Raw genomic sequence first — 72,089 nt, 5'->3', positions numbered from 1 at the left:
GTCACAAAGTAACAGGAGCATGATGGCACATCTGAAGTATGAAAGAAGACTGGGGAGGCTGGAGGTGAGAGCAAGGAGGAGAAGCATGAAGGGCTTTGTGGCCAGGCAAGTAGTTCTTCATCCTACGAAGAGTGGGAAGCCACAAAATAGTTTTAATCGAGGAATTGGCATAATCTTTTTTTTAAGTGTATTTGTTTATTTTGAGAGAGAGAGAGAGTGAGCAGGGGAAAGGCAGAAAGGAGAGAGAGAGAGAGAGAAAGAGAGAGAGAGAGAGATAATCCCATTGTCAGCACAGGACCTGATGCAGGGCTCAAACTCATGGACCACGAGGTCATGGCCTAAGCCGAAATCAAGAGTTGGATGCTTAACTGACTGAGCCACCCAGGTGCCCCAGGAATTACCAAAATCTATTTAGCATTTGTAGAAGGTCACTTGGACTTCAGTGTGCCAAACAGGTTACCAAGTGTGCGGTGATGGGGCTGAGGAGGGGGACTCAGTGGAAAAGGAGGAGTAGTGGCAAGAGTCAGTGCAGTTTGGGGCACTACTGTTACAGTGCAAGTAAGAAAGAAAAGATGGCAGATTGGGCTTTGTGGTAATAAAATAGTTTAGTTATTCATTGCAACTTTCTTTAGTGGAAATTTATTCAAAGAAGAAAAAAAAAAACCACCATTTCTCCGCGAAGTCCAAGTAGAGATGGGCTGAAAGCCTACAGACGGACCACATGATCATTCTAAGTCCCCTCTGATACTGTTACATGTCTTAGATGAAGTTCTAACTCATACTTTTACATGACCAGCTTTATGAGTGACATTTTGTTTTGTTTCAGAGTTCTTAAATGTAGACTGCCCCAAACTCTTCACCTAGGTGCTTGAATTCACCATTTGCATTTCATCTTCAGTGTGGCAAAGGCTTATAATTTTTCAGGGACTCCTTGCAATAAAGGCCTCCAAGAGGAAAAATTTAATTTGTGTTCTGGTTAAGCCCCCAGTAAGGAGTAGACACAAATTAGTTGAGAATGAGCTTTTGGAAAAATAGGGCTGAAGGGCTTCCTTAGTAGGCTTGAGTAGATGACCGAAGAGGAAAGAGTGTTGAAGCAGAGTGGACAAAGAGGGGATAGGACACTAAAGAGAAACTTCACCTCCTTCCTCAAGTTTGCTGGGGCCAACCCTATAAATGAGGAGCTATGGCAGGTCATTACAGAAAGTGGATTACCATTTCAAATTGGTTTTACACAATACCCTACCTGCACAGAGTATCAACCAAGAATGAGGATAAATTCCAGCCCACATTTTCTTACCATACCCTTCATTTTTGGAAGTAATCCCAGTAAAGGCAGAGAGATGTGTCTGTGAACATGGACTTCCTGTCCATCGCAGCTCAGGAAGCCACCACGTCTCCATTCCCATCCATTTTTGTGCTGAAGTCATTCCCATATTTTTCTACATAGCTCCTCTCTGGGAAAGGTACAGAAATCTCATTAACTGTGGCCATTCCTAGGGGCCAGGCTGTTTATTTCCTCTTCTTTCAGATAAGTCCAAGCCCTGACCCTCTAAGCAAAGACATTCCTAAGACAAGACCACTGCTTTTCTCTTCCTCTAATATTGCTCTCAACTTATACTAGAACCATTTCCATATCCTGCACACTGTTATTAAAGGAAGTTCTGTTACCAATTGGTCTGAAAGAATTTTCCTGGAGTTTAAATCTTCTAAGGGAATGTATATTGAAAGGTTGCATAGGTAGCAACACAAATCACATTTATCTGGAGTGGTTCTGCAAAATGCAGGTCCTGAACCCTGGCTCAAACCTACTAAATCAAAATCTACCTTGTCAAAAACACTCCAAGTGATTCCCAGTACACTGGGGTTTAGCAACTACTGTTCTATGGCAGCTGCATTACAGCCCTATATGGATACTCTACTGTGTCCCAAGTTAGCGGGAAGGAACCTCAGCTTTTCACACCCATGCAGTGGCCTAAACAGCTTTATTTATTAGGTCAATCAAGTAGATTGGTCAGGAATTTTGCCTCAAACAAAAAGGTTGAGATTTTCCTCTGAAATTATTTTTAGAGAGAGGTTGGAGTAAAGGGAGGATGGTTATCATCTCATCTCCACATGGATGGAACACCCTTCTAGTAGGCATTTGAAAATGTAGGTGGGGAGGGCACATTGTTGACTGGTGGGTGCTACAGGCACTTGGTGTTCAAGGGCCAAAGATGCTACACACCTTGCGTTTAGTGGCCCTCCCACACAGCAAAGAATTGAGCCAACAATACCCCAGGTTGAGAATCCTTCAGCTTTGACTCCCCTATGATGCTGAATGCATGTGTTTGATACTTGCCATAGAAGCCTCCCTTCATGCTATACATTGAATAGAGTGTATATATTTCTATGTTGTTGAACAGTATATATAAAATTCTCAGCACCGTGCTTGTTTTATTATAGGTAGCTCTAGGAGTTTCAGACTTTTATTATTTGATCAATGAAAATGAGTGGTTGAGGATTAATTAATCAGATTGACTTTCCTTTGGGCTTGCTGACTTGAACACAATTCAGAGTTAAAAAAAAAAAGGAAGGAGGCTGATATAATCTATTGTTAACTTACAAGGTCTGTGTCAAATCTTTTGGTTACCCCAAGAAAATCCAGTATCGGGGCACCTGGCTGGCTCAGTTGGAGGAACACATAACTCTTGATCTCAGGGTCATGAGTTTGAGCCCCATCTTGGGTGTAGAGATTATTTAAAAATAATATCTTTTTTTTTTTAAAGTCCAAAGTCCAGTATCTGTTAGACCACAATTCATCATCTTATTGCCTTCCGTGACAACATTAGAGTATTCAATGGCTTATACAGAATTGTTCTGAAAGTTGGGAAAATAGAGTGCACCAATATTTGGCCTTAGCTTTCACTGCTGTTAATGGTAGTTTCTAAGATAAATTGAGCTTTCTATAAAAATAAATCCAGTGTTAGGAATCATAATTCATACCAGACCCAGAAAAAAAAGATCCTTGCAGAAAAAGCACGGTTGAAATGGTATTCTTGCCAGAAGCCATATACCATTCTGAAATTTATTTCCTTTTTAGTGGAAGAAAGGACTTCAAAGCCATAAGTATACACATATGCTACAAGTATGTCTAAAATCTAAATGTAGGAACCTCTGAACCAACTTCCACATGATATTATTAGCAATTCTATAATTTATACTATGAGATAATATCGAAATGAGGAGATGTAGAGATTGAGAGATGACATAAGTTACCTAAGTAAATTCTACAATACCAATGTCATCCATAACTCCTCATCACCTTTAGGATAAAATAGAAGTTTCTTTACATGTCCTGCAAGTCCCTTCCTGATGTTACTCTTTGAAAACTAACAAATCAGTATATATTTTGAGTAGTCGTTTCCAAAGCAAAGAAAAGCGTGTGGAGGCACAACATAAAAAAGAAAAACACTGCTTCTAGAGAGGGCAGAGGTGATGTTCTAGTGTCCACTTTGCCACCAACTATGTTCAAGTTCCTTTTTGTCATCTGTGAAACTGTGGGAGAGGCCAGGTGACAGCTGAAATCAGCAGTGGTCTAACAGTTTATCAATTCGCTTAGAATTTCTACTTTATCATCAGCATTGCGAAGCATGCCACGAGGCTTATGACTGGTCTGTTTCACATCTTATTCTTTCTTTATGAACTGTGTCATGGATTAACATAAACTTGAGAAGCAATTGCTAATCGTTTGAACACTGATACCCTTTTAAAGTGTTAAAAGGACCTTCTGGTAGTGAAAGGCAAGCATGAAACTCATGCTTTTATTTATTTTATTGAAATGTAGAAGTTTTTTTAAACTCCAAATTTAGTACTTGGCCCATCTGTTTCCTTTAACACTCCTTTGAGAATGATCCTTTAAATTTCAATGAGTTGCAAAAAGATTGTTTTGGTAATATATCATACTGAAGCAATTCAAGTTCGCACTAATTCTAAATCTAATGAAACCCTCCTTGTAGTCATTCATCAGGGGATATTTTCACATTTTTGGTGTCTTTCATAGCGATATTAAGAATTTTTTAGTATGAGAGTTCTCCCAGAGGTTTTTCAAAATAAGTAGTTTCTAAATAGGCTTTTCAAAGAATCCAATAAAAGCAAAGATAGTATGGTGGCAGCTGCTTAGAAAAGAAAAAGAAAAAAAAAACCCTCATAATTGGTCTATAAAGATTTCAAGAAGCCCACACTGCTTAAATAATGTTTTTAAATAAGTATTAAGGTTTCAATACAATAATACAAATTAGTAGACTATAAAATACACAAATATAAAGTGCCTGGCCCAAGATATGTAATCACTGTTTTACCACAAACTTCTTTAAATTTCATACCAAACAATCCAGTCCCAGAAATCAAGTTTAATCCCAAGAAGATACATTTTTATGCATTTCTAACATCTGAATTCTGCCAGAAACCGGCGTCTTGGGACTCTCCTCGTGGCTTTCTGCTTGACATCTCCCCAGCCTGGCTCCCCTCCCACCTAGCATCATCCTCCTGTGTTCACAAAGGAGCCCCAGGGCGCTGCTTACCACATGCGGAGGCACCCAGGCAAGATTCTGAGACTTGAGCAGTGACATTCCAATTAACTGTACACATTGCCAAGGCAGTGATGATGGAATTTTCAAGTATGTGGCAGAGTTGTGTTCTGATGGAAAAAGAAAGAGACTGATTTCAAGTGTAATAATTAGGATTTTCACTCTTTTGGGGAAAAAGCATTAGTCAGAACGTCACTGTCATTCACATACTGCAGGACCTAGAGAAGTCTGTGTCCTATAAGAGTAATGGAGAATGGATGTCCCTATAGAACTGTCTCCCATATTGCTAAGGGGACTTCTAGCTGGCCTGCTAGGCTCAAGAAAACTGGGAAGCCTATCTGGATTTATAGTAGAGGACAGGAAAGCAAAACAGATGAGGAACAGATAAAAGGTGAAGGATTCAAGACAGCCTGAGTGAACCGAGTTCATGGGACAGATTTTAGCAGGAGAGAGACTTAGGGGAAAAATCTGAAGACTTTCACTATGCTAAGGATGAGATCTCTTCCAGAACTTTTTGGGGGACATTGCAATACACTTGATCTTAGCCAAAAGGTCGAGAAACTATGGGGATAACACTGCAATAAGCATTTAGTTTCTCTTTAATTAACTTTCATTGCATGATTGATATTTTTTTGAATGTGGCACCATCTGCCAGGGATCTATTAGTCCCTCAGGCATAATTGGAAGTCACCCTTTCCAATATGAGGATCTGATCATGTCAACTTGACTCCTGAAAGTCCTCTAAAAGTTCCTAATCACTGTGCTTAGCACTGCATGGTCTGGCCCCTACCTTGGTTCAGTCACATCTCCTGCCATCAACCAAAATCTATACTCCAGCCACATATGAAATGGATCAATCCCAAAATGTACTGCTGTAATACTGTGCCTTATAATAAGAAATATATACTTGGTCTTTCTTGCATTACTAGGACAAAGCTCCTAAAGCCATTAAAGTTTCTTAAATGTTGAGAGAGGAAAAGATGTCTCATATTATGTTAATGAGATGACTTTTATTACCCTAAGGATTGGGGCTGATTCCCAGGGGAACCAACCCTGTGAACAGAAGGTTGGAATTTTCAGTTCCTCCTTTGAGGAGAGGAGAGGAGCTAAAGGTTGAGCCAATCACCAATGGCCAATGATTTAATCAGTCGTGCCTATGTAATGATGCCTCCATAAAAATCTGAAAGGATGGATGTCAGAAGCTTCTGGGTTGGTGATCACTTGGCGATGTGGGGAGAGTTGCTTGCTTAGAGATTACAGAAGTTCTGCATGCTTTCCCACCTACCTAGCCCCATGTGAGGCATCTCTTCCATTTGGCTGTTCCTCATGTGTATCCTTTTATTATAAACCGGTGGTCTAGTAAGTAGAATGTTTCTCTGAGTTCTGGGAGCCACTTTAGCATATTAATCAAACCCTAAGAGGGCTTATAGGAGCCTCCGATCTTTAGCCAGTTGGTTAGAAGCACAGGTAACAACCTGACTTTGTCACTGGTGTCTAAAGTGATGAGGCAGTCTTTGGGACTAAGTCCTTAGCCTATGGGATCTGATGCTATCTCCGGGTAGATAGTGGCAGAACTGAGTTGAACTGTAGGACACCCAGCTGGTGTCAGAGGATCACTTGGTGAAAAACACACACACACATTGTGATCTCATAGGTCTTCAGACCTTCACACTCACTTTTGCTCCCTCAGCTTGAAACACATTCATATCCCATTCATCCACCTATCCACCAAGTATTTGTTGAGCACCTATTATGTGTTAAGTACCATTCTAGGTACTGAGTGACCAAAATAGTGAACAACAACAACAACAAAGCAATGAACAAACCACACAAAAAGCTGCTACCTACTGGGTTGCATATTCCCTTGGGTGATCCTCATGCCATTCAAAACATCCTCCGATATCAACAAAATGCGGTGTGTGGACTTTGTTTGAATCTTTACAAAAAATCACAAGACACCTGAAATTTGAATCTGACTGGATATTTGAAAATATTAAGAAATTATTATTGATTTTTAGGTGAGATAATACTATTATAGTCATGGTTTTTAAATAAAACAAGAGTCTTTATCCTTTAGAGATAACACACTAAAATATTTACAGACACAATAAGGTCTGGAATTAGATTCAAAATAGTCCATTGAGGGGTTGGGGGTAGTGAGGAGAGTGCAGATGAAACAAAACTGTCTTTTGTAAATAATTGTTAAATCATCCCTCTATGTTTGTATATGCTTGAAAATTTCTATCATACGAAGTTTTAAAAAAGGAAGAAACCAAAGTAAAGACGTATTGGGCTTCCTGCCCCCTACAAGTCTTCCCTGGGACTCCAGTCCCAACTCTACTTCCTGAAAGCCAAGGGCTGCTCTTGCTCTCATAGCCATTTGGCTCCCCTTATCTTCACAGCATTTCATGACTGTCACTTCATGTATCATTCCCATGAGACTGTTAGCCACTTGAAGGTAGGGATCGTCTGTGTCTTTCTAACCATTCTTTCATCAGCTCCAGCTATAATGCCTGGCAGAAAAATAGACACTAGGCACCATCTCTGCAAATGAAAAGCCAAGACTATAATAATCAGATTTTAACGAAGGTGGCATTGGTTTTAAGGGAACAGAAACTTGTTTTCTGTACTATAGAAAATTATCTGTCAAATGCAATCTTATTCACTCAACACGTATTTACTGAGTCCTCCTATGTGTAAAAGATCCTGTGCTGGGGACTATAAACTCCCTATTAACAATTGTCTTCCTTCCTTGGAGTATCCATGAAAGACTGGGGGAAGATGCAGGGGGGCCCATGCACATGTGCGTGCACGCGCGCGCGCACACACACACACACACACACACACACAATTAGTTATTTTCTCATTGTTGGTCCCTTCAGTATCTAGTTGAGGCTAACAAACAAAGTTAGTATCCCTGTAGCAGCACCTAGCATCTCTGTTCATTTGCTTTATATACTGTTTTGATGAGCAAATAAAATTCCTTGTCATTTAAAATGGTAGCCATTAAAAAAAAAAAAATGGTAGCCATTAGGGGCACCTGGGTGGCTCAGTCGGTTAAGTGTCAGACTTTAGTTCAGGTCATCATCTCGTGGTTCATGGGCTCAAGCCCCGCATCAAGCTCTGTGCTGATGGCTCAGAGCCTGGAGCCTGCTTCAGATTCTGTGTCTCCTTCTCTCTCTGTCCCTCCCTCACTTGCACTCTGTCTCTCTCTCTCTCTCAAAAATAAATAAGCATTAAAAAATATTTTTTAATGGTAGTTTTTTTTTTTAATTGTCAAAAAAAAAAAAAAAGATGGTGTGCCTGGGTGGCTCAGTTAAGCATCAGATTTAGGCTTAGGTCATGATATCACAGTTTGTGGGTTCAAGCCCCACATCGTGCTCTGTGCTGATAGCTCAGAGCCTGGAGCCTGCTTCGGATTCTGTGTCTCCCTCTCTCTCTGCCTCTCCCCCATTGTGCTCTGTCTCTCTGTCTCCCTCTCTAAAAAATAAACTTTAAAAGTTAAAAATAAAATGAAATGGTAACTAGCTCTCCTTAATAAAAATTAAGTTAGCTGAAAATAAAAACAACTTTGGCTTTTCCTCTGAGGTTTATTTTCTTCCTAAAATAATTAAAAGACAAAATACATAGGCAAATTATTTATCCTACTAATAATATGAAATTTGCTAAGTCCTACAGTTTTCAGTAAGTAGTGAGTGATACGAATCTCTGATACCCAACTTCTCCCAATTCCAAATTAAGTACAAATAATAAAATCAATGTCATGATAAGGTAAGATGGATAACACACTCTAGTTTTGAGATATTCCTCTCTTCTAGAGAGATTACTTGCCTCATTTGGAGTAAAACTACATCATCTGCCAAGAAAAATTCACATGAAATAGAGTACTTTCAAAGAGTATACATTTAACTAACTCACTTTACTCTTCTACTATATCTTTGTACTTAACTTTGTTAAGTGCTTGACATGTGTCAACGTTTCAAAACCTGGGGCACCTAGGTGGCCCAGTCGGTTAGGCATCAGTGCTGACAGCATGGAGCTGGCTTGGGATTCTCTCTTTCTCACTCTCTGCCCCTCCCCTGCTCATGCTCTCTGTCTCTCTCAAAATGAATAAACATTAAAAAAATGTTTCAAAACCTGTGATAATCTTGCTCAATGATGGCACAGTCTGACAGCCAAAGATATCCTTAATACAATTAACTCCATCAATTCCAAGATGAAATATACTTTGAAAGAACTATTAACAATGCTTTTGTAACAAACAAAATGTTACAAAACAGAAACCAGGATCACTACTGCAAATTCTCTAATACACCAGTACTAAGTAGGGCCAACTATCATGATCTTCACCATCATGGGATCACACAGGGCATGCACCTAAAGAAACTGACCACATTTTATTTGAATGAACAAGTGAATGAATCTCATTGGTTTGGAGTAATGAGGCAGTGTCATATATTAACAGTCTATGTTATAGAGGAATATACATACTTATATTTATTATTCTAAGAATATACTAAAGCTAAAAATTATATCTTGACAAAAGATTTTGGAGAAACTCCTTTACCAATAGCCAAAATATTATTTTGACCAAGCATCTGAATATAAATAATATTTGAAAATATTCAAGTATGTGTTTAAAATATTTAAGCATAGTAACTTCTAGTAGTAAGTTTCATTATCTGTAAAGAACAATTTTATTAAACCAAGTGAAATTCCTACCTATTCCTCACTTTCAATGTTCTCTAGTATGGGAGACAGCACCCAGTTGCTGACACCAGAAACCTGGTTTGAACCCTCTTTTGGACTCTCCCTTTCTGCTAGTCTCATCCACCTGATTACCAAAGTGCACTGTGCCTATGGTCTAGTTTTTCCTCTTGTCTGCCTGAGAAAGTCCCACTTTCCCTCACAATTCACAATTCCGTACAGCCTAACCTGACTTCCCCAGGCAGATTTAGATATTCCTAACATCTCTTATAATCCTCAGTCATATTTCTATTACAGTATATTCTTAATCTTATTATTGGAACCCAACCTCCCTTCCCAATGGGATGGATCACAGCCAATTCAGGCTAGGTAAGACTGATGGGGCAAACCAATATCCACAAGAGGGAGCCATAAATCAGGACTCAGAGATCAGAAATTAGCCCTAGAATCAAGGGATCAGGTTAAAATAGTACCTGGAAGACAAAGCTAAGATGTAGGAAGGAGAGGACAGAATTAAGAACAGGTTAGTAAAAGGAAGAGGGTCCAGAAAGATTGCCACATACATTGGTGGGTCAGGGGATGCCATTTACCTGAGAGAGTTTTGGTAGATGGGGAATATTAAGCTAACAGAACCAAGTCAAAGCAATCATCAGGAATGTTCCATTTATGTGCCAGATGAATGGTAAGCTATTGAGAGTGCAGTGGTCTAAATTCCTCTCCCAGGTAAGTGGAAACCAGGGCTTCGGTTCAGCTGAGATTCCAAAGCTGGAGGATGGGAAAGAGTCTGGGGGTGAGCTGGTTGTTATAGGGTGAGAGTAGAAGGCAACTGAATCTATGGCTCAGGACCCAAGAAAAGGGTAGAAAAAGTCAAGGAGACTACCAAGCACTCATCCGTTTATTCAGTAAATATACATTCAGTGCCTAATGTGTGCCAAGTTCTGTGTCAGTGTCTTAGTCAACTCGAGCTGCCACAACAAAATACGACAGATGGGGTAGCTTAAGCAACAGGAATTTATTTCTCCCAGTTCTGGAGACCAGAAGTCCAAGATCAAAGTACAGCAGGGTTGATGTCTGGTGAGAGCTTTCTCCCTGGATGGCAAATGTCCACCTTCTCACTGTATCTTCACAGGGCCTCTCCCCAGTGTGTGCAGGTGGAGAGAGTGAAAGCAAGCTCTCTATGTTGTCTTTTCATACGGGCACTAATTCCATCATGGGCCCCATCCTCTGACCTCATCTAAACCCATTTATCTCCCAAAGCTCCCATCTCCAACTACCATCACATTGGGAGTTAGGGCTTCAACATGTGAGTTGTGGGAAAACAATTCAGTCCATGGCAGCCTGAGTGCTTTGATGTTTACGGTGGAGCAGATCCTTTACAAGCGCAAGCAGCAGAATGTTGCAGAGAGGAAAAACTCAGAGGTTGTTTTTATTTATTTTTAATGTTTATTTTTGAGAGAGAGATAGAGCATGAATAGGGGAGGGGCAGAGCAAGAGGGATACAGAATCCAAAACAGGCTCCAGGCTCTGAGCTGTCAGCACAGAGCCCGACTCAGGGCTCAAACCCATGAACCATGAGATCATGACCTGAGCCAAAGTCAGACGTTCAACCGACTAAGCCACCCAGGTGCCCTCTAATTCAGAAGTTTTTGAGGAGAACGTATATACAGTAGTGAGTTCATTATCTACAAAGAAAGATTTTATTCAACCAAGTGAAATACCTACCTATTCCTGAGTTTCAATGTTCTCCAGTATGGCAAACACAACCATACTGTCTGACACCAGACCCTTCCGGCTGGCACCAGAAACCTGGCTTGAACTTTCTGTTGGACTCTCCCTTTCTCCTAGCCTCATCACCTGATTACCAAAGTTTTAAGGAGAATGTATTTCATGGGTTGCTAACCTAGTCGTCAACTTTAAGGAAATGGTAGAAGATAAGAATGAGACCCCAACCAGGGTCAGAAGCAAAGAGTCTGTGAAACAATAAGAGCCAGGGAAGTTGAGGACAGCAGCCTGGGAAGATGTGCAGAGGTAACAATATATGGGGTGGGGAGGTTTGAAGGGTAGGGTTCCTTGTGGTCGCTGAACCCAAAGGGAAGGCCAGTGAGGTGTTGAACTTGTTCAGAAATGAGAGAGAAGGGGTCTTAGATGCAAGTTCCTCTTTAGGCTGTAGCAAGCACTGGAGCAGTTAATAAATATTTGTTGAGTAACTGAATGAATATGACTATCCTGCTTTTAAAATTGATTTAAATTAGTCTGACTCATAAAGAGTACTTTTTTAAACAAATAATTCTTGTAAACTTCTGTCCCAGCTGTCCAGTTTAAAGATAATCTAGCTCCTTTTCTTTTTCTAGGACCTTTTTCTGCCTCCTGTCTTTTCTGACTCTCCCTGAACATAAAGAGAGTTTTGAATCTTATAAACCAATGAAGAGAAAGGGAGTGAAGCTGAGCAATCAAGTTGGATACTTTGGAGGAAGTCACAGCAAAAGACTTGATGCAGAAACACTCATTGTTTGTGCTTTTCATTTGGCTATGTAATCCTGCCATCTGTATCATGGTCATAGCTGAAATTCACTAGCCCTCCTTCCATGTTACCAGTGCAGAAAGTACCCAAGTGGCTTACAGTTCACAACTGAATAAATGCTATTTGCGTTCCTGTTGAAGCCTTGATAGGATATTATGTAATAGAGGAAGAAGCCTACAGGGACAGCAAGGCCACTTGATGCTTTGCAGCACGTATTGTCTTCCCACTCATTGCCTTGCCAATGTGGGTGTGTGCACGTGGTCCTTCCCGGAGCCACTTCCACTGGGCTCCTGGAACGGCTGCCACTGTCATTGGCTGTGTTGCTGGGAATCTGTCAGCTAGATTCTCCTCACTCCTGGGGGGAATAGCATGAGGAAGTTCAGCCAGGGTCAAGGAGGCTTGTTTTCTCTTCCTCATCAATGGATTTACTCTATAAACTGATTTGTCCTGTCAAATCAAAGGAAATCCTCTTTGTTTTTCACACTTGAGCTTCCCTAACGTAAGCACTATCTAAGGAGTCGTGATTAAGTCGCAAACTTATTTCAAACATGCACGTTGCATTTGTTTTTTCCTGGAATGATGATGAGATCAAGGCCTGTGTCTGTGAAGCAGTTTGTGAGAAATTTCTGGAAGTATAAGGTGTTTGTCAGGATTGATGGTGGTGGTTTGAAGTTATTTTACCCCTTTGTGGTTCTGTTATTCTCCAAGGATTTTAACCCCATTTCCTGAAACCCACACAAAAAGGCTTCAATGATAAAACTTTCCAAATGGCAAAATGTTACAAAGGCTTAGTGCAAGATCTAGCCTGTGTCTGGTAATATTCAATTCCTCAAATGTTGAGGATATTAAAAATGAGCCTTCCTAAAGTTGCAGTAAGCCTTTCTATATTTCTTCAGACAATTGAAAGGACACCATATGTTAAGTGCCAAAATATTAGATCTCAAATGAGCTATGATCAGAAAAATAGTGTCTAAAAGAAAAAACTAGCCATAGAAATCATAAAGTTTTTAAATAATAGGGTGAAAATGGCCCTAAAGATCAATGAAATAGTCATTACACTCCTGTCACTTTGCAGCTGAGGGGAAGCTAAGGCCACTCAGATGACACGATTTGTACATGGTGACAAAACTCAGGGGTGGAGAAATGGCAAAATACAGGTCTTCTATTCCCCGTGGTCCAAGGCTGTGCTATAGAAAATTTTAATCCTCTGCACATTCTCCTGCTCCAAACTGCACATTTAAGAATACATGTTTTGTATTAAAATTCCAAACTACTATGAAAATTGAAGGCTATGTCTCCACGTATTTCCTCAAACATTTCCAAACGGATTTTTTTTTTTGTTTTTGCATTGCATTTGGACTCTATTCTTAATTCAAAAGCTTACATAAAAGCAAGTCTTTGGCATTTTTTTTAAAGATGGAGATTTCCTTTGTGTCTTAGACCTTAGAGCTTCCTCAGACCTTATTTCTTCATCTTAGCTAGTTTGATTTTCCTTTTTTAAACTCCTTTATTTTCGTTTAATGAAAAATGTGTGCTTCATTTTCTAAAAAAGTGTGCTTATCACTTACCTCCTTGCCACTTGTCTTATTTAGTCATTATTTGAAATCCTTGTCTTATTTAGTCATAAAAGTCCAAATACAATTTAACATGTAGCAAAAAAAAAGAGGTACAATTGGAAAAATGACAGTTTTGCTAAATTAAGCAGTATTTCTTAGAAGATCATAGAGAAATGAATTCTCTGTGAGCTATACACATGTTAGCACTGAATAATAAGCACCACCTTCTTGGGGCACCTGGGTGGCTCAGTTGGTTGAGCGTCTGATTTCGGCTCAGGTCATGATCTCGCAGTCTGTGAGTTTGAGCCCCGCATTGGGCTCTGTGCTGACAGCTCGGAGCCTGGAGCCTGCTTCAGATTCTGTGTCTCCCTCTCTCTCTGCCCTTCCTCCACTCACGCTCTGTCTCTCTCTCTGCCAAAAATAAATAAACATTAAAAAAATTAAAAATAAAAGCACCACCTCCTCTAAATGCTACCATCAAGGTATCAAATCCCAGTGTCCTTTGTCTAAGGTCAGGTATGGTTATCCCCTTGGAGATTTGAAGATAACAGACATATATCAATTAAATTAGAAAGATGAAAGATCATTAGAGTGAAGATTTTATTTCTCCAGGCTGACTGCAGTTCTAAAGAATGAATATTAAATGAAAATTAGTAAAGAATTTTAATTCAAATCTATTGAGTGTTCTCGAGGAGTTCATCAAAAATAACTACTGACATGTCATTATCCAACAAGTTCAAAGTACTTCCTACTTGGTAAAAGAAGACACTTCATGTTCTGTATAATCATGCTGTCATAAGAATAATAAAAAAAAAATCTTTGATTTGACAGAAAGTATTTTTCTCCTACAGGAATTAAAAGGAGGGGAAAACCCAAGCTGTTGAGTGCAAAAATAATTGTTATAGTAATCAGTGTTCAATTTGGCTATAAGCAATATTGATATATGTTTTATGTCCAAAGAAGGCAGTATCATTGGAATTGCTATAATGGATGAATAATTATTTCGCAATATAACCATGTATTTTACCAAAATACCTTCCTTATGCAACAGAAAATTGAGCAAGTTTAAAAACAGTGACTCATGACCACCTGCTACTTCTAAAAACCCAATGATATGCATAGCTATTATACAGAGGCTAGTAATCTCTTTTTAGAGATCTAGATCTCTCTTTTTATTCTCTACCTTTGTCAGCCAACTCACTTTATGGCTATTAAGTCCACAAAGCTTCTGAATCCTCTCCAGCTCATCTCATAACAAAAGTTGACCACCTGACATGCAGGCCTGGTTTTGTGAAAATACATTAATCCCACCCTAAGACTATGATAACCTGAGTCAACAGTGAACACATTAGTGAAATACAATTGCTGGTTTATGGAATTATTCCAGTTAGCCACTGAGCATGAGGCATCTCCTAGTTCTTCCATTGTTTAAAGATTCATTCAATTTGTCATTAAGCTGAGTGGACATAAAAGATGAAGCAATGAAATCATGAGTTGATCTAGCCACTAAAATAACCCCCATCATTTTTTTAAAAACTTAATATTAACTCAATTTTTTATTTAATATGTCATATCTGGATGGAGACTTTGAGCTATAACAAGTAACGATTTTCAAAGTACAAAAACTTACTGAAATGCTTTCTGTCAAACATTTTTACTGACCTCTGGAGCAGTCTAGAATCCTTGAAAGAAAATTAAAACCTCTAAGCAGGTAAAACAAATTCATACCACCAATATTTCAATCAATGAAGAAACATCCTGCATGCATTTTTTCCAAAACAAAATTAAACTGAAGTCTAGGAAAACTGATCTAGATGACACCCTAAAAAGTTTCTTGCCTTACCCCCCCCCCAAATGATAGAGGGAAAACTGAGGTCTAACTAGGTGAAGCGTATAGAGGCTCATATGGCCTCAGTGGCTCAGTGGCTCATATGTAAATACACTGGAACTAGGTGGAAGGTCTCTCTGCTCTGTTCTTTCCATGCAGGACAGAGTTCACAATTATTCCTGTGCCTCCACTTGTAAGATCCTCTCTTCCTAGCCTCTTGTTCCAAGTACCTAATCTATGTGTTATTCCAAAAGAGTCTGAATTTCTCAGTTAACTATTAAGTTTGGGAACTAATCCCTTAAGCAACATGTGGTCTTTCAATTATGCCGTCATCCATGGCATATGAATAGATGCTCCCTAACAAAAGTTGTCTCTGATCAAACTGGTTTGGGTAACGCTAGGATAGACAAAGGTTTCTCCTCTGTAAAACTGTTTCAGGCCTTTAAAACATTGATGTGCTTCATGAACCTTTGGATGTGTGTATCCCAACTTTATTTGGTATGATTTTTTTCTTCGTTTTTGAAACAGCATATGTCATAGACACTATGACAAAATGAAACATAATATGGGAAACACTGTGACATAAGCTAATTCCTAATGAGCTTCGCTCAGATGTGTCTTTTTCAGAAATATAGATACTTCTTTGACAGTTGTGAATGAAATGATTATTTTGAAAATTTGCAAATGACATAATAGAAAATTAGACTGACCTCTATTTATGCTAGCCAAAGATAAGAAGATATCAGAGTATCTGCATTTTAAAATTGGCTTTTGGAAGACTATACAGGATTTAAGAGGTGAAGAAACTATAATTTAAGATGGCATTTCATGTATTGTGAATAGATACTCTTCCAGTTAACATCCATTGACTTCACATATGTATCTGCTTCCTTGTAAAGCTGATCCTAATAATAGAGGTGCCATCTACTGAGCACTGTGTGCCAGGCTGTGCTAAGTACTTCCATTGTTCACAACAGCCCTCTAAGTACAGCCCTTTTATCACTCAAACCAAAATGGTCTAGTTTTCAGGCCTATGCTACTCACCTCACTATGGCACTCCTTCCCCAGTCCATCCTAATTACCAAAGCTCCCATAATTCAAACATAAGCCTGCTTTTTCTTTTCATACCACAGTTCCAGAAAGTGCCAGGATGTAAGCCAGGATTCTCTATTTCAGAACCATTTCTCTCACCTTATGTGGGAAATATTGAGCTTCTTTAGAGTAGGCACTTTGATTTATGCAATAGATAATGATGCCGTAAGTTAAGCAGATAAACACAGGATGCAACCGAACTCATTCTAGTTCCATGGAGGCTCAGAACTCTGCATTGGCTAATGGTGACCCCACTAGTTCACTGTCATTACTACCTCTTCCTTGAGTCTCGTGCTACTCAAAGTGTGGTCCGAGGACCCCTGCCATTCCCCCCGAACTATTTGTAATGAGTCTGTGAAAAGGGGCTTGTTCCAGAAAGCAAATCAATTATCTCACTAACATGCTATTTTGGGTTCAGCTGGCATTTGTTTTCAAAGCAAGAACTTCTTGAGAAAGTATCTTGCAGATTTACATTCTGGTGCAAGCTCTATGTAGGAGGCTGCTGAATAATCCTACCTGAAGAAGTTTTCAGATGACCGAGGGTTCCTGACTTTATACCATAGGCAATTACAGTTAACCCTTGAAAAACACCTGTTTGAACCATGCACGTCTATTTACATGTGGATTTATTTTGATAAATATAGTACAGTACTGTAAATGTATTTTCTCTTCCTTAAGATTTTCTTAATAACATTTTCTATTTTCTAGCTTACTTTATTGTAAGAAGGTAGCATATAATACATACAACATACAAAATACGTGTTGACCAACTGCCTCTGTTAGTAGTTAAGTTTCAGGGATTTATACACAAGTTATACATGGATTTCTGACTGCATGGGGTCAACTACATGCCCTTAACCCCCTGTTGTTCAAGGGTCAACTGTAATATTTTGCTTTACTACAGCAATTGCTGGCTTGAAAATTTGCTTAAGTTTCATGATTTCATATTAGGACAGCATTTCCAATATATTTATTACTGAATGTATTTATTACTGATAGTATGTATTACGGAATATTTCTGCTTACCACTGTGTATTTCTAAAGAAGTATTAACAACACCACCAATACATTGTTCGTTTTTAGGTACACAATCTTAAAGGAGAGTGTAGTCTAAATAAAAATTAGTAGAAAGTCAAATAGAGAATATGAATTTTTATCATTTCATTGAGTGAGCGCCTATAGTTTTAATTTTCTTAAAAATTCAATCTAGGGGCTCCTGGGTGGCTCCTCCAGTTACGTGTCCGACTTCGGTTCAGGTCATGATTGCACGGGTCATGAGTTCAAGCCCCCTGTTGGGCTTTACGCTGACAGTTCAGAGCCTGGAGCCTACTTCGAATTCTGTGTCTCCATCTCTCTGCCCCTCCTAACTCACTCTCTGTCTCTCTCTCTCTCAAAAATAAACATTTAAAAAATTAAAAAATAAAAATAAAACAAAATAAAAATTCAATCTAATTCTAAATACATCTATTTAGCACGGTGAAGATAGACAAAAACAATAAGAATGGACCTTTCTCAATGTGTTTCCACCAATTTTACCTAACATGTCTCTAGAAATATTTCCTCAATCAGTAGAGATGGGATATCACAAATTATGTTACTTTAGAGAGAAAAATCTTTTACCTAACATTCCATATAGCTTGGGTGAATTCATTGTTATGGCACATTTTCCTCACTTATTAAAAGAGAAAAAAGAAACTTCTTTTATGTGCTCTCCATTCCTTTGAGAATTCTCTGCAGCAATTTTTAAACTCCCCAGCTGCCCACATAAAAGGCACAGTAGAGAACTAAGCAATCACCTAGCTACTTCAGACTTTACTGACTTTTGCCTCAATTATCGGAAACTTCAGAAAAATTATCTTTTTAAATTATCTAAGCGGTAGCCTCTATTTCTCCCATGAGCTCTGTAGTAATCTATACCTAGTTCCATAACCTTTAGAATGGAACCCCTCACTTGAGACTGCATTTCAAAGGTAATCTTAATGAGACTCTACCGCTGAGTACATCTTTCTAGTCATGAAGGAGAGCACTAAGCGTCATCCCTGAAGAGTTGTGACAATGTAAACGTCAAATATTTATCCAGCATTTAGTCAGACAGACGGGCACAAATAAAAGTCATTAGAATGTGCTAAATAACAACCATGGACATAACAATAGAAACGTGAGGAGGAAAAAAAAAAAAACTTGTCAGGAGCTCATGGCCATGTTCTCACAGGGGGAAGAGGAACACAGAGCGGATGTATTTCTCTTCATTTATCTTGAGCAAATGTTTGCTTTGGTCTATTTTTGCTTTCTCTCCCACTTCCTACTACACAAGTCACACTTGTTTAGCATCAGTCATGTCAATATTTAAGGGACTCATTTAGCGGCTGCATTGTCTCCACTTCCTGTAATCAGTGAACACTAACGTGTAGCCGTTTTCCACTTTCAGAATAAGTTTAAAGCATAGTTATCCCCATCCTTATACCCTCTTCCCACAAGCAACCTCTACATTTCAAATCAAACAGCTTACAATAATGGTTCATCGGTTCTGGAATTCTGCCTTGTCTATATTTCATACTGTGTGCTCCAAAGAAGCTGGAAAGGTATAAAATTAATCCATTAATTCAACCCTACTGACCTCCTGAATCAGAACTCTTCAGTGATAAACCCTGAGCATTTACATTTTCTTATACTTTTGATAATTTCCTTTCCTTATTTGGAAACCTTATTAATCAGATATTGAATATTCCAGATTGACTCTGGTTTTCTTATCATTTCTTTCCTATCGTCCCTTTTTTCTTTCTTTCTTTTTGTTCTCCTTTTCAGGATATGTTTCAATTTTATCTACCAACTTTTCCCGGTAATTTTTTTTAAGTTTATTTATTTGAGAGACAGAGAAAGAGAGAGAATGAGCGGGAAAGGGGCAGAGAGAGATGGAGAAAAAGAGAATCACAGGCAGGCTCCAAGCTGTGCATCAATGCAGAGCCCAGTGCAGGGCTCAAACTCACAAACTGTGAGATCATCACCTGAGCCAAAATCAAGAGTCAGATGCTTAACTGACTGAGCCACCCAGGCACGCCCAACTTTTCCTGTAATTTTTATTTTGCCATCATATTTTTAATATCCAAGATCAAGTTTATATTCTCTTCATTTTCCTTTATTCATTATGCCACTTCCTTTTCCTTTAAAAAATGCAACATTTCTTTGTCTGCAAGGATGTTCAAATTATAGTTCCCTTGAAGTTTTTTCATTCTCCTTGCATTATCTCCATTTCCTGAGGGTTTTTTTTTTTTTGCTTTATCGTGGGGTCTCTCTTGGATATTAGAAGCTTCCTTTAAATATCTGGCGATCCTTGATTGTCTATGCATATTTAATATTGGGGCATTATAAAGCTGGCTGGAAGCCAGAGCTTGGAGTAAGCAAGCAAAATGCCTGGGACACAAAATGTAAGGCAGCGCACATACACTCCAAGTTGCACAAGTGCGATATGCGCACATTACGAGGAGAGTCGGTGCTTCCTTAGGTGTCCCACTCTGGGCTTTCCTGAGGTTCAACTTACTGGAAGCTCCATATGCATGAGTGGGGCTTGGAGAGGTGTAGAGTGTGGGGGAGTTGTAGGGGACTCAATCAGTTGTGCTTCATGGGCTCCAAATGTCCGTATCTGGAGAAGTTTAGGTTCTCCAGGGAAGGATCCTCAGCCTGTCTAAGGAAAAATGAGCCTGACTGCCACTCTGGAGCTGTCCTGGGGGAAAGGGGCCGAGGCTCACCATTCCTCAGGCAGATCAACACTCTCTTGTTTTCAGCTTAGTATTCCACCCTTCTTCTGCTGGGCCCCAAGCCCTAAACCTCTCTGGCTCAGTTTCTCCAGACAACAAACCTCTCCTGAGGGAGTGAGGGATACGTGATCATCTGACAGTGATGGGTGAGTACAGGAAGCCAGGATTCCTTAATACTCCTTGTCCAGACTTTTCAACAATCTCCCCTTCATCTTCCAGCCTTTACCTTCCATGCTGTCTTGTAGCCCATAATTCCTATAATAACTTTCATGTGCTTACACACACACATGTACTCTGGATACTTAGGTTCACCTTCCTCCTCTATAATGAGTTATTTGTCATTGCTCCAATCACTATCTATCCCTGGGGTCATAAATGTCATCTCATTTCATCACAATGGTATGAGTGTTTTTCTTTCTTATTTTCCCTATTTGGGGCGAGTTTTAAGAGAAAAGGGGCTGGAAACGTCTCTGCCCTCTCAGGTTCACCTCTCCATGTTAAAAATATACTAGTCCCCTCAAAAAAGTTTTCTCTTAAATGTTTACCCCCAAACTATTTCCCAAACCAATCATCTTTATAAGCTACTTTTTTTTAAAGCAATTCAGTGAATCCAAACACAAGTGAATAGATTTTATAACTCACATTTCTAATACCTGCCACATTTCCAAACTTCTAGACAACCCAAGAGTTATGAAGTGCTTAATATTTAACAAGGACTATGCTAGTCTGTAAGGGTAAAAAAGTAATTAAGAAAGGTCTCTGCTTTGCATAGATTTGTCATCTCTAGGGGAAAAACAGCATGCAAAAATTTAAGGACAAAAAAACAGTTAAGGTCTTAGTAAGGGCTACACAGAGTTCACAAAAGAGGCAGAGTGAGGTCAGGAAAGAGCCAGATCATGAAAGACAAGCTGGTGTGTACTGGGGCCAGTCCTGGGAGCCGGAAGAGGGGGATCCTAGGTAGATGGTATAGCAGAGCTAAATAAAACAGAAATACAAAGAGCTGGACATTGTCAGGAGACTGCCATCCATGTGTACAGCCAGAATAGAGGTGTAGAATAGTGAAGACAAAGATGAAGAGTTCAGTTCAGAGTTCAGATGAAGAGTGAAGGCTCCAGTTCCCCACCCCCATCTTCAGTTCCTCTCATTAAATATGCAGAATCTGTCTTCTGAACTCTGAATCTGGGCCAGTCTTATTGCATTCTTTGCCAAATAAAATTCAGCAGACATGATAGTGTGCCAAATCTGGGTTTAGGCCTCAAGAAACCTTGCATGTTTCTGCTTGTGCTGTCTCTTGCACCTCTGTCATCCCCATAAATCATGCCCAGGCTAGCCTGCTTGGAGGACAAGGGACACAGGGACCACAGCCAGGCTACCCGAGTTATTCCAGCTAAGTACACCCTAGACCAGCCAAGGCCAGCCAAGACAAAGAAAGTGACCCAGCAGACCACTGCTATAAATGAGAGCAATAAATGTTTCCTAAGTATGTCTGCGATTTTGCGGTTGTTACCCAGCATTATTGTGGCAATAGACAACTAATACAGACTCATTAGCCAGACATGAAGGGTCTTTTATAATACGCCAAGGAATTTAAATGTATATGTATGAAATGGAAACCCTTGAAGGGTGTCAAGAGGAGAGGAACATGATTTGATTTGCATTTTGAAGAAGTCACTCTGGCTGTAACATGTAGGTTGAGTTCAAAGTGGAATTTCTTGCAGTAGCTCAGGTAAGAGATGGCAAATGCCTTAATGAAGGCAACATCATGGAGGACAGTAAGAAGACAAATACCAGAGACATCAGAGGAGTGGCTAATATAGCATACAGAGACGGGCTGGTTGAAAAAAGAGGGGGAAAGGAAAGATTCTGGTATGTTTCCCAGGTTTTGATAACATGAAATAAACTGGAGCTAGGTTGTAGGAGAAAACATACTAAGTTCAGTTTTACTCTATTAGAGTCTCTATGGGACATTCAGGTAGATGTCTGGAAGTCAGTTTTATGGATAGGTCTGGAGGTCAGAACTCAGCTCAAAATTTTTGATAGCAATGCTAATTTAGGAAATCACAGTACACAAATGGTTCACTAGAGCCATGAGGTTGGATGGAATCGCCCAGGGGGAGGGTGTGTATTGAAGAGAGAGCCAAGGACAGGGCACTGGGGTGAGCAATGTTTAAGCTGCTTGCTGAAGATAAAGGGCCAGCAGAGGGCAGACAGAAATACCAGGAGAATCCGGTATCTCAAAGCCAGAGGACCATTTCCAAAAGAGAAAGATTAATGCTACCTATTTGGTGTGAGTTGTATCTCTCCCATTAACAATACATGTCTATCAAAATTTTAGAACCGGAACAGGATTGAAAGATCAAGAACTCAGCACTGCAGTGACAGCTACAAACTCGCCTTTTTTTTTTTTTTTTTTCAACGTTCACTTATTTTTGGGACAGAGAGAGACAGAGCATGAACGGGGGAGGGGCAGAGAGAGAGGGAGACACAGAATCGGAAACAGGCTCCAGGCTCTGAGCCATCAGCCCAGAGGCCGACGCGGGGCTCGAACTCACGGACCGCGAGATCGTGACCTGGCTGAAGTCGGACGCTTAACCGACTGCGCCACCCAGGCGCCCCAAAACTCGCCTTTTCAAACTAAGTAAATAATTTTATAGGAGTTGGGCCCTGCCAATCTGGCAACAAAATGGAAAGTTAAAATATTTTTGAAAATAGTTTTAAAAAATTATTTCAACAACTGTAGGATCACTAAGTGCCATTAAATTTAAGACAGAAAAGAAAGGGAGTTATTTTTAACATCCATGGTAAATTCTCTTCTAATTCCAGGTAGCTTCCCTGGAGAACACTAGAATAGAAGTACAGTGAACATAAAGGTCATCTCTCTCTAGTGCAAAGCATGTTGGTCGTCTGATTATTTATAACTTGTCATTCGCCATCAGCTGATCGAACAACAAGCCAGGAAGCATTTAGGCCAAATGTGCAGGGCTTTGAAGGAGCCCACATTTTTTGATCTTCTGATATAGTACCTTCATTTTAATCTCGCCCTTCTTCAGGACAGGGACTGACCATAGGTTAGCTAGTTACTGGGTTACGGTTGTTTTATTTCATGTATGCTGCTGAAAACTTGCTTGATGAGCTTTGCCTTGTGAAGGAGTGTGAAATTAACACTCAGGATATAAGGAACTCCACCTTAGTATTTAGAAATCATTCAAACTCGGGATTTCTTGAGTGATGCCACCTTAGCCATACCATTGTCATTGCATTCTAGTCTGTACAGTTTTTACGAACACGGTAAGTGTTAGGAGACCGTAGACTCTGAGTCCACTAGGTTCATTTTAGGTCTCCTACCTAAGGAAGCTTCTTCAAGGAGAACATAGCAGCTGCTCTAACCACCGGAGGGGGCCATTTCGTCAATTTCAGCCCTGAATAGAAATAAGCGAAACTATTTTTGGTACCAGCAGGCTTCTCACCTGGTGTTGGAAACGTTTGCTCACCAGTTTCAAACAAAAAGAGGCTGGACCCTGTATTGGTTGGAGTTTGGGTTGAGAGAGTGCCTCAAACCCTTGATCCCACCTGCCAGGCCTGGAAGAATTCTGGCAGAAGGGAGAAGGGGGCAGGGGGAGAGTGGTTCTATTTTAAATTTATTCACAGCATTTCACCAGCACACATCCTTGGAAATATTGGTGGTTAAAAACAGGAGCTTCTTAATTTGTTTGTTTGGTATTTTTAATTCTGTGCCTGCTTCAGTGACCAGGAACAAAAGCCTAAATCAAACTAGCTTAACAAGGACAAGCAGGAATTTCTTGGGCCACATAACCAAAAGGCCCAGAAGAATGTTCCCTATAGAAATGGCTGGCTTCAGAATTTAATGTCTTGAGGATGCTGTTGCTCCCACTCCTCTTGGTTCTGCTTCCCTGTGTGTTGACTTCACTGTTAGGTAGGTCTTTATCTCATGGTAGCCAGTTGGTCTGGTCAGCTTCAGATTTCAATGGTTCTTACACACAAGGACCCCACCAAAAGGAGATCACTTCTTTTCCAAACACTCCAGAGAGAGTCTCGGCCCTGGCATGGCTCAGTCCATCTTGGGATGTGTGCCCACCAGTCACTGTGGACTCATCCAGGCCATGGCTACCACTACCACAAAGCCTACGGGGAGAAAGGGGCAGTGGTGTGGATGCACAGAGTAGACTGTATAAAGTCAAAATGAATAATGGCTGATCCCCCACCTCTCTCTCTCTGTCTCACACACACACACACACACACACACACACGTAGTGAAATCATTTCTGAAGAAGGAAGGGATGCTAGACATATAGAAATGCTTTGCATCTCTTACAACTTGGAAAGCACTTACCAGAGTGTTGTGAGCATAAAAAGAACTTTAAAAATAGTATCTAAAAGAAGTCCTAAGAGTAATAATAATGATCATGATGATAATATTTCTGAGACCCAAATAGATATGATGACATAAAGGAAGATAAGATCATTGTTATTTCAATAATAACTCACTGTTCTTTGTATAATGTTATCGGTCTATATAGGTACAAACTTGGATATGTATGATGTCAGTGCTACATGATTATTCATGAAAAATAATAAAAAGGTGAAGAAAATGTATGTATTTGGTGACCCAAGAAAATGGACCTCCAGGCATAATAAATAATTTTGTGTTCTAGGAAATGGGTAGTTAAATGGGCAGTCACTGGTTTTGTGTTCCTGTTTCAGCCATGACAATGTATCATTAGGAAAATTTGTATGTCATTTACCATTAAGCAGAAATCCCTGTACTAGGCAGTCCCCTAAAACATGACTACAAACCACTGGGCCTTTGTTTGGGCTGTCTTCTGGCCAGAAGTGCTGTCCCCCTCCTCTCTGGCTATCTAAATCAGCCCCAAATTTTCTGTCTGTTATGAACACCACCCTGACTCTCACTGGTTTCTGGTCTCTCTCATGGCATTTTGTTAGCTGTGTAAAGTCGGTGGAAAACCAGCAACTCTTAAACTCTTGCTTGTTATGGGAGTTTGTGTCTATAGCACAATTTGACACCTAAGCTATGTTTGTATTGTCCCCTGTATGTTTTTACGGTATACTTCCTTTTCACTTCTACCCTCTTGTAGTTAATATTTGGTGATTCTGAATCATCCGTGCAACTTTTTGGATATGCCATACCTTCTCTTCTCTTTGTAGATACCACTTCTTGAATATGAAACAGGGCTTGACATTTTGCCACACTTTCCCCACTTTCACTCTTCACCTGACTACTCCCACTCACCCTACTCAGTTTAAATGTCTTCTCCAATGAGCCTTCCATGACCCTGAAAGTTAGGACAGGCACCCCCTGTCATTTTCCAGAGCCTCTTCAGCAGTCCAGGTATGCATTTTCTTTGTGAACATCAATGCAAAATCTTCAACAAGCCTTTGATCTACTTAGCAATTCAAAAATAACTCACAGGAAAAAATTAGACAGCAATTTAATCCTAAGTGACATTGTACTCACTAAAAGTACATGTGGAGTTCAGCAAAAAGGAAAACTCAGAAAGGTTTCAGGGAACGGTGTGTTTTATTCATCATAGTGTACTTAAGCTCTGTACTCAGTACCTAGAACAGATAGAATACCAGATGTTGGTACCTAGACAAACAGAATAATTTGGAGAAATGCCTTGAGGGATGGAAGGAGAATCAGAGGAGAGAGGGAAGGATGGAGAATCCTTCAGTGCAAAGCATGAACTTTATTTGAATACATAGAGCTGCATAGATTATTATTAGATCTAGTTTCAATCTCTTATAAAACTATATGAATCACACAATCCTTGATTTAAGGCAGATTTTAGGCAGAAGTGCCTTTAAAATGAGAAGGAAAAAAAGAAACAAGAAGAGACATGAAGTTTTGGAGCAGTGAGGGTGAGGGAAGAATGAATCACAGCCATAGAGAGTTTTATAGTTTTACACTCTCACTTCTAGAATGTCTAAAATCAAATACACCACACCAAAGTCTGTGATTGCCTGCAAGGGATTCTGTTTCTAAGACGTATTGTTTTTAATCAACAAATGCTTTAAAGTTTGATCAGGAACTGAGAAATCATATATAGCACTTATCCCAAATAGCATCTCTCACACAAATCTGGAATGTGTTACCAGTGAAACAGAAAACAATGCTTTAGTGCCATGAACCTTAATCAAGAATTTGGGGTGATCTATTGTTTATCAAAACATTGGTCTGTGTACATGGGTCATAATGAAATAATCACTCCACAGGAACTTAATACACTCTGGGAACAATCCCCGAGTGTTGTACCCAGGGAACCTAATAAAGAAACTTGAAGCAACTGTGTGAGAGGAACAGGAAAACAGCCAGGCTGTTATCTCTTATTGAGTCTATTTTCTCATAGAGAATCCTGAGAAAACAAAAGACATCTTGTTTGAAGTGTTTTTGCCTTCTTCAAGTTTGAAGGGGGAAAAAAATCTCTTTGAAGTACTTACAAATTAAACATTGCTAGAGACTATTTCTTCCTTCATGTCTGAAATATTTACTAATTCTGTAATTAGACAATTTTGCCTTTAAAAATTATTTAACTTATTTAATTAGCATATACTTGTACCTGGAGCTAAGCACTGCTGAGGAAACAAGATGTAAAATTGCATCTATATCATCTAGGAACTGGTTGGAAATGCCGATTCTCAGGCTCTACCCCAGACCTAATGAATCAGAATCTGCAGTTTAGCAAGAGCCCCAGGCAATAGGTATGTGCTTTAAATTTCGAGAAGCAATGTTATGGCTGTACATCGGACTCACATGGGTTTGTTTTGGTTTTTAATGCTGTTGCCCAGATCCTAGTTCCAGAAATTTCTATTTAATTTTCATGGGTACATCCTGAGCATTGAGATTTTCTCAAAGATCTCCAGGTGATTCTAATATGCAACAGTTAAGAATCCTGCCCTGGGGATTTTCATCTTTGTTGCAGCCTGGAGTGCTTGCCAAAAGGCAGATTCTGATTCTTTAGGTGGGTCCTGAGAATCTGCATTTCTAATGAGTTGCCTGGTGATGTTGATGCAATTTTATTCCTTTTGTATTTTCCTCCACAATACCTAGCTCCAGGCATAAGTAGATACTAATTAAATAAATTTTCAAGAACCCACTTATTTTTTTCCACTATAAAGATAATTGTATTTTATGGCTATTTTTCATGTGTGTGTGTTTTTTTTTTAAAGTAATAGCAGCACAGACTCAAACCCCTAAAGAATAAGAAAGAAAATTAATGTTAACTTACACGTTAGCAGCCTGTTATGGGTTAAATTGTGTCCCCCCAAGACATGGTATAAGTCCTAACCTGTAGAACCCCAGAACTTATTTGAAACGGGATGTAATTGCAGATATAATTAATTATGTTAAAACGAGGTTCTCCTGGAGTAGGGTGAGCTCTTAATCCAAAACGAGTGGTGTCCTCACAAGAACAGAAGAGAGCCAGAACCGACACGCACACAGGGCCACCTGGCAATGGAGGAAGAGACTGACTGCAGTGATGCATCTACAAGTCAAGGAATGGCCAGGACTGCGGGCAACCACCAGATGCTGGGAAGAGGCAAGGAAAGACTCCTCTCTAGAGCCTTCAAGAGGAGCATGGCCCTGCGGTCACCTTGATTTCAAACCTCTAGCTTCCAAAACTTTGAGAATCAATTTCTGTTGTTTTTAAGCCTCCCGGTTTGTAGTAACGGGTTGAAGCAGCCCTAGGAAACTGATAAACATTCCTCAGTACTTATTGCATAGGCCAGGAGTTTTTGTTGTGTGTTGTTGTTTTGTTGTTTTGTTTTTTTGTGGGCAGTTTTATTTTAATTAATTAATTTATTTATTTATTGTCTGTTGGTTTTTTGTTTGTTTGTTTGTTTGTTTGATTTGCATCCAGAACATACAGGCACTGCTTCTTTATAAAACCTAAATTGATTTGCCAGTGGCTACTTCAAATTTGGTTTATCATTTACTATTATATATGGCAAGAAAAGGAATTATGAAATAAGAGAAGACACAAATGAATCGAAAGAGATCTACTGAGCAAGAAATGAAGGAGAGACTTAAAAATCAAGGAAAGAAAAAAGAATATACAGACACTCATAGTTTATTATGAATAATCTTACATTTGAGGAAAAGCATGAAAGTTCTCAAGTTCTCAAAAATGAAATTATCCCTTAACAGAAATACACCACTCTGTGATCCTATTGATCTAGATTTTTAAAAATAATTTATTGTCAAGTTAGCTAATATACAGTGGATACAGGGTAGTCTTGGTTGCAGTAGTAGATTCCCATGATTCATTGCTTACACACAACACCCAGTGCTCCATTTTTCCTGCCCCCTCAAACCCCTCCCCCCATCAACCCTCAGTTTGTTCTCTGTATTTAAGAGTCTCCTATGGTTTGCCTCCCTCTTTGTTTGTAACTTATTTTTCCTTCCCTTCCACTATGGTCTTCTATTAAGTATCTCAAATTCCACACAGGAGTGAAAACATGTATCTGTCTTTCTGACTTATTTCACTTAGCATAACACCCTCCAGTTCCATCCATGTTGTTGCATGTATCTGTCTTTCTGACTTATTTCACTTAGCATAATACCCTCCAGTTCCATCCGCGTTGTTGCAAATGGCAAGATTTCATTCTTTTTCATCACTACTTTTTCATCATGTAGTATTACATTGTATATATATATATATATACATATACCACTCTTCTTTATCCATTCATCAGTTGATGGACATTTGGACTCTTTCCATAATTTGGCTATTGTTGACAGTGCTGCTATCAACGTTGGGGTACACGTTTCCCTGTGAATCAGCACTCCTGTATCCTTTGGATAAATTCCTAGTAGTGCTATTGTTGGGTCAGAGGGTAATCTATTTTTAATTTTTTGAGGAATCTCCACAGTGTTTTCCAGAGTGGCTGCACCAGTTTGCATTCCCACCAACAGTTCAAGAGGGTTTCCCTTTACATCCTCACCAACATCTGTTGTTTCCTGAGTTGTTAATTTTAGCTACTCTGACCAGTGTGAGGTGGTATCTCAATGTGGTTTTTAAAATTTTTTTAATGTTTATTTATTTTTGACAGAGAGACAGAGCTCAAGCAAGGGAGGTACAGAAAGAGAGGGAGACAGAATCCAAAGCAGGTTCCAGGCTCTGAGCTGTTAGCACAGAGCTCAACACAGGGCTTGAACCCACAAACCATGAGATCATGACCTGAGCTGAAGTTGGATGCTTAAGGGACTCAGCCACCCAAGTGCCCCTGAATGTGGTATTGATTTGTATTTCCCTGATGATGAACAATGTTAAGTGTCTTTTCATGAGTCTGTTAGCCATCTGGATGTATTCTTTGGAAAAGTGTCTATTCATGTCTTCTGTCCATTTCTTCACTGGATTATTTATTTGTTTTTTGGGTGTTGAATTTGGTAAATTCTTTATAGATTTTGGATACTAACCCTTTATCCGATATGTCATTTGCAAATATCTTCTCCTAGTCCGTTGGTTGTATTTTAGTTTTGTTCATTGTTTTGTTGATTGTTTCCCTTGCAGTGCAGAAGATTTTTACCTTGATGAGGTCCCAACAGTTCATTTTTTGCTTTTATTTCCCTTGCCTTCAGAGATGTATCAAGTAAGAAGTTGCTGCAGCCAAGGTCAAAGAGGTTGTTGCCTGTTTTCCCCTGTAGGATTTTGATGGTTTCCTGTCTCACATTTAGGTCTTTCGTCCATTTTGAATTTATTTTTGTGTATGGTATAAGAAAGTGGTCCAGTTTCATTCTTCTGCATGTTGTTTTCCAGTTCTCTCAGCACCGTTTGCTAAAGAGACTTTTTTCCATTGAATACTCTTTCCTGCTTTGTCGAAGGTTAGTTAGCCATACATTCATGGGCCCAGTTCTGGGTTCTCTATTCTATTCCATTGGTCTATGTGTCTGTTTTTGTGCCAATACCATACTGTCTTCATGATTACAACTTTGTAGTAGAGACTAAAGTTCGGAATTGTGATGCCTCCAGCTTTGGTTTTCTTTTTCAACATTACCTTGGCTATTCGGGGTCTTCTGTGGTTCCATACAAATTTCAGGATTCTTTGTTCTAGCCCTGTGAAGAATGCTTGTGCTATTTTGATTGAGATTGCATTGAATGTGTAGATTTCTTTGGGTAGTATATCATTTTAATAATATTTGTTTTTCTGATCTATGAGCATGGAATGTTTTTCCATTTCTTTGTGTCTTCTTCAATTTCTTTCATAAGCTTTCTATAGTTTTCAGCGTACTCTTTTACCTCTTTGGTTAGGTTTATTGCTAGGTATTTTACGGTTCTTGGTGTAATTGTAAATGGGACTGATTCCTTGATATCTCTTTCTGTTGCTTCATTATTGGTGTATAAAATGCAACTGGTTTCTGTACATTGATTTTATATCCTGTGACTTTGCTGAACTCATGTGTCAGTTCTAGCAGGTTTTTGGTGGAGTCTTTCAGGTTTTCCATGTAAAGTAGCATGTCATCTGCAAAAAGTGAAGGTCTGACTTCTCCTTTGCCAATTTGGGTGTCTTTTATTTCATTTTGTTGTCTTATTGCTGAGGCTAGGACTTCCAACCCTATATTAAACAACAGTGGTGAGAGTGGACATCCCTGTCGGGTTCCTGATCTCAGAGGGAAAGCTCTCATTTTTTCTGATATTAATGGTGGGCCTTTTTTTAAAAATATAATTTGTTGTCAAATTGGCTTACATACAACACCCAGCGCTCATCCCAACAAGTGCCCTCCTCAATGCCCATCACCCATTTTCCCTCTCCCCCACCTGAGGTGGGCCTTTCATACATGGCTTTTATGATGTTAAGGTATATTCCTTCTATCCTGAGTTTCTGGAGGGTTTTTATTAAGAAAGGATGCTGTATTTTGTCAAGTGCTTTTTCTGCATGTATTGACAGGATCATATGATTCTTATCTTTTATTAATGTGTTGTATCACACTGATTGATTTGCAAACATTGAACCAGCCCTGCAGCCCAGGAATGAATCCCACTTGATCATGGTGAATAATTCTTTTTATATGCTGTTGAATTCGATTTGCTAGTATCTTGTTGAGAATTTTTGCATCCATATTCATCAGGAATATTGGCCTGTAGTTCTCTTTTTTTTGCTGGGTCTCTGTCTGCTTTGGGAATCAAAGTAATGCTGGCTTCATAGAATGAGCCCAGAAGTTTTCCTTCCCTTTCTATTTTTTGGAACAGCTTGAGAAGGATAGGTATTAACTCTGCTTTAAATGTCTGGTAGAATTCCCCGGGGAAGCCATCTGGTCCAGGACTCTTATTTGTTGGGATATTTTGGATAACTGATTCAATTTCTTCACTAGTTATGGGTCTGTTCAAATTTTCTATTTCTTTCCATTTGAGTTTTGGTAGTGTATGGATGTTTAGGAATTTGTCCATTTCTTTCAGGTTGTCCAGTTTGTTGGCATATAATTTTTCATAGTATTCCCTGATAATTGCTTGTATTTCTGAGGGATTGGTTGTAATAATTCCATTTTCATTCATGATTTTATCTATTTGGGTCATCTCTCTTTTCTTTTTGAGAAGCCTGGCTAGAGGTTTATCAATTTGGTTTATTTTTTCAAAAAACCAACTCTTGGTTTGATTTGTTCTACTGTTTTTTGGATTCTATATTGTTTATTTCTGCTCTGATCTTTATTATTTCTCTTCTTCTTCAGGGTTTGGGGTGTGTTTGCTGTTCTGCTTCTAGTTCCTTTAGGTGTGCTCAAAATCCACTATCTTAAAGGATTCCACTCTGCATGGACCTGGTTATGGGGTAGCACCACTCCGTCCAGTTGACAAAGGGCCTCTGGCTGGCACCTGTGGGGTCTTTTGTCCTTGGAGGGGAGGGCAATACACCCTTTTCCCACAGTACTCAAGGGAAGGGACTGTTCTCTTCCAGTGCACCCCCAAGATTGCTACCTTGCACTGGGCCCAGCTCCCTGTCCCCAGCACACACAGTAGAGGCTCTGGTCCAGAGAAAGTCATGCACCCCTGAAAATTCCAATCTTTAGCTCCTAAGACTGTTTGCAAAGTAGAAACTGGCTCTCTCCCTATTTCTCATTTCCCAGTCTGTGGCCCAGAGAGGTTTTTCTCTTGTTCAAATACAATCTAACAGCCTCCCTTTCTCTTCCTTTTGTCTCTTCACTGAAGGGGCTCCCCACACCACCCCGCCCTGGCTATGCCACCCATTTTATCTCTCCCAATTCACGTACATGTATCTCCTTCCCACCAAGCTGTCTCTTTTCACCTGTGGAGATTTTTCTGTCACTCTGCAGCATGTATTCTTGGGTATTCCAAGTGTTCTGACCTCAATACAGCTGTGTTTGAGGGACAAGGGAAATTCCAGTCCTCCTACTTCTCTGCGATCTTAACTCCTCCACTCCTACTGATCTAGATTTAAAACTCAGAACCATCTGTATGATTTTTAAAAAGCCATGTAATGTTCATGAATCTGTACAGTGGGAACACTGACGACAATTCTTTTCCATAGAGGTTGGTAAGAATCATAAAGGGTTTTGCAAGTTGTCGAAACATTTAGGAAATTGTATTATTATCAGAAGACAGAAGAAAGAGCACTGAGCATAATTACTTTAAGAAGCTCCCCTGTGCACCCCCCCCCGGTTTATTTATTACAAAATTAATATGTTTATCAGTTCAGCTAAATGCCACCTTAAGCCCAACTCAGGGGAGAAAGTATGGAATTGGTTAAATAAAAATACTGGTAGTAAGAGTAGCAAACACTGCCTAAGAGAGAGACCCCTGGAGCTACTGTGGTCAGGCCTAGGACATAGGGCACCAGGGAATGGTGCCTGGTGGGAGAGAAAGCTTCTAAAAGTGGGGGTAGGTGGGTGGACAGTGGCACTAAAAGCAAACTTCTCTTCACAATTTTCCCATGGGTGAGTCTTGAGTAAATAAAATGTTTTTTATTTCACTGTATTAAAAACATACCTGATCTTATTTCTAAATTGCTCCTAATAAGTATGTCTGGGCAAAGACCACAACTGGTGAAAACTTTATTATGCATATATCTTTTGTACAAAAAAAAAATAAAAGTGGCTTTCAACTTTTATTATTGAACTTCATAATGAGAATTAACTAAGTCCAAATTTGTACTATCTTTAAACCGAGTTAAATTCAGTACAACAGTAGGTTGGCTTTTTAAATGTTCACTAGGCAAGAAGAAGAAAAAATGTAGTGAAGTTCATTCTACTGGAGACAAAAATGAGTTTATTTCTAACAAGGATACAACATAATCTGTCCCTCTAGTTTTATTTTCTTTTTGTTAGAAAAACTTCTAAACCACCATCAAGCAGACAAATAACTACATAATATACTTTAACCCATTAAATTATTCTAGAATTATTTAATTTTCTGGGTAGGAGGAAGAATATAGTCTATTGACTAGATTAGGGGCAAATTTCTTGAGACATTTGCTCATAACAGTGTGCTATAGACCAAATGTTGTGCTCCCACCCCCAAATCATATGTTAAATCCTAACCCCCAATTTGATGACATTAGAGAATGGGGTCTTTGAGAGATGACCCAATGGTCATGAGGATGGACCGTTCGTGAATGGGATTAATGCCCTTAAAAAAGAGACCCCCAGAGAGCTCCTGGGCCTCTTCTGCCTTGTGAGGACAAAAGATGAAGAAAAGATGCCATCTATGAACCTGAAAGTGGGCTCTCACCAGACACTAAATCTGCAGTCACCTTGATCTTAGACATCCCAGCCTTCAGAACTGTGGGAAATAAGTGTTGAAAGTGTCTGTGATATTCTGTTATATCAGCCCAAATGGACTAAGTTACTATGTTCTTCCTATTTTATTATAATTTACATCTATACAGATTTGATAACCTGTGAAATCCTGAAGAATACAGATTACCAAAGTCATGGTTTTATGCTCAAGACCCTCTAGTGGCTCACTAAATTTTGTTGAATGAACTCATAAAAGTATGAAGTTGACTTTAATATGCTCTGGCAAACTATAACACAAGACACCTGATACGGTGGACATTGGTCAATGTTTTGGTCTCCAATCATCTAAACCCTTTGTGTAATTAAAGAATGTTCCTTTGTATATATTTTTTTAATTTTTTAATTTTTTTTGTTTTAGAGAGAGAGAGAGAGACAGAGAGAGCATGAGCAGGGGAGAGGGGCAGAGGGAAAGAGAGGGAGAATCCCAAGCAGGCTCCATGCCCAGTGCCGAGCCCAACATGGGGCTCGATCTCACCATTGTGAGATCATGACCTGAGCTGAGATCAAGAGTCAGATGCTTAACCAACTGAGCCACCCAGGCACCTCAAAAGAATGTCCCTTTGTATAAAGCTAGATATTTCCCCAACCCCCTGGTAGCCTCAGTTTCTCCAATCACATTTCAAATTAGGACAGTATGACAGTGACAAGCAGAGAACCTGGAGGTCCTACCATGTTGGTAGCAGAGGGAGGCCAGATTGAAACCCAGTTTCCAAGGCAAGTGGTGCCACTAGCCTCGCATACCCCACAGAGTCCAGGCATTAGCAATGCTGCAGCAGCCACCTCACAGAACTAGTTGGGAAGCGTGATGATGTCTAATGCCCAGTGTCACCAGCCACTCACCCCTTTCTGATCCTGGTTCTCCAGCCTTCCTGGAGATGTTGTGAGCTAACCAGTATCTTCTAAATAAATCTCTTTTCTGCCTAAATCATCCAAAGTTCACTTCTGTACCCATAACTAAAAATCCTGTGGAGTCTCAACTGGGCTCCACAACTAATTAGCAGACTGACAGTCTCACCTAAATACTCTGGTATTAATCAGATTATCTATTCATAAACACGACCATGTTTGGCTGTATATCCAAAGTCCCTTCCTGTTTTAAAATTCTTTAATTCCATTAGGGTAATTTCAGTGAGGGATATAAATATTATGTTAATGCAATACTTGTATTTCTCATATCTCACAGACATATAGTAATACCTTCTAGATGGATAGATCAGACACTGCAGTTTTTCCCGTGTGACTTATGTCTTTCAAGAACTCTGGTCAGTAGAGTAGTTCTGGACTTTTGGTGATATAAATTATATTAGGGCCAACACTGAGAATTACACAAACTCCACTGCCCATCAGCTAACTATATCTCATACACCGCTGAATGTGTCACTAAGCAAAGAAAGGAAAGATGTTCTTTGGCCCAACTTGATCATGATCTGTAAAGCTATTTGATAAAGTGTCCTCATGGGAGTTAAGTATGCCTAATGTGTTCCCTTATTATTCATGACTGTCACACGAACCAGAAGTCATTCTTGTCCAAGAAAGAAAGGCAGTGGCAATTTAGTTGCACAGTTGCTGGGGTGGTTTTTAAAAGCAGTTATGTGAAAGGAAAATTCAAAGAAAGCCAAATTACACAGGGCTGGTTACCTGCCATCAAGCTGGCTGTGGTTCTCTTGTTTCTCTGGTCTTTACTGCTAACAAAGGGCTCGTGTACCTTGGCACTTATCAGAAAAAGGCACTAATTTTCTTTTCACTTACACATAAGCTATCTCTTCCAGATGAGATTTAAATAGAAGATTAGCATGAAATTCTTGCCCTTTCTTCTATTTCTATAATCTAGAAACCATTCAGTGCATCTGATAAGAGCAGTTTCTTTGCAGTTTGACATTGAGAGGGTACCTTTGAAGGGTTATTATGAGGGCCAAGCTGTTCTCCAAGCTTCATGGGGAATGAGTTATATTCTGAGACCTGTAATAAATTCAAAGAAGCTTCAGAATCCACACATTCCAAATAGCATATTTTTTCAAACATTTTTGTTTGTAGAGAAGAATATTATTCATCCTAAAAATGGAATCTTCCTTTTTTTGTCATTTTTGTTCTAAAAAAGAGTTAGGAGAAATTATGTGAAATAAAAATGCTGACCTATTGGGATTCTCATCCCCAGAATCCGAAGAACAACAAGATGCCCAGATGTACATGAGAATCAGTGACCATCTAGTTGACATCAAACAATGCCATGTCTATTTTATTTCAGCAAGTCCTTCTATAGCCAGGCATAAATCTGCAGCTATGGACTAGCTTTATGAAGAATAACCTTTACCATTTGGATCTAAAGTATTTTAATATTTGAAGTTCAAGCCATAAATACTTCTGGGAAGAAGAGCTTGGCAGCTCACCCCTTCCAGAACCTCTGGGAGTAGTGGCAAAAGGACAGAAATTAGGGGCAGAAAAGGGGTGGAGATTAGGCTTCCTGCCATTTCCTGTACCTCAGTACCAAAAAGTTTTTAAATCAACCTTTTGTCTACCTGAGAAAATCTAACAAAGATTTTTTAAAAAGGCAAGAATGAATTAACTGAGTGACTTTCCTTTGTTAGCTTTCCCAAAAACTGGGGTACAGAATACGCACAATGGACAGTACTCAAAGATTGAACAGAAGAAAGTAGAAATAAGAGAAATAATCTTAGGCCTAGGAGACTTATTTCTCAACCAAACAGGAATCTGTGAAATATACTTGAATACTTGGGTAAATAACACTGACTAAATGGCAAACTAAATTTGCCATTGAAGGGGTCAGACTGAGCCTCCCCAAAATGTGCCACATTGGCATGGGGATTACTTTCAGCCAAAGTCAATCAGGACCCAGAAGACTCGGGAAGGGCCTTTTACTTTCCCCTGAACTGCTTAAAAGACTTCAGAAGAGGGTCTGGTCGAGGAAGAGAGCTATCACCAGAGTGTGGGCTAAGTGTGGTAAGCTGAGGGAAAGCATGGCAGGGCCTAGAGATCAAATTCCCCTCAGTTTCCTATTGTCTCTGTGAGACATGACAAACACTTGTGTCCCAAACTTTTGTTCTTCCCATCTTCCTATAGATTGGCTTCCTTCACTTTGAAGTTTCAGACCTCTACCACCTTCTCCTTAGCTCAGGATGGCATATACACCTCAATTGCTTGGCTGTCTATGGATATCATATTCTTATGAGACTCCCATATGTATAGAATTAAATTTGTTTTTCTCCTGCTATTCTGTCTTATTTCAATTTCCCAGCCTAAGAATCTAAACAGCAGAGAAAATTTTTCTCCTCTTCAACAGCATTTATCTGGGTAGAAGAAGCTGCATCAACCTTCCTATGATTCTGCAGTAATAATTAGATGTCTTTCATACAAGTCATAGCCCCTACTCTTAGGTTGTGCTCCCTGAATTTTTGCTAATGATTTTCTACTATATTAATGATCTAATCAGGCATTTCTTCAGAACAAATGTAGGCCATTGTTAAATGAATGGCCAAGTTTAGTAGTTCAGTCTATGAGTATGAAAAATACCTGGTTCTATTTTATGGCAACAATTTGTGATATTAGAATGAAAATGTCTAATATGGACTAGGTTTTATTGCCTTAAGAATAAGAGCTTCTGGGCACCTGGGTGCTTCAGTCAGTTAAGTGTCCAACTTCGGCTCAGGTCATGATCTCACAGTTGATGGGTCCAAGCCCCACATCTGAGTAGGTTCTGAGCCATCAGCACAGAGCCTGGGGGCTGCTTCAGATTCTGTCTCCTCTCTCTCTGCCTTTCCCCTGCTCATGCTCTGTCTCTGTCTCTCAAAAAAATGAATAAACATTTAAAAATATTTTTTTTAAATGAATAAGAGCCTCAAATTGCCTTCACTGACTTAACCACCCTTCAGGGTACAGTCATTTTCAAATCTTTTATGCAACACTTGAGAATATTAATGATAAAAGAGTTAATCATGTTTTATTTGGGTAATAAAAAATTAAATTTATAAAAGTGAAACTCAGAAACAGTAAAAATGTGAAGATGGCTCCCCAGGACAGGGTAACATCAGGGAAAAGTCCCTGAACTCAGTATTAGAAGCTTTGGTTCTGGGATTTGGTTTATTTTCTTTCTTTCTTTCAAAAAACATGTATTGAATGCCTTCTTATGCCAAACTCTTTTCCATCTCTACAGTTGGATGGATATAGTTGTGGGCAAAACAGACTAATTGCCTTCTTGGAGCTAGTAAGACATTAAAAAAAATCACATATTTAATTGCAATTATAATAAGTACCATAGGGAAAAGAACAAGGTATAATTTTAAAATGCAGGAGGGGCACCTCCTGACTGACTGAGGTGGCTCAGTCAGTTGAGTGTGCACTTTGGCTCAGGTCATGATCTCACATTCATGAGTTTGAACCCCACATCAGGGTCACTGCTGTCAGCACAGAACCTGCTTCAGATCCTCTGTCTTCCTCTCTTTGCCCCTCCCCCACTTGTGTTTGCTCTCTTTCTCTCTCTCTCAAAAATAAAGCCTAAAATATATATAAATAAATAAAAATGCAGGAGGGATGTACATCAAATTGGAGGGTTTAGGGAAAGCTTTCTTGAGGAAGTGACATTTAAACTGGAGGTTATGCATGAGTTAGCCAGGCACCTGAGTAACAAAGAGCTGGGGTTGGGGTGTGGAGAATATTTTGATCAAGGAAACAATATGGCAAAGGCTTTAAAGCAGGAACAAGCTTGGCATGACTGAACAACAGAGAGGTTCATGGGGCTAGAACATGGTAGACAAAAAGGAGGGTGGAGGTTAGAGATATAAACAGGCTCAGAACAGACACTTGTGGGCATGTTAGACAGTAAATTACTGAGGCAGTAAAGGATTCTAAGTACAATGATAAAATTTATTTTTATGAATGCTTACTCTGGTGGGAATACAGAAATAGGATTAAAGATATATGGCTAAAAAAACAAAAAAAACAAAAACTACAGGAGGACCTAGTGTCAAACTAGAGTGGACGCAGTAGAAATGGATTAGTGATATATATTAAAGTAGAACCCAGAGGACTTGGTGATAGGTTAGGTATGGGAGGTCAGAGAAAAGAAAGGCAGAGTCAGGGAATGCTCCCAGGTTTATGGCTTGGGCAACTGGGTAATGAAGCGGGATTTACCGAGTGATAAAAACTGGAGCAGGAAGAAACTGCAGAAGGGGACAAAGAAAGAGGAAAGCTTCTGTTTTGCACATCACATTGTGATGTGAACAGGCATTCAAATAGAAATACCAGCCGGACATTAGGTATGTGAGCCTAAAGCTCAAGCAGAAGTCAAGTCATTTATCAGTTGTGAAACTTTGGATGAGTCATCTTGTAATTCTGAGCCTCAGTTTCCTTATGTGAAAAACTAGAACCAACAACTGCCTGCTTCAACAGGATGGAGGGAAAGATAGATGAGGCAGCATCTATGAAGGGTCTCTCTCAACTATAATTTAGTATAGACATGCAGCATGCTTGATTGATGAACAATAACTTTTCATGTTGGAAAGGGAAATGTGAAGAGTATATACTAAGTTTTAATATTCCATGTGTCTCTATTGGCAAATATACACACATTTATGAAGGGAAGGAGAGACAGAGAGAGAGGAAGGAAGGAAGGAAGGAAGGAAGGAAGGAAGGAAGGAAGGAAGGAAGGGGAAAAAAGCAAGGAAGGAAGAAAGGTAGGAAGGAAGGAAGGAAAGCAGTGGAATAATTTGTTAATTTTGGATTTTTCATGTAAATTCTTTTGAAGAAATATGTATCTTGGGCAGTCTCATAGCAAAGGCTCTCTAGTCCTTTGGCTTTCCCCACCTTGATAACTGTGCCTTCCACCTTTTTGTTTCCTCAAATACCCTTCCTACCTGGGGTCTTTCATAAAATATTTCATCAGTCAGATAAGTTGCAAAGCACATATTTTCTACTGGAATGAAGAAATACAGGGTATGTATTACACAGACAAGTAAACCAACTGACAATTTTTTTCAGTTTAACTCAGGGTTGATCTTTTGCAATTTATTTCTATCCATTATTCTACCCCTAAACCAATTTAAAAGTTTCAGTTAGTTCTACTAATTGCTAAAGTAATAAAGTGTTCAGTTAAACAGTCTCTCTAGAATATACATTGATTTTTAAGCCCTTGTGATCTCAAGAAGTTCTCATGGAGAACTGGTTCGGCTGGCTCTTGCTTTTTGGGGACACACAACTCCCAGTCATTGCCCTCTACACTCCAGTGGAAGATTTTCTAAACGATCTATTTTCTGCTTTTTAGCCTTTTCTAACAAAATGGAATCAATTGGCTTCTAGCTTTTTCATGGTACTCTTACCCTTGACCAGAATATCCAGCTTTCAGATTCCTGTTTCAGCAAGGTTCTATTTATTCTTCCTCACTCAACTCCTGTAGCTTGTCCTGAGGGTCTCTCCGTGGCTTTCAGTTGTAGGTCCTTTCAAACACTAGCTTTCTCAAAACCACATTTATATCAAAAGGGTCCTTCCTCCTTCAACATAGTATACTTTAGTTCTCAAATATTGTGGAATATTCACATATTGTGGAAGCAGTTTTCATTATTATGACTTGTAGACCTCTTTGAGTGATTTGAAGGACAGAAATAAAATAATCTGGTTTGATCTTTGGATTTACTACGTGAAGAAGGAGAATGTAAACAAAAGTTTAATGAAATTGGAGAAAAAATACAGAAGTAGGTATGGTGCCTTTTTTAGAGTAGAAAACTTCAAAGTGAAAGGCAGAAATGCACTAGGGTTATTACAAGTTTTTTTTTAAAGCATTATACAGTAAGCAGTATATGAGATTCCAGTAGAATAAAGAAAAAATCAAATTACTTTTGATTAAAAAACAAAGCTATTTTATGGAGTTGCTTGAGAATACTTGAACTTCACCAATGAAGACAGGTGAGAAAAATCACAAAAGTCAAGCTCAATTCTGCCATCTACTGCTTAGCAAGCAAGAAACCATGGCTGGTTGAGACCTACATCTGTTCCAGCCCCCTTGGGTCACTGCTAGAGCATCAACAGCCATTTAGAGAAAGATGAGATAGAAGCCATTGAGATAATCCCTAGGAGATGTAACAAGACTTGCATCAACAAATAACAGATACTGGATTCAATTTAACCCAGTGAATAAACCAAGACAGGGTTTTTAATATATCTATATCTAATATGTAACTAATTGTATTCCACCCCTTTTTAAAGCTTCAACACTACTAAAGCAATAACTCAACTCAATCTAAATAATGTCTTTGAATGCTCAGCAACATGGTGGACAAACACATGTACTTTTTTAGTTTCTTCAGTATCTCATGGATCTGAAGGAGACAAACGATCCTCTCTTTACTCACTCTTGAAAGGAAGATTAAGCTTTAGATATTGGAGAAGGGAACTAGGAACAAGCATTCCAGGTTTTCTGTGCTCCCTTATCCCTGAAAAATGTTATCTTTAAAGGACAAAATACAGAAAACATAATTTGAAAGATTGTATAATTTCTCCTCCCTGAAAAAATGACTTCTATATTAAATTCTTCCTTGAGTCATATTTTGAAAACAAAAACCCATAGCATTTTATATTTGTACTCAACAATAATAGCTCTTCTTAGATGGAATAAAGGGCAAAGGATCACATTTTCTATTTCCATCTCTAGATTCCTAGTTCTGACAGTGAAAAGCAACACTGATAAACTTTAGCTTAGTAATTCTGCAATTACCATGTATTGATGAGCTCTTGTCAGTTGCCCAGCAATTCAAAAACAAAATTTTAATGTTCATTTATCTTTGAGAGAGAGACAGGGAGGGAAGGGCAGAGAGAGAGGAAGATACAGAATAGGAAGCAGACTCTAAGCTCTGAGCTGTCAGCACGGAGCCCGACGTGGGGCTCAAACCCATGAACTGCAAGATCATGAGTGAGCTGAAGTCAGACGCTTAACCAACTGAACCACCCAGGTACCCCTAAACCTGGTTAGTTTAATCCTGCTCTTCATATACTGCATGGCAAAAGGTTATCAGTTACTAAGAACTTTCTCAATCTCTAAGGAATAATTGTTTTATACTAATCCACACTGCCCCTGCACCTTCTTCCTCCAATCTTCTTCCAACACATGCTTCGAGACCTTGCTCAGGTATCACCTTCTCTCCAAGACTGGCCTTCACCAATCTCCCTTTCAGAATAAATTGCCTTTTCATTGGTATTTCAATGGCAGTTTACCACTTTCCTCTTTATCACTCTTATATTCAATGCTTTTTTGTGTGTCTACATTCTCCACTGGACTGAGGACTCCTTGCGGGCAAAAATCATATGGCATTCAACTTTAGAGCTCCAATATCTGTAATGCAAGTATTTGATCTATGAAATATACTGGGTTTCAAAGCTGCAGGTGGCAAACTGAAGTTAACGAATATAATACTCCACATATCTAATAAAAACAGACCTTTCCAGATCTCCATGTGTCTATTTCAGCAGGTTCAACACACAACACAACTATCAGGTGCCAATCCAAAGGTTGACACATAATCAAGGAAAGAGAAATTATACCATACACTGATTGGAAACTGAAAAAATTAAAGAATTGATCCACTTACAAATTATATTTCAAAAAAAGCAAAACTTTTCTATATTCAAGTTTCCAGCAAATAATAATGAATATTTGAATAATTCAAGGTGCATAATGTATTAAATATTTTGTCCTTTGCTATTCATTGTATGGCTTTGGGTGAACTAAAGGAATTAGCAAATTTTTCTTTTTCTCAAATCTCAAACACTTGCTAGTGTCTCTGAACAGAATTTACAAATATAATATCAAATATTGGAGTCTTGTAGTTCGTGTCTTTCATGGAAGAATTTAGAAAGCATGGTATTCAGTGTAAAATATCAACTTTCAGGTAAGATAAAACACAAAAGTGTTTTATGTATCCTACCTTAGAGGGGCCTAGAATTCTTACTTTTACTTTCTCCCAACCATGATGAATGGGGGGACTCTTTTTGCTTTTTTTGATTTTGCTTAAATCTCTTAATTTTTTATGAACTCTGATCTAGTATTCACCAACTCAAATTTTAAAGTATATTTACTCTTATCCTTGAAACCACAAGTCTTTTTCTTCATTGTTTTCTTAAAGTTTGTTTTGGATTACCATTAAACTAGGTGCTCACAAATTCATTTGGCATTTATCCCCATATTCCCATGAAGATTTAATTTTGAAAGCTTTGCAAACATATTCTTTCTCCAAAATACAGTGTACCCATATGTGTTTATTAAATCAGTTACATTCCTGAAAAAAGTACAGAACTTCATGGCAGCTTCCTTGGTAAATTTCCGGTAGTCATCATGAAATGAAAGATGGTAGAGGAGGTGGGGGAAAATTAGCAAATAGTTGGGGAGAAGAATCACAGGTTATCATGTATTTGAAAGGAATAATCCTCAAGATTCAAAACCTCCACAACTCTTTTTGTCCTTGTGCTCTCTAGTGAAAACAGTCTGGGTGGAAGCAGAAGCCAGTCCACAATGCTCATGAATAACTTGCATTCTTATGCTGGAGAGCAGCCAAGTACCCTGGGACCAAATTCCTGTTTACTTTGTTGTGAATGTGGGAGACAAGCTGCCTGCCGGTAGCCGTTAAGGCAGTAAAAACACAGCCAGAGGCTGTCACAAGGAGGAAATCACAGAGCAAGTTAATTTGTGAACTTCAAGGACAGAGATTAAACACTGGGTAATGAAGCTCAAATGGTGGCTTTGCATGAAAGGGAAAAAAAAAAAAAAAAAACAGGGCTGAGAAAGCCCCGTTAGGAGTTTGGTAAAATATCTGCATAATGACTGGCATATCATTCTTCTCCTCTTATAATCAATGGCCTTCAAAATTTGCTTCCAAAAAAGTTATTGATTCATTATTTGGCAGAAATGCAAGTTTGTTTCATTCTGAATCTCCCATTCTCCCTGATATACCTGGTACAGAGAGAATTAAAACCAAACAAACAGCATTTGGGGTCAAATTCTGAACAACCCAGATAGAATTTGGAAACAGGATGGTTTGTTCCACTATTATGCTACACATATGCCATTATGCTGGCTAGGAAGCTTCCACATGCAGTGTTTCAGGGTCTCAAGACTGCTTCAAGGCCTCTTATTTGCATTTAGAACTTGACCAAGGGGGAAAATGAGAACTGCCAAACCCATTAGTTTGTCCATATCCCTAAATAGTGTAGTATACTGTTATATTCCCTAGCTAACTATGAAGAGCTACCTCTTCAAATCCTAGAACTTACACGGTGACTTCTGATTCACTAGGACCTCACTATCATAGCCACAGGTCTCATGACATGAGTTTTACAGTTCTTTGGACATAAAGTTGTTTTAGCAACAACAACAACAACATTGGATAGAGCACAGGATGGTAAAACTGATCTATGCTATGGTTAGTCATTCATTGCTGTTGCAATGTGGCAGATAATGGAATGCATCTACCGTGTGTCCTATTTTGGAAGACCTTGGAGGTGTTTTTCAATGTTTTATCAGGAAAGATGAAAAATAGCCTGCCCAGTCCAGAATCCAAAAGCTTTATCCATTAGCATTTTAAATCTATCAAGTGGAATGTACACACAGGCACTGGGAGGTCCGGGTGTCTGGAAAAGAATTGCTGAGAGTACACTAACAGGACATTCAACTAACTATAAAACCTTACAGCTTTACGAGGAAGCAATCTTTTTAAGGCTATGTTGTGTCATCATTTCGCATTTAAGATTTATCTGTCCAGTTACATCCCTTTTTTCATCCTTTGGTTTAGATTTTATTTCCCTTCTCAGAGACAATAATAGAGACTATTCAAGTCTATGCATACTTCAGATAATTAAGCAATCTTGCCATTTTTTTCAAAAGGATTTTCTTTTTTTTCATAATTTTCTCTCCATGGTCATTTCAAAGTGTCCCCAGATCACAACCAGGGGAAAAAAAAGTCAGCTAAGTTTCCCAATATGGAAGCCCAACAGGCTGAACTGTAGTCAAAACTCTTCATTTATTTCTTTCTCTTGTCCCTCTCCATACCACACAATATTTTCCTGGTGGCAGTGATTCCACAGGAACATGGAAGGACATGGTTGTTCTTGGCATCACTTTAGAAGTTAGAGGTGTCTTAGTCTCCATTTGGAGCCAACTGTAGATGTCATACATGAATTTATCTTAACCCTTTTTTGGTAGGCTGTTTCTAGTTTTAGCTTATGACACCTTTTGAGATAATGAGTTCTATGTTTCTTTTTTTTTTTTTTTTATAAATTTTTTTTTTTCAACGTTTATTTATTTTTGGGACAGAGAGAGACAGAGCATGAACGGGGGAGGGGCAGAGAGAGGGAGACACAGAATCAGAAACAGGCTCCAGGCTCTGAGCCATCAGCCCAGAGCCCGACGCGGGGCTCGAACTCACGGACCGCGAGATCGTGACCTGGCTGAAGTCGGACGCCTAACCGACTGCGCCACCCAGGCGCCCCGAGTTCTATGTTTCATGTAAGAGAAAAATCATTTCTCTTTTACAGATAAATAAGCAGGGAAAGGAAAGATCTGGGGCCTGGCTTACTGACCGTCCTGGGGTATCAGACTTAGATCTGACCTTGAAACAAGAGACTCTGAACAGCAGAAGTATACTGTTCTGTAATTTTTGGTTCAGTTGCCTTCCCCTTCCAGGGCAGAATCTCTGTTTTTGTATTCTCAACACTCAAATAGTAACTGCATATAGTAGGGCCCACAAGAACTGTGTTGTTGAAAAAATGGATAGATGCCCGTCTTTAAGAACAGAGGGGGAACATAAGTGAGTCAATTTCACTACTTCATAATTTTGGCAAGAATACATTTCTCTACTAAATTCCCAACTCCTAAATTTTTCACAAAGCTCTCAATTGATAAATATTGTTTCTATTTCAGAAGTCATCTTTTCATATTTTACTTTTTAAATATGATTATTTTACATGTATTCTTCTTCTTTAATTAAAAACTAAAGTAGAAATACTTTACCTGAGAATATAAGAAAATGTAAGGATAGAGTGAATTTATAGAAATAAGGACTGACTTTAAGAAATATATAGTTTTTAATTACTTTATATATTATAGGTAGAAATAAGTAAGGAACTAACACAGACAACGTAAAGAGGAAGTTCCAACCCACTTGGAACAGTAGCAGGGTAGGATCCAGTAGGGGAAACAGGTTCTATCACCATCTGTATAGTTGCCTAACTTTGGGGAAATCAGTTAAACTATGGTATCCAAATTCCTTATTAATAAAATGAGAATAATAATATGTACCTTCTTAGACACACAAATTACAGTTAAGGATCCAAATTAGATGATGTTTAAGAATTAGGTAATTAGCTTCCTTGCTGCATGTTTCTCAAGGGCAAGAACTCTGTTTTACTTATCTTTGTACCCAAAGTTCCTAATACAGTGCCCACTTGGCATGTAAAAGTTAATGGAAGTTGTTTTAATCATTAGGCAATATATACTCAAGAAGAGATCACAAGAGTGCACAAAACAAAAGGCAAGGTTTGCAAGGTAAATGTGTGTGTGTGTGTGTGTGTGTGTGTGTGTGTGTGTGTAATAATTTGTGGAGAAGAAAAACAAAGAGGAAGAAATTAGGAAAGTCTGAGTGGGATGAGTGACTAATCCTGATAGTCACAGGATTTATGATATTGTCATTAAAGACATTGTAAAGGAAAAGATTCTCCTTAAAAAGGAGGAAGATTGGGAAAACAAAGGAAAGACATCCCTTCCCCCTCTTGTCACCTTTCATCTTCATTTAACCAATTTATTTTCTGTTCCATCTTTTGAATCAAACTCTTCCCAATGACTTTGTCCCATACTGATGTCTACCTTCTCTGAACTCCTAAATACATTTAACAAAAATTATTTCCACCCTCCACATGGTATGTACTCATCTGCTATTTTATCACTATTTTGCCTTTCCCAGATTTCATGTCAGAAACTGATTGTCCCTCAAAATCCATTCTCCCTTTCCTCCATGATTCCTATACTCCTTTGCAGCTAGGTAGCTAAAGGATTATGTTCTTTCCAATGGAAAAAGGGTGGAAATGATGGGCTAGACTGGGAAAACCTCCTTAGCTCTTCAATGCTATCCCCCCTTCCCAAAGGCTGAATGGTGGCAAAGATGACCAGAACAATATGTTGAAGATGGCAGAGCGTCTATCAGCTTAGCTTTCTGAATGACTGCATGGAGCAGACTGGTCTTCCACCCTCACAGAGCAACCAACAATGAGCAGTTACTTGAGGAGGAAAGAAACTTCTGTCGTTTTTGAGACATAACACTCTGATCTATTTGTGACAAGCCACCTTAACTAATACGGACAGGTTCGTCTCTTCTCTCCAATTAGATTACATGTCTTAACCATGTCACCCACCCCAGCACTAAGTCCATTTTAGCAATAATAAACATTTTATTTTTCTCTTCTTTTATTAACTTCTGAAGTTAAAATTAAATTAAATGGTGCAGAGGGAAAACATCACAGCTACAAATCTGGAATGGAGAATAGAATTACTAACAAAGTAGAGAATGTGGGGGAAAGGTATACTTCTCTGGAAAGATAGAATCTAGGAGATATTAAAAATGTTATTGCTACCGTTATTTAAAATTTTTTTTTCACATTTATTTTTCAGAGACAGAGCACAAGTGGGGGAGGGGAAGAGAGAGAGGAAGACACAGAATCCGAAGCAGGCTCCAGGCTCTGAGCTGTCAACACAGAGCCTGACGCCGGGCTCGAACCCGCTGACTGTGAGATCATGACCTGAGCCAAAGTCAGATACTCAACCGACTGAGCCACCCAGGTGCTCCATATTGCTACTGTTATTTAAATCATATTCCTGCACTATCCAGAACTACTAATGGAGATTCCAGAAGTACAAAGTTTTCTGTAAAGCCTAAAGACCCTTTAAGAGAAAAATTATATTGGGGCGCCTGGGTGGCTCAGTCGGTTGAGTGACCAACTTCAGCTCAGGTCATGATCGCGCAGTTTATGAATTCGAGCCCCACATGGGGCTGTGTGCTGACAGCTCAGAGCCTGGAGCCTGCTTCAGATTCTGTGTCTCCCTCTCTCTCCCTACCCCTCCCCTGCTCACGCTCTGTCTCTGTCTCTCTCAAAACTAAATAAACATTAAAACAATTTTTAAAAAAAGAGAAAAATTATATTTTCTTCTGTTAAGATATTTATTATTAGATTCTCTAAAAAATGAAATATTGGAAATCATAAAGCTGAACAACTGTGAATCTGGTAAAAATCACTAAGCTGGATTTATTTTAGTACCGTTATGTAGGCCAGAGGCTTTGGTGCCTTTTGATTTCTGTTATTATCTTGATACTCCTAGTTTCTTTTACTATACATGTCAGTGATTTAAACTGGGCTTTTACTTATAAGTGTTATTAAAAAATATTATCTAGAAGACCTATTCATTCTCAAATTCATGGCAAAAGTGATTAAGATTTTTGTAAACAGAAAGTATTAATTGCCAGCAATAGAACTATAAAAACCCACTGAAGAGCAATTGGTAGCAACTCCTCCTAAAATTGAAACAGATTTAGTATCCAAATAGATCTTTCATCTGTTTAGCCCAGAACAGAAATGCCCAGTATTCCCCAGCCTGCGGCCTAGCATTGATATGTTGAGAGATACCTCATCTTAAAACAAGTAGAATGCAGAATCCTGAATAGTGACTGTAGTGCTCTTGAGCATGTATTGGTTCACTACAGGTCCTCATCAGTTTCTCAATGACATTGTACAGCCCTTCCTGGTAATGCATTGGTGTGCATGCCAAAAAAGAGACAAATAAAACAACCACAATAACAAAAGTCTGAGGAACAAAGAGGCTTGCTTCCTATCCCTAGTGTAGGCTAAAGGAGGTCTTTAAGACAGAGGTAGAAGTGAGATACTAGGCTCCAAGGTATTTAGAATATTTCTTCCAAAAGTTTAGAAAAGGGAAAAGTTACATTTGTTGATCTGCCACAGAATGATCCAAGGCACATTCAAAGGGCTGATATGGCCCCAAAGCCAATTTACCTAAAACTTACAAACTTGATGAACTCATGCAACCGTCAAAGGTGAATTTTTCACCAATAACACCTTACAAACATCAACAGCATGGAGAAAGCATTATTGTTCAAGTTGCAGAATTACCTTATTTATTTCAGCAATCTGATTTGGGAAATTTCTCTGATGATGCATGTCAAGATTACATACTACTGTATGGAGTTCATATTGGAGCCCTTTTACTTCCTAAATTTCACTTGTCCTTTCAGTAGCTCAGTAAAATACATTCTCATTCAAACTGTCACCACATGGCACAGAGCTTAAGAAACTGCACCCATTTTAATTTTTTTTTAATGTTTATTTTTGAGAGTGTGTGTATATGAGAGAGAGAAAGAGAGAGAGAGAGAGAGAGAGAGAGAGAGAGAGAGAGAGAGAGAGAGCAAGAGAGGGAAAGAGAGACAGGGAGACACAGAATCCAAAGCAGGCTCCAGGCTCTGAGCTGTCAGCACAGAGCCCAGTGCGGGGCTGGAACCCACAAACCGTAAGATCATGACCTGAGCTGAAGTCAGATGCTCAACCAACTGAGCCACCCAGGGGCTGAAACTGCTCCCATTTTAAATATTGAACAAAATACAAAGCACACGTTGGTAGACTCTAAAAAAAAAAGAGAGAGGTTAGAGTAGGAGAAAGCCAAAGCATAAGAGACTCTTAAAAACTGAGAACAAACTGAGGGCTGATGGGGGGTGGGAGGGAGGGGAGGGTAGGTGATGGGTACTGGAGAGGGCATCTTTTGGGATGAGCACTGGGTGTTGTATGGAAACCAATTTGACAATAAATTTCATATATTTAAAAAAATAATAATAAATAAAATAAAATAAAATAAAATAAAATAAAATAAAGAACATCCAATTCAATCCTCTGTGTTCTGTCCCTCTAGGATTTCTTTTGTTCCAGCAAGTTCATGGATAACTACACAGCTTCTCAGTAACTATTTGGGTTTGATTCCCAGCTTGCCTTTTACTAGCTCTGAATCTCAGGCTAATTATTCAACCTTTCTGTGCCTTAGTCTCCTCATCTGTAAAATGAATTAATATAAGTGTTAATACTGTTTGGCATATAATAATAGCTCAATAAACCATACCAATGACTCCCAAAATAGAAATTCTATTCCAGACTTCTGTCCCGTTGAGCCAATTGCTATAGTTTAACGATAGGGACACTCAAAGATTCCAGAGACACCTTAAGCTCCATATGCCCTCAAATCAAACTTCTGATATTCTTACTGAAAACAGATTCTCTTGTGTCCATTTCTTTACTTTCTGAATATGCTATAATTCTAAAATCCAAGAAAATTAGAATTTCAACCTGTAGCCCCAACTTCTGTTTATTGCCACATAATTTTCTAGTTCCCATTCAGAAGTAAGAAGATTAGAGAGTTAGATCACAGATATAAAATCCTGGCACATAATTCTCTGCAAATAAAACTGCATGGAAAACTTATAACTGAATGTCTGGAGAAAAAAAGGTGGCTTGTCCTGAACCTATTTTAGAAATTTCATTATTTTTTTTCTGTACCACTCTTTATTTCTTAGCAAATAATGTTTACATTCGTTTATATGCCTCTAAACACAAATAAGCACGGTTGCTAAATAATATTATGCCATTAAATTTCTTGTTTAATGCCTCTTCCTTATGTTTCTTGTTAGAAGTTAATGAACAGTGTATGCAATTAAGAAAGAAATAAATCCCAATTCCCTCATGAGCCACAGAAATAAATCGGTATGTCTTAATCTCAGAACGAGAAACAAAGATACTTCTTCCTCAGACCAAATAAAGCAGGGATTTCAAATTGAAAGAGAGCCATGAAAAAAACTGACTCCCCAAATATGGTGAGCTTACACTACAAAAATGAAATTAAGAGTCTAAGCATTAATAAAAGATTAGAACCTTATATGAAAGGTTTTTGTTAGTGTGTTCGGAGCCAATAGAGACACAGACATCCTTCTTTGTTTTTAGAAAAATGTATGCGCTCTAGATACTGGGCTGGAATTCAACTAAGATGGTACTTTATTATGAATGTAGAGCATTCAACTCATCTTTGACGTTCTAGAGGCCACCCACACTCACTCAGATCCTGCTCCTACAGTAATTTCAGGTACAGCCAAGGCTTCCTGGAAAAGTGCTCAGTCCTAGCCAAGTGCTCAGTAAGGTACTCAAGGACATCCCACAGATCAGGACTGTAATGCAGGATAGACATCTCTGGCCTGGGTGTCAAACTAGAACTTAAACACACCTCCCATAAGACAATGCAGAGCAAGGTGAACCCTGAGGAACCAGTCACCAAAAGGAAATCCTACTCTCCCTTCCCCACTGCCGTTCCCAGTTCCTGCCAGATAACCAAATGAGTTCAGCTGTAGACAGAATCTTCTCTTAACCTCTTTTTCCTTTTGGGCTAATTAACATCTGTGTGTGTGTGTGTGTGTGTGTGTGTGTGTGTGTGTGTGTTTACAACACACACAAAACAAATTTGTTTTACCATAAATAAATTTACTTATTTCTTAAGGCTCATCTGGAAAAGTAAAAATCTAGCCAAGGCTTCAACATAACATAGGAGTTGTTTTCTCAATCTCCATGGCAAAACGTCATCCAAACAGAATTGTTATGAGCTGTAACTAATTATTCAGGTACAAGGTTAAAGAGAGGGAAGCTAGATTCATTTTTTTCTTCTTTTCTTCATTTTTCTTTTTCTTAAGTGCAGTTAGTGAGTTAATCCTACCTTTCTGTTTATTGCACACCGTGATCACAGCTTCATGAAAGGTCTCATCCTTGTTTAATATTTTTCTTCTCTTCATCCTTTATTCACATTCCCATTTTTCTCATTCCTGGAGGTACTCACTCTATTTTTTTTTACTATGTCTCAGATATGTATGTATCTCTACAAAATCACTGCCAATACCAAATTGTGTCATGTTCACACCCACCACAGGTCCAGGGGCAAAGATGTTTTCTCCTCCATTTTAAAGAGTGGAGTCATCTCTCCAATTTCAGGGGACCAACATGACTCTGCCCAGTGCCTTGGGTGTGGGGGGTCTTACCAAATATTGAATCAAAGAGGATTATGTTTGAGCCTTAAGATCGAATGGCATTTCCCTTGCTAGGTTTTAGACTTGCTTGGAATCTGTCATTCCTTCCTCCCTTCTGATTTCTCCTTTTTGGAATGGAAATGTTTATCCTATGCCTGTCTACCACTAAATTTTGGAAGCACATATCATGTCTGGTTTCACAGTTCACAGTTGGAGAGCAATTTTTCCTCAGGATGAATCATACTTCAAGTCTCAACCATATCTTATTTAGATGATATTTAGAAAAGACTTTGGACTTTAGAGATGATGCTTAGATGAATTAGATTTGAGGAGCTATTGGGATGGAATAAATGTATTTTTTACGTAATAAGGACATGAATTTGGGTTGGTTCTTGGGGTAGAATGCTATGAACTGAATTTTGTCCCTCCCAAATTCATATGTTAAAGCCTTAATCCCCAAATTGTACCTAGAGATAGGTTCTTTAAAAGGTAATGAACATTAAATGAGGTCATAAGGGTAGGGCCCTAATCCAATAGGACCATTGTCTTATAAGAAGAAGAGTCTCTATCTCTGTCTCTATCTCTGTCTGTCCCATGCAAGGAGGCAGCCATCTGGAGCCAGGAAGAGGGGTCTCACCAGAACCCTACCATGCTGCCACCCTGATCTTGGACTTCCAGTCTCCAGAACTGTGCGAAAATACATTCTGGTTGTTTAAGCCATCCAAGTTGTGGTTTTTTGTTATGGCAGTCTGAGTTGACAAATATAGACATAATATTATTTTGTGTCCCTACACATTTTAATTTATATAAATGGCAGTATACCACTGCTTAAATTGTTTCTTTCGTTTTTTCACTCAACACTGAGTTTATAGATGTATCCATGTGGCTGTATGTATATCTCACTCAACACTGAGTTTATAGATGTATCCATGTGGCTGTATGTATATCTAAGTCACTACTTCTGACCAAAGTGGAGTCCAATATATGCTTCCAAAGTATCCTTTATCTATTTTCTAGTAACAGACTTTTGGTTGCTGCTACCACAAACAGGATGGGTTCAATATTCTAATACATGACCCCTAGTAGGTTTCTATAAACACAAAGACATATACATTTTGGCTCAAATAGTATACACATATCAAATTTCCCTTCATGCTGTTAGATTGCTTTTTCAAATGGCTGTGTAGTATGCACTTCCTTGGAGAGTATTAAGAGTCTCTATTCTTGCCAGCATTTGGTACCATACTTTTTGCCAATCTGATGTATAATTAGGAAGTTTTTAACAGTAATTCTCATTTATCTAATTACTACTGACATTGACATCACTTCTTATACATGTTAACCATTGGAGTTTCCTCTCCTGTGACTAATTCAGAGCCTCTTCGCATTTTTCTATCATGTGTTCTTTTTCTCATTGGTTTTCAAAATTTTTTTATATAATCTAGATAGTGATCCCTCATCACTGTTAGATGCTGCCATTGTCCCCAGCCATCTATCCCAATTTTATGGAACAGAAATCCTAATTGTGCTACAGGCAAATTCGTGTTTTTCTCTTTTTATCTTGTTGAAATAGGATATTCAAACCCAAAGATATCTTTCCATCTTTTCTTTATAAGCTTTAGAGCATTACCTTTCACTTTTTGGTTCTTCAGTCCATTCAAACTTTATTTTTATATATAGTATGAGTTAGGAATACAGATTTATTTTTCTCCACTTAATGAGACTGTTTTTCCTAATACCATCTACTAATAATCCTTTCTCTTCTCCGTGTTTCTGAGATATCACCTCTATCATACCAATTTCCCATTCACAAATGAGATGTTCTGAGTTCTCTTTCTCTTTTATTGGCATAGTGTATGTTTCTGTGACAGACCTTTTTTCAGACCTTATTTTTTATTATAGATTACTCATAGATGATAAAATATCCCCCTTTTCTCTTTTTTAATAAATTTATCTTTTCATGTACCTTTATTTTTACATATAATTTTTTAATCAATTTGTCAAAAGCCCTTTAAAAATCCTCAGATAATTTATTAAAAATACATTGAGTACATACCTAATTTAAAGGCATCTTTAAAATCTTACATCTCCCCATACATGAGTATGATGTATTCTACTATTTAGCAATGTCTTCTTTTGTATGTTTAGTTTTAAAATGTTCTCCATTAAGACTTTGTGCATTCTCTGTCTTATCAACTGCTAGACACTTTATAAATATTTTGCTGATATATCTTATTTGCTATTAAATTACTTAGTTGATTATTTCTATTGTAGAGGAACATTTTAATTTTAAATTTGATCTTGTACAAACTTGGAGAACTCTTATAATTGTCCTAATAGTTTACCTACTGATTGTATGAGGTATTCTCTATTGATGAGTGTATCATCTACAATCAATGGCAGTTTCAACTCTTCCATTTAATCCTTATACATTCATTTCTTTTATTTTGTCTTAATACACTATCCAGGACCACAACAGACGGTTCATATTATCAACTGGTTTGAAATGTTTGGTCACATCAGTCAGATTTTCCGCATTTTGCTTACTTCTATGTGCTTTATTTTCAATTTCTGAGGTAAGTATAATAAAATCTCTCATTCCTGTTGGTAATTTACTTACTTCAAGCCACTGTTGCTGATGCTTTCCATGTTTTAAGTTCATGTAGTTTGGTCTGTATCCTTATTGGTTCAATATTTTCTTAGTCTATTGTTCCTCTTACCAAAATATACCTTTTTGCCCTTTAGGATGTTTTTTCTTTTTTACTTATGTGCTCAAAATTTACTATGAAATTCTTTGAATGTTTGGAAGAATTCATTTTTTAAATGATCTAAACTTATTCATCTGTGTAATTTCATTTCTTTGATATTTATTGAACCATTCAAGTTTTTAATTTCTTCTTAAATTAGTTTTGGTAAGTTTTATTTTTATCCAAGAAACAGTCTATTTCAAATAACTTTTCAATTTGATTTTTTCCATATGGTTATTAATAATATTCTTTATTATTCATATAACTTACATTGTATGTAGGTTCCTATTTTTGTTCCTAATAGTGCTTTTTTTTCTTTTCTCTTCTTTTCTTGATCAGGACCTTCAAAGGCTTATTAATTTTATTAGCCTTTTTGAAGAACCAACTTCTGATTTGTTATTTTTCACTTATGGATCTAGTTTTCTCTTAGTTATTATCTGCTCTTATTTTTATTATTTCTATATTCTACATTCTCAGGTTTACTGTATTCTTTTTCTAGCCAAAGCAATTTTGCACAGAAAAAAAAATTAGGAGATTTATACTACCTATCTTCAGGACTTACTCTAAAGCTATAATAATAAAGATAGTATGACACTGGTGTTAAGAATATACATAGACATTGTTGGAACAGAATTGAGACTCATAAAATAGACTATGTAGAACTAAACAAAGTCTATATATTAACTGTATTTCAAAAAGGGAATGACAGTTTATAGCAGCACTATCAACAATACTGAAACTATGGAAAGATGTCCATCAACATTGACTGATGAATGGATAAAGATGTGGTGTATCTATGCAATGGAATATTATTTGGTGAACAAAAAGAACAAGATCTTGCCATTTGCAATGATGTGGATGGAGCTAGAGTGTATTTATGCTAAATGAAGTCAGTCAGAGAAAGACAAATACCATATGATTTCACTCATCTGTGGAATTTAAGAAACAAAACAGATGTACATAGGGGAAGGAAAAAAAGAGAGAGGGAAGCAAACCATAAGAGACTTTTAACAATAGAGAAAAACTGAGGATTGATGGAGGGAAGAGGGCGGGAATGGACTAAATGGGCGATGGTTATTAAGGAGGGCACTTGTTGGGATGAGCACTGGGTGTTGTATGCAAGAGATGAATCACTAAATTCTACACCTGAAACCAATTTTACCATATATGTTAACTGAATGGAATTTAAATAAAAACTTGAAGAAAAAAAAAGAAGGGATTGACAGAATAGTGACTGGAAAAGGCCATAGAATCAAGGAAGGTTTCTTTTCTTTCTTTTTTCCCTCCAGCTTTACTGAGGCACAAATGACTAATACAATTGCAAGATGTTTAAAGTATACAATGTGATGATCTGATATATGCATACATTGTGAAAGGATTACTTCCACTGAGTTAACTGACACATCCATCACCTCAAGATATCTGCCTTACTTGTTTGTTTGTTTTGAACATTTAAATTCTACTCTCTTAGCAAATTTCAATTACACAAAACAGTGTTATAAACTATAGTCATCATGTTACACATTAGATTTTCAGACTTTATCTTACTCATTTTATAACTGAAGGTTTACATACTTTTACCAACTTCTATTTCTCCACTCCCCAGATCCTGGCAAACACTCTTTTCTCCTCTCTGTATCTATAAGTATGCAAAAAATATCTATATCTATCTTTATCTTTCACTTTCTGGCTTATTTCACTTAACTAATGTCCTCCAGGTTTATCCATGTTGTCACAAATGACAGGATTTCCTTCTTTGTTAAGGTTGGATAATATTCCAGTTTGTGTATGTGTGTGTATGTATGCATTATGGACACTTAGGTTATTTCCATACTTTGGCTATTGTGAATAATGCTGCTATGAACATGGGAATATAGATATCTCTATGTGTATGCCCTAATCCCCCAAACCTGTGAATATGTTATTATACATGGCAAAGAGGAATTAAGGTAGCATATAGAATTAAGGTTGCTAATTAGCTGACCTTGAGATAGAAAGGATTATCCTGGATGACCTAGGTAGGCTCAATGAAGTCATAAGGGTCCTTGTAAGTCAAAGAGGGAGGTAGGAGGGTCAGAATCACAGAGAGATCTGAAGATGCTCTACTCTTAGCTTTGAAGATGAAGGAAGGGCCTACAAGCCAAGGAATGTAGCAAGTCTCTAAAAGTTGGAAAATGTGACAAAGCATATTCTCCCCTAGAGCTTCTAGAAAGAATATATCCCTGTTGACACCTTGATTTTAGCCCAGTGAGACAGACTCCGGACATCCACAGTGTTTAGCCCAGTGTTGCAGACTCCTGACGTCCACAATCGCAAGATAATGTATTTGTGGGTTTTTTTGAAGTTTATTTATTTATTTTGCGGGAGAGAGAGAGCACAAGTGAACAGAAAGAGAGGGAGAGAGAGAATCCCAAGCAGGTTCCACATTGTCAGCAGAGCCCCAAGCAGGCTCGAACCCATGAACCACGAGATCATGACTTGAGCCAAAATCAAGAGTCAGGTGCTTAACCAACTGAACCACCCAGGTTCCCTGCATTCATATTGTTTTGAGTCACTGAGTTTGTGGTAATTTGTTAGAACAGAAATAGAAAACTAATATAAGATGAGGGTTCAGTAGAAGGTGGTGAAAGTTTAAAATACTGCTTATGAGGATTATACGTAACTGATCAAACTAGGTAGAGAAGGGAGAAAGAATGTTCCAAATAAAGAGAAGATCATGAACAAAACCAGGAAAAGAAGAAAGCTTAGCGTACTCAAGCCTGAAATTTAAAATGATAAGATAGAAGCCTGGTAAATGATATGTATATGTATGTGTGTAGACAAATATAAGTGACTTATATCATGATCAACAGCAGCAATGAAAACAAAACTCAGGGCATAGTCCAATGAGTCGCTCTTATTTGTAACTCTCCTATGACCGATCTAGAACTTGCTCTAAAACTAAACAGTAGCTTTTTAAAAAGTTTAAATAATTCTCTTTGAAATATAAAGTCCTTAAAAACGAATGATTACAAGGGCAACAGACTCTGAATTTTAATTTCAACTCCACCATTTATAGGGTGTGTGATCTTCAAGTTATCTCTCAAACCTTCAATAGCCTCATCTATAAAATGAGGGTAGTAATTACACTTGCTTCATAGGGTTTTTTTTTTGAGGTTTAAATAAGATGATGCATGCAAAGTAAATGTCACAATGCTAGCTACTTTTACTATTGCTATTTTTATTCTCATGAAGAGTTTCTCATAGAATGTCTCCTAGAACTTAGGCAGTTAGCTGGTTTGGAACATTTCTCCAGCAATTTTTTTTTCTGTCTCTGACTCTGAACAGTAACTGACAATAAACGAATTTGTTTTCATTACACCTTGACTGAATAACATGGCTAACACTGAAGACTATGCAAGAAATTGCAATTTTCTAAAGCAACTGTGAACAGAGCATGGTATGGGAACAGACTGATTAGTGTGGGCATTATATAATTTTGAAATATTTCTTCTTTGGTGGGACAATAAAATTCTTTATAACACTGAGCTTTATAGATAAACATCAGTATGTGGTGAACGAAAGAAATAAGTGTTGCAAGAATGTGCCAAACATTATAGTTAGTCATACTTTGTTATAAAGTTAATAAAATAACTTCATTCTTTAATAACTCCTTCTTCAACCTGGGCTGTGTATTCAATCCCTTACTTTGTGTGTAACTGAGTGAGAAAATACTTTTTGATTTCAGTTATAAATGGAAGCTAAAGTGTTTGGGCTTGATTTCACCCTTGAGATAGCCTGGTATCCCATGGTTGCACAAAGGACATTCAAATACTGAAATCATCACTGGATAACCCAGAAGTCACCAAGAACTAGGGAAACAGAAGACTTGATAAATTTATACAATTTTATAAAATACTTATTGGTAGGACAATGTGTCAACATGTTTCCAATATTGAATTTTTGATTAACACATTGAAATTGTTTCGTGTATGTATTTGTGAAAAATACACTTAAAGAGAGAAAAGAAACAATGTGCAATTTAAATTTCTTTTCTTGAATTCTTTAGTTTTTAAGAATTCTTCACTTGTTTCACTCAGACACCATCTGAGTCTTTAATAGGTCGTGAAATAGTGTTCAATATTGTGAGAAGTAAGGGAGATGATTCATTTTCAGAAGTACCAAATAAATAAAAGCTATGCTGTCTAATTAACAATAGGTTTACCACCTACTGGAAAATGCATGAACCCCACCCCACCCCCAACACATACACAATGGCATCCCAAGCCCTTAGACACTTCATTTCCTGCTTCCCCTCTTCATTTCACAGGCTTATTTTCGTGGGTTTTGCAATGAGCATGCGCCAAAAAATTGAAGTCTCTGCGTCACCTCAAGGAACGTACACTTATTTAAATCAGACTATTTTTTGCCTTACATGGGCATAGGCGACATCCAGGTAAGGCTATAATCTCTGGAGTACTCAGGCAATGAGGAATCAGGGCAGGGACTTGCATGCTAGGAGATAAGTTGCCTGCGGTAACTGCCCCAAGTGAGACTGTCCATGAGACATCCACTCTTGCAAGATTGTTGATTAAAGCCTTGGTTCACTCTGCTCTGAGTCTCCGTGTCCCTCCTTTGATGGGGTCGGTGGGCTTATTTCTCACAAATATTTAATGAGTATAGTAAGTCAGAAATTCCATAGAGATTTTACATGAAACATTGTTAGGCTTTCTTCACCAAGTAGAGAGCATGCACCTGACATTAAGGATGATGCCTACACAGGTTTGTGTTTCCAGCACCAAACTCAGAGTCTGGCACATTAGATGGATGAGGAATGGATGCCTGAATGAACGAGTGAATGACTACCTGAATGAAGTGACAAAGACAGGAGTAATTAAACAAAATGTGCACTTTCTAAGCTATCAAAGGCTTAAATAAAAACAATTGTTGCAGGTTATTTAATGAGGAATCTACTGGAAATAGTTCTGGAGACCAAGCACTGGTAAGGCAGTAGAGGCTAGATCACCAAGCAGGTTGTCAAGCTGCTTATTCAAGCCTTCTCATTGAACACAAATCTCTAGATAGGTCTTTAAGTCAAAGGGAACGTAACATAGTATTTGGTCAGTCTCATCCTTTTACTGTATTCATTTGCTATTTTATTTCCTTCCATGTTTCCTGCTTGACAGGAAAGAATTACCACATCAACACCTGTAACTCTCCTGAATTGTGACAAAAATTTGAACTCAGTGTTTGAAGAACAAGAAAAATGAAGAGGAGGGGGAGAATAGTCATGGATCTTCGGGTCACTAACTGCATTATGTTGGGCTGGTCACAAAAGCCATCTGGCCCTTATTTTCCTAATGTGTAACTTGGGAATGCAGAATTAGATATTCATGAAATCCCTTCAAATTTTGTAGTCAGTGATTTTAATTAAATGTGTGATATTTGGGGATAAATATAAAAGCGTGTACTTAAGGCCTACCTTTACTTCCTCTTATGCTAATTTAGCAGTAGCTTTTCTAAATTTTTTTTTTCAACGTTTATTTATTTTTGGGACAGAGAGAGACAGAGCATGAACGGGGGAGGGTCAGAGAGAGAGGGAGACACAGAATCGGAAACAGGCTCCAGGCTCCGAGCCATCAGCCCAGAGCCTGACGCGGGGCTCGAACTCACGGACCGTGAGATCGTGACCTGGCTGAAGTTGGACGCTTAACCGACTGCACCACCCAGGCGCCCCAGCAGTAGCTTTTCTAAAACAAAGAGATTTGCTTTTTCCCCTTTAATTTGCTAATTTATTGTCATCTGTGCATGTAATGGGACTGAGAATGATCAACATGTCCATTTTACTCCAGTCCTGTGCCAGAACTGAAACAAAGAAAAGAAAGGGTGAAGAGGACAAGAGCCTGGTCACTAAGAAAAACAGTAAAAACAGAGGACCAACTAAATTTCTACTGGGCTATGTCTGATGGGTTTAGGGAAGAGTATAAACAAGAAGGCGACCACGGAGACAGGCTAAGATGAGGAATCAATGTGGATTTGGGGAGAGGGAGAGTCCACCAGAGAGTTTCAGAGAGCTGGAGAATTAAAGAAAGAAAGAGGATTTGCTGTGAACTAGATGCTTAGATTTCTTCTTTAAGAAAAAAGCAGATGCTGGGGAACCTGGGTGGCTCAGTCAGTTGAGCATCCGACTTCAGCTCAGGTCATGATCTCATGGTTCGTGGTTCAAGCCCGGCATCGGGCTCTGTGCTGACAGCTCAGAGCCTGGAGCCTGCTTCGGATTCTGTGTCTCCCTCTCTCTGCTCCTCCCCCGCTCATGCTCTGTTTCTTTCTGTCTCAAAAATAAATATAAACATTAAAAAAAGAAAAAAGCAAATGCTTTATTTCTAAATCCTTTTTTCTTAAAAACAAACTTGTTTCATGTTAGAATAGTTTTAGATTTTTAGAACAGTTACAAAAATTGTACAGAAAGTTGGCACGTACCCCACACCCACTTTCCCCTGTTAACGTCTTAGATTGCTATGATATTTGTTACAATGAATGACCAATATTGATACATTATAATTAAGTAATGCTTTATTAAAATTTCACTAGTTTTTCCAAAGAGTTTTCACCTGTTCCAGGAACCCATGCAGGACACGTTGCACTTGGTTTTCACGTCTCTTTAAACTCCTTTTGGCTGTGATAGTTTCTCAGACCTCCCTTGTTTTTAATGACCTTGACAGCTTTGAGGAGTATTGGTCAGGTGTTTTGTAGAATGTCCCCCACTTTGGTTTTTTGGGTTTTGTCTGTTGTTGTTCTCATGATTTCACTGGGATTATGGGTTTGGGGAGGAAGACCATAGAGGTGAAGTGTTGTTCTTTATCACATCATGTCAAGGGTACACGCTATCAATATGACTTACTGCTGATGGTGTTATCTTTAATGGTCTGGCTGAGGCAGTGCTTACCAGGTTTCTCCACTATACAGTTATTTCCCCCCCTCTTTTTCTGTACTCTTTGGAAGCAAGCTACTAAGTGTCGTAGTCCACACATAAGGGGTGAAAAATTCTATTCCACCTCTTGGAAGGGGTAGTCTCTACATAAATTACTTGGATTTTTTTTTTATGGGGGATTTGGCTTTTCTCTCCCATTTTAGTCATTTAAATTGGTATTGGACCCATTTTATATTTTGGGTTATAGTACCAAGGTTATAAATTGTTGCCTAAATTCCTTTGTGTGGTTGAATTTATTTTCTTGAACATAACCCTCTGAGGAACTCAAAACTCCTCAAGCTGTCTTTGAAACCTTTTCTATTAGCCTTAAAGACTAACTTGGAAGGGGCTCCTCCTGTGTCCTTGTTGCTTTCTACACTCAGGTACATGTTATATTTGATTCATAATTCAGGGACCAGGATGTTTCCAAAGTGGTAGTAAACCATTGCTTAGACATTCTACTCAAGGAAATTACATGCAAATGTCATGGCCCTTTGACACTAGGAATTTTAGTTGTTAGACCTTGCCCTGTAAGGGTTTGATGACCCCAAGGAAAGCAGTTGAGAAAAGTCTTACTTGTGCCCTTGACAGGCTACAACATAATCAGGACACGATCATTAAGTGTATATGTGTGTGCTAACCTTTTGTTCTTCTATCTATTATTAGTCTATTTTAAACATAAATTTAAGGTTTGATGCCATTCCAATGACCCTGAAACTTACATCCTTGCTTCCAAAGATAGCAAATAAGGTATCTTGAAAGATGCATATTGTTAAGAGGGCTGTGCTTTTAAAGTGTGTCAGCAATACCAAAATTACAATTTAAAATGACATATCCCCATTTTTTTTCAATATTATTGACTACATTCCCTATGCTGTACTTTTCACTCCCATGAGTTATTTATTTTAAAACTGGAATTTTGTACCTCTTAATCTCCTTCACTTATTTTGCCTATCTCCATTTAAAAATATTTTTTTTAATTCTTGTATCCATCAAGGTGTGTTAACTGCTATAATAAGTAATCTCAACATTTCAGTAGGTTAACACAGTAAAGGTCTATTTATCAGTCAGGCAAAGTCTGATATAGATATTTCTGATCAGGAGGCTCTCTTGTATGGGTCTCCATCCAGTCCCATGGATGGGAAAAACAGAGCATGCACATGGTCACCTGCAATGTTTTAGGGACAATGCTTGGAGGCAGACTATGTTACTTCCACCTCTGGCCTCCTTTCCATTGGCCAGTGGTCAGTCCCATAGTCCCACTGACGTGCGCTGAGGAACTGAAAAATGCAGTCTTCCTGGTCCCAGAGAAAAACAGAGAGGACTGAACACAGAGCAGTATGTCTGCCACAGCTGCTTAAACTATTTTCCTGAAATGAAGGTATTTTTCAACATAGTTCTTTTTTCCTTCATAATTTTTCTTACTACTCTCTCACTGTTTTGAGGATTCTCTTCTTTTACCTCGTGATTTGGTATTCTCTGTGACTCTATCCTTAACCAAGAACTCATCCCTTCTTAGCTTGTGTTCTCCCTTAGTAATCTGGTTCATTTCCCTGACTTCAATTGCTGGGGATTTCCACTCCATACTTCTCTTCTGACCTGCTTATTTGTATTTTCAAATGCCTACTAGCCCCATATGAATAGTTCAGAGGCTCTCAAGCTGAGAATAACCCAAGCCGAATTTCTTATCTTCCTCCCAAATTATATTTTTACCTTTTTTGCCATTTCTGGGAACAGATCAATCTCCGTCGTTTCTCAAGTGAGTAAACAAGGATTATTCTAGATTTTTTGACTTCCCCTTCATAACACATCTGATTTTTATGTCCTTTAATCTCTATGCCCTAAATAGTTCTTTAAATTTCTCTTTTATTCATAATCATTGTTAAGTTCTTAAATTTAGGCTTTACTATCTCTTATCCAGACTGTTATAATCACCACTAACCATTACTACTCTCCAGATACCACCTCCCTGACACCAGCCTCCATATGGCCACCAAAATCGTATTTTAAGATATATATCTGATCAACTCACTCCTTACCTAAAATATATTACTGTCCCCCATCTGATGAAAGCTATGAATATTCTCTCAAAATAAAAAGTGAGTCCTGTGACAAAATGGCCAAGTTTCCCCATATTTCCAACTCCTTCCCCACTTCCCAGAATGACTATTCCTGCCTCATCAATAACCAGGATACAGAGGGAAAACTTTGGTTAAGCCACTCAGGATGTAAATGATAGAAAGTAAAAACAAGCTAAATATCATTTAGAGTAAATCAATGATAAGATGCCATGAAAACCAATTATGAATACCCACTCCAAAGGGCCAATAGCAATGCTAAAGTTGAAGCCATAAAACAACACTTGAGTTCAATCAATAACACAGCATGCTGTTAACAAGTAAAAAGTCTGAAGCAATTAGCTCAAGAAACTTTGGGACATCCACAGCTAGTCTTTTTTTTTTCTTTTTAAAGGTTTAATGGCTGCTTTTTTTAAAATATAATTTATTGTCAAGTTGAGTAACATACAGTGTATACAGTGTGCACTTGGTTTCAGGGGTAGAGTCCTGTGATTCATTGCTTACATACAACACCCAGTGTTCATCCCAACAAGTGCCCTCCTCAATGCCCATCACCCATTTTCCCCTCTCCCCCTCCCTCAGCTTGTTCTCTGTATTTAAGAGTCTCTTATGGGTTTGCCTCCCTTTCTGTTTCAAACTATTTTTCCCCTCCCCTTCCCCTATGGTCCTCTGTTAAGTTTTTCATATTCCTCACATGAGCGGAAATATAAGATATCTGTCTTTCCCTGACTGACTTATTTCACTTTGCATAATACCCTCCAGTTCCATGCACGTTGTTGCAAATGGCAGGATTTCATTTTTTCTCATTGCCAAGTAGTATTCCATTGTATATATAAACCACATCTCCCTTATCCATTCATCAGCACAGCTAGTCTTTATTAGTTGCTTACTAGGCTCATGGATGTTTGAGGTAGAAATTATTTAAAAAAAAAAAAAAAAGATGGTCCCAAAGCAATATGTTAGGTAGAGTAAATTTAAATTTATTTCTAAGTAAATCCAAGCAAAACCAGTATCTTCTTAAGATACAGAAAATACAAAATCTAAATTAACTTGGGAAATTCTTCAATTTGAAATGGAATGGGGTACAGATATAATTTGAAAAGATACTTCTGTTCAGAAACGAGAAGTCAAATAATTATCACTTTTATATTTGTTACTTTTTTCTTATAGTGTGGATGAAGAATCTTAAGTAACAAGATTAGAAATTTACCCAAACTATGCATAAGCTTTCAGTTCCATCAACTAGAACACCATATCCCAATCTGGAGGTTGAGATCTTCAAAAGAGAATCCCAAATTACAAAATTAAGAGTATCATTTTGAGAAAACGTGAGCATCAACCTCCAAATCTCTAATAACTATATATACTAATTGAGAGTACATTCTGCTAGAAGAAATAAGACTACCTGATATAATAGTACCTAAAACAAATTAAGAGTTTATTTCTTCTTCATGTAAAAATCTAGAAGTAGATAGTCTAGGGCTGGTTTGGAACCCTGCAGTGCCGAAACTAGGCTTCTATTCCTAAATTTAGTTATTTGTCCAAGATGGTTCCAACTGCTGTTACAAAAAGAATGGAAGAAGGACCTGACCCCTCTTTTTAGGTATACTTGCAGAAAGTTGCAAATTTTCATTTACATTCTATCATAGTCCATTCAGGCTTCTATAGCAAACTACCATTGACTGGGTTGTTTATCAAAAACAGATATTTATTTCTCACTGGGAAGTCCAAGATCAAAGCACCAGCAAATTCAGTGTCTGATGAGAGTCTGCTTCATGGTTTATAGATGGTCATCTTCTCTCTGAACACTCACAGGACAGAAGGAGCAAGGGAGCTCTCCAGGGTCTTTTATAAGAGCACTAATTCCTAGTCATCTCCAAAAGGTCCTATCTTCAAATACCATCACATTGGGCTAGGAATTTCAACATATGAATTTTGGTGGGCAGCCAACATTCAGTCTATTGCATACACCATCAGACAGAGCTTAGACATAAGACCACACACAGCTGTAAATGAAGATGTGAAATGGGATCCTGTTACTAAAAGAAGAATTGATATGAAGGTATGATTAGTGACAGTATCACACCCTAATGTCTTATTCCGTTCCCCATATCTGTCACTGAACACATTCTTTTTTCTACATTTCATCAAAATTAAAAAGAATACCAGACAATCCATTTCTGCAATGAAACTGTTTTATATGACGATCCTGCTCTACTAGGGTTTATGTGTTTGTTTCTTTCATTAACTTTGTATTAGTTAAGGTTCTCCAAAGAAACAGAACCAATAGAAGGCAGATAGGTAGATAAATAGATATATAGATGATAGATAGATAGATAGATAGATAGATAGATAGATAGATAGAGATAGATAGATTTTAAGAAATTGGTTCAAATGATTATGGAAACTGGCAAGGGTAGGCCAGCATGCTAGAGACCCAGGAAGAGCTGACATGGCAATTCAAGTCTGAAAGCCATCTGCTGGCAGAATTTCCTCTTCCTTGTGGGAGGTCAGTCTTTTGTTCTATTCAGGCCTTCAACTGATTGGATGAGGCCCAGCCATATTATGGAGGGCAGTCTACTTTACTCAAAGTCCACCAATTTACATATTAATCTTATCCAAAAACACCCTCACAGGAATATCTAGGATAATGTCTGAGCACATATCTATGTACCGTGGACCAGCCAAGCTGACACATAAACCACCATTACAAACAAGAAACAGACTTTTTAAGAGAGTAGGATGTAAACTTTTAAAAATAAAATACTGAGAATAAATCCACTGGAACACACTTTAATATAGTATATAAAATATTTAATGACAAATCAAATTGACAAAGAAATTAGAAAATTGAGACCAAAGGACTTTCCAAAAATATCCAACAGCAAACTCCAAATAGAAATCAGAATTAGCAGAGAGCTAATTCTTCTTTTCACCTAAACTCATCTTTGCAAACCACTTCTCTGTGAATAATGCCATAGCCATTATTTCAAACATTAGTTGTAAAAAAAAATCATTTTCTCAAATAAAATAAATATTACCCATTAAAAATGTGTGTAATCTCTCTGTATTTGAAATAGTCTGGGTGTTCCAAATTTATGCTTTCATTCCATAATTTAATCATGATTTAGGCAATTTCACACCTATTTTCCATAAAGTACTTTGCTGTACTCCATGGGAGGTAAAGCCAGAGTTAAATTAAAGTCATGGCCTTCAATAAAATTTGGAGAGAGAGATAACACCTTTGCAAAAATATTTTTAACATAGCAAACATGGTGTAAGACAAATTCTTTGAAAGTTCAGAATAAATTTTGACTCTCTTAACATTTTCAAACATACTTTATGGATACTACCTTTTTAAATCCAGCTTAGAACACAAAGATGATTACACCTCCTTTATAATACCAACTAATTACTTCATTAGTCAGAAGTCCTATATTTGCCTTTAGGAAACACTACTTGCTTTGAACTATACAAGTTTCTTTAGGTTTACTCAGCCCAAAGTGGTCAGTCCTACTTTCTGATTCCATGTAAAGAGAACCAGGAAGTCTAACGAGACCATTAGTGTAATTGCTCTATAGTAGCCACATCACATAGCTACTGTGCATTAGATGCCCAATGGATGTTTGTCCACTTATAGTGATTTCTTTGCTGGTGCTTGCTGCACTTCTTTTAAGTGATGATCAAATATTCAGTCGCTGTATCCAAAACATGCCCAAGCAGACTTCTGGCTTGGCCAAGAGTAGTTTCTGTCATATCTGTATTTTATGGATATATGCCCCTATCATGCAAACCTTGGTATCAAAACTGAGATACCAGTTTTGCACATTTCTTTTTTTTTTATTTTTTTAATCTTTACTTATTTTTTTTTTAATTTTTTTTTTCAACGTTTATTTATTTTTGGGACAGAGAGAGACAGAGCATGAACGGGGGAGGGCCAGAGAGAGAGGGAGACACAGAATCGGAAACAGGCTCCAGGCTCTGAGCCATCAGCCCAGAGCCTGACGCGGGGCTCAAACTCACAGACCGCGAGATCGTGACCTGGCTGAAGTCGGATGCTTAACCGACTGCGCCACCCAGGCGCCCCAATCTTTACTTATTTTTGACAAAGTGAGAGAGAGACACAGAGACAGAGACAGAGAGACAGAGTGCAAGCCGGGGAGGAACAGAGAGGGAGGGAGACACGGAATCCAAAGGAGGCTCCAGGCTTTGAGCTATCAGCACAGAGCCCAATGCGGGGCTCAAACTCACCAACTGCAAGCTCATGACCTGAGTCAAAGTCGGGCACTTAACCAACTGAGGCACCCAGGTGCCCCAAAGTTTTGCACATTTCTTAGGAGTGTTTGGAGTTCTTCCTGCCAGCATACTTCAGTTAGCATCAACTCCCTCTATTGACAATACTCTAATAACACTGAAACAAAAGGGATGGGGTCAGGTTCTTGATTCTTCAGTCTCAGAAATCTCCTTGGCTCGTAAGCAAAATTTCCTACCTCCTCCCCAAAGATGGGCTCTGCCTACCACGGCTATTGTGGGGGAGCTGCTTTAATCTAGCCACAAAAGCTATCATTACACATAGTTGCTATTTTCCCCAATATTTGAACTTGTCCTAAAATTACTTTGTACCTTTTGTTTGCTCTCTGGAAGAATTTCAATGTGGTTTGCAAAGCTACACTCTGATATTACCTACATTCTTAACTTAGAGTATATGGTTTCCTTAAGACCAGAAAGAAAACATATTAGATATTGCATATGAGGGTTGCTATGGAATTGATGTGATATTTTTTAGGGACTTAACTAAGCAATTTAGGGATATTTTAAAGGGACTCAACCAAGCAATTTGCCAAGAAAGGAGAAAAGAAGCTCAGAGCAGTTTTCCTTAAAAAAAAAAAAAAGGACAAATGAAGCTAATAAGTCTTTGTACAGTTGAGGGGAAAATGTGATTGTTAAATTAGGTGTGCTGTTGCCTGGGAGAAGCACATCATATCTGTAATTTCTCTCCATCAAGAGCAGCCTTGTGAATCAGAAGGACAATTTTCTGCCCTATTTAGGAGAAAGCAAGGGACTGGGTACATGGAACTTGGATGGTGAGAGAACTAAGTAGCAGTAAGTGAAGCGGCTGAAGACAATCAGAAGACTGCATCAATGAGGAAGTTAACTTCATAGTACTAGTAAATGACTACCTGGTGAAGTTATTAAAAAATCTCAGTACGGTGGAAAAGCCCCCAAAAGGTCTTTGGCCAACTTGAGGATGAGCAGTTTCTTTCAGGATTATAAAGAGACTAGAGTTGAGGTTTGATTGACAACAGCTAAGGATCATTAACAAAGGTATAGAAATGGACCTAGGTCTTTAGGTTTAATCTTGTTTTTAATTTGTCACTTACTTTAAAAATAATAATTGTGTTTCATAATTCTGTCCAATGCTTATGCTTTACTATGTTAGTGAGATTACATTTTTATGCATTAATGTTAAAGTATGCAACTCTACAATGTAATCCAGGCACTACCCAGCACTTTGTGCTAACATATTCTAATGAAAAGCAAAGCATCCAGAATAAATGAGCTAAGTTTTGATGACTGGTCTTTCAAACCCATAATGGATCCTGTGAAGAGGCAGCAAATGTCATGCAGATTAAAAGTGGTAAGAATTCTAAACCCCATCAAAGATTTATGTTATGCCTGCGCTGTGAATTTTTCCCCGTTTCTCACATAAATATTGTTACCAGCAGGAAAACAAACACATAAATAATGCATAGTTTATTTTAAAAAAATGATATCTGGGTAATTACTTAGGTCTCTGTAACAAACCAATATTTTTGAAAAATACATTTATCTGTTTATTGTATTTCTGATAAAAAACTTCATTTTGTTTTACATTTGAACACTGAATTACCAGACCTTGGTTTGTGACTGTCAGTAATTCCGGGTTGTGTTGACTTAACAGAATCAATGTGGCATTACTGAGGGATTAATGGCCAGCAAGGACTAGCCATGGTATAATGATCCACAGGAATTATCTTTACCAAGGTTACTATTGCTTTCTAATGCTGAAAATCAGAACAAGAAAAACATGTGAAATACAATAAGAAGGTCTCAATTATTACAGACAATAACAAAAGATTATTTCTAGGAAATGAATGTTTGAGACAGATGAGTCAATTTGAATGATTAATAACATTTCAATCCTCCTCTTATATGAAAATTTTTGTAGCGTCAGTTCCTTCCACACCAAAGTACATAGTTTGCTAATTCTCTGGGGAAACATGAGAGTTGAAATAAAGGAACTTAAGACCTGAATTCAAGTATTTTCATCGACCAAGAGGAAATGGTCAAGTCACACTTCTGTACTAAACAGACCTTCCATGCAAACACATCTTGTAATATAGTACACATAGGAAAAATTAATTATACCTAAATCTGTCTTAGTTACCTAAAAGTAGTGTTAGAGAACATCACATTTTTGTCCTTGTTGGAACTATTTGGGATGACCCAAACATCTATTTGCTTGTGACTGGAATTTAGTCAACTGAGTGTCAAACCAGTGGTTGACTTTTAAGAATATTTTTATTCATAAACATTGAGAAATTATTTGTAACCTATTATTTGCAGTTTCGGTGATAAAATCTTCCACACCAGGGCATTCAGGGCAAGGGGAGTAATAAAAAGGTCTCTGGGTGATGCCTGCTCATCTTCACCAGCCAAACCTAAGCCATAAGCTGGGAGAAAAGGCACATGTGATTGTCTGGATCCCAGGGAGTCTATAATCAGCTATCAAGGAAACGGTAGGGAAGCAGAGATTTCCCTAGAGTGTACAGGCAAGAGATCTGGTATGTGCAAGACCTTTAGGAGCTAAAAGTGACCTAGGTAACCACCTGTAGTCTCCTTTGAATGAATATGTATGCTAGTTTTCAACAGCTTTAAGCCCAAGAATGAGAGCTTACAAAGTTTGTTCTTTTTGGGTAATTTAAAATGTATACTTAAATAAATACCGTATACTTAAATATGGATGTATACATATGTATATATATATATGTATTGTATATTTTACATATATGTGCATATATACATACATACATACGCACATACATTTCCAACTCAGACGAGAGTGGCATAAACTTACAAAGAGGTTTTCACTATGGCTCTGCATTAGTAAAATTCATCTTAATGCTACCAAAGAAAGAGTTAATGAAATATTTTTTTCTGCAGTCTTTTAAAGTAACTTATCATATGTTGAAGGTCAGAAATCAGAAAATCAGATGCTATCCAAAGCAAGACTATATCACCCTTGATATCCAATGAACAATGCTTATCTTCTCCTCTGTTCTTATCTTTCTATCCCCTGTACTTTTTCTATAAACCTATTATAAAAATAAAAACTTCCATGTATCCTTCTATAATCTGCTATGTGACGCTAAGGCTGGGGCTGCAAATCATGTGTCTGCTTTACCTTCTGATTCTCTATCGGTTTCCACCAATCATGGCTATAGAGAAAAAACTAGGAGTCAGGCTTCTTCCTGCTTTCTTTCTCTTCCTATCACTGTTGTCTTAGCAATGGCCCTCCAGGCTGGGATGGACAATTGGGCTTGGTCTCCTGTTTAATTTCAGTATTCTTAGAACTAACCTGAATGGTTCACTCTTAGAGATGCAGATACCAGCACTAACTGGAAAGTCCTCCCGGCACCTGCTGGGAAGCAGCCAGACAGACCCCTTCCCCTTCCCTCTGTTACCTCCCCCAAACTCTCTCCAGTCCTGAGCTCCAGCTCCTCTGGGCTATAAAGATAGGACTTCATGAGAGACTGGATGTAGGGGTAGGATACAATCAAGACAAGCTTAAGATTCTGGTCTGGTGAGGTAGTGGCTTCTTGTAATTACTCCTTCTTTGTTACTTCAATGTCACCCTTTGGTTTTTCAAAGAGTAAGGGTGGATGCCAATGTAACCAATTCCTCATGTTAAATTCTCAGTGTTGAAATGCCCAACACAGTTTCTGTTTTCCTGGCTGGACCCTTACTTACACACCAGTTACCCAGAGAAATTTTCTTTGGGTGTCTAAAAGAATCAGTTGAACTAGCTTTATCCACATAGATTTAATCATTAGCAAATATTAATTGGGCCCCTTAATATGTAGGCACAAAATATTAGGAAAATGATGAGACCTATAATCCAGGTGTGGCTGTCTGGGATCTCCTCATTTGACCACTGAGTTCCAGCTACACTGGCCTTCTTTCAGTTTCTCAGATGCTTCAGGTTGTTCTCCAGCTAAGAGTCCCCACACACGCTGCTCCCTTTGCCTTCCTGACTCTCTCATTCCTGAAACTCCTTGTGACATTAACCTGATTCATATCTATCCCTTTTTCTAATTTAAATTATCACCTCCTCAGGAGGACCTTCCCAAACCCTCCAGAG

This window comes from Lynx rufus, unplaced genomic scaffold, assembly GCF_022079265.1.
Source record: "Lynx rufus isolate CCGP_SWC_20201006 ecotype Redwood Valley unplaced genomic scaffold, mLynRuf1.p SCAF_15, whole genome shotgun sequence".
Lineage (NCBI taxonomy): Eukaryota > Metazoa > Chordata > Mammalia > Carnivora > Felidae > Lynx > Lynx rufus.
Note: the sequence above shows the minus strand (reverse complement) of the source record.